The sequence below is a fragment of the Arvicanthis niloticus genome, chromosome 4 (assembly GCF_011762505.2).
Source record: "Arvicanthis niloticus isolate mArvNil1 chromosome 4, mArvNil1.pat.X, whole genome shotgun sequence".
Classification (NCBI taxonomy): domain Eukaryota; kingdom Metazoa; phylum Chordata; class Mammalia; order Rodentia; family Muridae; genus Arvicanthis; species Arvicanthis niloticus.
In genome coordinates, this window is record NC_047661.1 from 73350622 (window position 1) to 73422710 (window position 72089).

Sequence of the window (72089 nt, forward strand, 5' to 3'; positions counted from 1 at the left end):
ATAACATTCTGATAAATAGTGAGAAACAACATAATGTCCTGTGCACCTGGGGCTCATTACATATCTCTCAAATACAGACCATTGTTATGCTTGAGAAATTGTCAATTTGGCTTCTAGGCTGATATCTACACATGAGGTGGGCCTTCAATGTGGTGAATAGCCTCCTGCAATCAATTATCAGCTTGTGTAGAGATGCATTAAAGGCTAGAGCAGATTCTTCCCCTCTTTAATTATCCCTTTGTGTGTCCTTGGATGTAACTCTGACATCTAAGTCCATAAAACCAGGCTGTCTTAACCCAATCTTTTATTTTTATTTTTTATTTTAGTTACTTTTTCTATTTCTTTGGAACTGCTGTAGTGGTATCACTGTCTAGACACAAAGGAAGAGTCACAGAATTTGTTAATCATTTTGATAAATACATTCTCATCAAGCTACAATTGAACCAGATGAGGCAAAAGATCACAAGCTAGACTTCCAATGCTGCCACAGTAAAAAGCTGACAAGATTAGTGCTTTTCATAATGCATTAATGTAGAGGACAAAAGGTAGAAATTTAGAAGGCCTCCCATGGAGAAGTCACTCCACCTGCAGACAAACTGAGAAGTCATCAGATTTGGTAAGTCATCTTGGAAGCCCTTAAAGAGAGAGTTAAGGATGGGAGTACCATAATAGAAGGCTTTAGGACCCTGTATAGTGCTATTCTACATGGCTTGAAAATAGAAGGAGAAAGTGAAAAGCTAAATAACTTAACTGAAATTGGCTCAATACAGATTATGATTATTATCATGTTGGTATTTTATAATATCCTTAACAGCCAAAATGACTTTCTATACCCATTCAAAGAAAAAAAAACATTTAGAGATATAGGAAAAGAAAAACTATGGAAAATATGTTGGTAAAATGTAAACATTAGAAAGAAAATTAGAGATGTATAAATAAAAAGGAGAAAAATAGACAGATGGAGGAATTTAGACAAGAATTAGGAAGACCTAAAAAAATACTCAGACAAGACACAGAGGAATTTAGACAAGAGCCTACAACACCACTACATAATAAAACTGAAAGGGGGTGGCCCAAGGTTGTTAGAAAACCAACCTTCGTTACTATACAAGACCTACCAGGAGATGATAAGCACCCCAAAGGTTATGAAGAAGTTAAATGGGATCCTATAACATATTGGATTTGAGGAGATTTAAAGACATGGTAATTGCCTATGGCATGCATTCATCCTATGTAAAGCAGATATTAAATTCATGGGCAACTTAGAATAGAATTATTCTCATGATGGGAAAGATTTGGCAACAGCAATATTGGAAGCTGGTCCTCAGTTACAATGGCAAACATGGTGGAAAGAGAAAGCCAGGGCCTTAGAACAAGGAAATCAGACTACAGGTATTGATATTTCCTGGGATCAGTTGCTACATAAAAGTCAATATGCTGAATTACAATGGCAGCTTGAATTTGATGACTACCCCTTGGTACTATGTAGTCTAGCAGCTTGAAATGCTTGGGACAAAATTGAATGGTCCTAAAACAGGTCTGTGTCATTTACTAAAATTATACAAGGGCCAAAAGAAGCCTTCAGTGATTTTTTTCAAAGATTGACTTTAGCTGTAAATAGAATGATATCAGATTCAGAAGTCAGAGAAATACTGCCTGAATCTTTGGTTTTTGGAAGTGCTACTTCAGAATGCAAAAGTGTGATTAGACCTTTAAAGTCAAGATCACCACCAATAGACGAATGGATTAGAGATACAGCTGATTTTGGGTCTCATGTTTATAATGCTAATTTGATAGAAGTAATTTCTAAAAGTATTAAGAAAAAATAAAAAATGGCAGATGTTATAAATGTGGTAAGCAAGGTCATTTGAAAATTGATTGCAGGCAGGGCATTCCTAGAAACAATGTTTTTTTTTGTTTTGTTTTGTTTTGTTTTTCTAGAAATAATCCAAAGAGAAGACCTCAGCCTTCTGGAATATGCAGAAAGTGGGGCAAAGGCTGGCATTGGACTAATGAATACAGATTAGCAAGGGATAGGCAAGATAACCCTTTGCCATCAGAAAAGGGGGCCTCCTACAGTCCCTGATATCAAATTTGATTCAATCATTTCCTGTCAGTATGGGGGAAACTCGGTCACAGAGTAATTAAAAGATTTAATGTCTGTTGTTAAAAACAACATTGATCTGGAGATAAAGTCAAAACAGCTTCAGTAGCTAAAACAAAAGTTCAGAGAGACCAGCAAGCAAATATTTTGGCAAACTGCTATAAAGGATCAGAGACCAAAGCTAAAATACAAACAGTGACATTGAAATGGAAGGTTTAGCAAACAGAAGAACAGATATAATAATGATTTCATCAAAATCTTGGCATCTAGATTGATCTCTTTAGGAGGTAAATATTCATCTTCTAGGAATTGGAACTTTTTCTCAGGTAAAACCAAGTGCAAGATGGGTAAAGGGTCAGAAGGACAAATAGGCAAACTAAAGTCATATATAGCTAGTATAGCCATGAATTTGTGGGGATATGATTTGTTATAGCAATAGAAAACACAGATTAACATTCCTTCAAAATCAGAAACAAACCATAAAACAAAGTGTTGGGAGCCAAGTCCTAGCATAAAATGGCTATCATCTTTGCAGCCATCTTGGACCATATACCCTAACAAGAGACTTGTTTTTCAGCAGCATACAACAGCTGAGCACACTCTGATAAATGTCTTGTTTTTCCCACATATCTTGTTTTGTTGTTTAATGTCCCCAGCTGCAAGGTGAATGTGGTAAAGTGTCATCAGCTGTGTTCCCCTGCTTGAGCTTATAAATACCCAGGATTTCCTGTCAATTAAAGGAGACTAGAGACTTGATTACACACCATGTCTTGTCTCCATTCTTCGAGTCTCTTGCCCCTCCATCTCTACTCTCTCTCTTGCTTATCCTGTTGTCTGATCCCCTTGGACCAGAGCACTTAGCCCCAAGCATGGGGCAGTGTGGACAGCAACATAGTGTCCCCCAAACATGGGGCAGTATGGTTCTCAACATAGTGGCGCCTCAACGTTAGGCTCCAGTTAGTGGGATACAGTGAAGGACACCACGGGAATTGAAAGCTGCTATCCTCACTCCTGCACTGGAGAACCTGTCAACTGACGGAGCTGGCTTGGCAGTGGCGCTCAATGCGAGACAGCAAGAATGAGAGACCCAGTGAGAGGCATTACTGGAAGAAGGGTCTGCCAAGAATTCAGAAGTGATTGCAGCGAGACCAATAGGTCATAGTAATGAAAATGGGGCAAGAAATAAGTGAGCAGAAACAGATGAAAAAGGCTTTAAAGACTCGAGAAGTAAATTCAGGCTGCTCTGAGTCAAGAGAGCCAAAACAGATAAATAGGTAAATAGAAAGTGCTCTAAGCAGAGAGCTGAACAGAAAGATAGTGTTAATCAGTTGTATTAGATTGATTTAACTTTCAAAATGGGTGTTATTCTGAGTGGTGTAGTTATACTTTTCCTCTGGATAAAAGGTCAATATAAAGGCTTTTCTGGTTACTTGCTCAAGGATAGACAGCTTTGGGGAAAAAGGTTTTTCTATGTGTTTTCTGAAGAGGTCATTAAGGTAGTAGTTATTTCTTTCAGAATTATATGGATCAGACACAACAGAGGTAGACCTCCAGAAGACTAGATTCCAGAGAATCAAACAAAATAATTATCTTGATACTAAAATTTGTTTTGAGATTTGTATATTACAGAATACACAGCCTTGGTGAATGAATCTTCTTAGCACCTGCATGTTCACTGATGCCCTGGACTTCCAGCTGGATGCAGTTAAGACAGACATCAGAGGCTTATCAATTTACCCTTCCCCTCATCCCGAATCCCTCTTCTAATATCTCAACACCCATATTCAGCTTGAAGAAGTTAATGAAGAGTCGGTACCCCAATTCCCAGGACTTGGGGACTGAGGTGGTTAATATTAGGCTGTCTTTCTAGAGAAAAGCAATAGTTTTATTGGAACAGGAAGGAAGAGCTAAAATTGATTACACAGCCATAATCTATTGGTAGAAATCTGTATAATTGTTAGTAAGCTGATGCAAATTCAAGGGTTTCATTGGTATAATTTCTTCTATTCACAATTTGTGGGTACAAGGCTTAGACATTTTATTTCTCCAACAGGGGTCTTGTGTGCTACCCTTAAAGAAGAGTGATGCTTTTATACCAACCATTTAGGCATTAAGTCTCTTGTCTCCCGGGTCCATGCTGTTTGACAAACTGATGGCTTTTGTATGACAACAGATAGAAGCTATTCAAATGAAATCCATACAGGTCCATTATTACAGGCTGGAAGTAGGGGACTCTAAAACCTCTGTCATCAAGACTGACAAGGATTAACCCCTAACTTACTCGCTAAGCTGGATAGTCAATGACTGGAAAGCGAACACCTCAAGACCCTTGCCCTTAACTGGGAGGCCTCACCATCCTAAGACAAGAGTTCAACCAAATGGCTGGGTATTCAAAGACTGGAAAGGGAGGCTATGGTCTTTTGTTCTGACATAAGGCAGCTACAGTTTCTATAAGTTTTCTCAGCTTTCCCTTTTGAAAAACAATTTAAAAAGGGGGACCTGTTGGGAGCCAACTCCTAGCATAAAGTGGCTAGCATCTTTGCAGCCATCTCGGACCATATACCCTGACAAGAGACTTGTTTTTCAACAGCCTACAACAGCTGAGCACACTCTGATAAATATCTTGTTTGTCCCACATATCTTGTTTTTTTTGTTTAATGTCCCCAGCTGCAAGGTGAATGTGGTAAAGAGTCTAGAGACTTGATTACACACCATGTCTTGTCTCCATTCTTCGAGTCTCTTGCCCCTCCATCCCTACTCTCTCTCTCTCTTGCTAGACCCTGACCCAGGACTGGAACAGCAGCTCAGGTGGGACATAGTGGACCCTAAGTGAGGGACAGTGCAGACCTCAACAATAAAGAATGCTTCTGAGAATAATACTAAAATGTATTATCAAGAACAATCGCAAGCTGTTCAGGTAGTTTATAAGGGAGACAGGGCAGGAGTTAGTCTTTCAAAAGTATCAACCACCCTACCTTTAAAATCATTAAGTAATAAGCCTGTGTTGGTAGATCAATGTCCTAGGACAAAAGAAAAATTACAGGTGGAATTTGGTTTTGGTAGGGGATTTTTCAGGAGAACACAACATGGTCAAAATTTCAGTTTCAGATTCCCCTAGACAGGGGGGTACCTAGGTCTTAAGCCAGGGTGAGGGAAGTCCTTATATCAGAGAAAGTTACTCTTCATAACAGGAAAAACTGACAGGAAATACAGAGAAACACACACACACACACACACACACTGCATGAAATGTCAGTACATATTCATATCCCTGGACAGAAAGACAGAACCTAGTGATGTCTCTCTCACACAGATTTTGAATCATGGATCGTGGTTGCTTCAGATCTCTCCAATGTGTTCAAACAGAAGACTCCTTCAACAAACTTCCCTCTAGACTTGAGAGACCAATTTACCTTCTGATCTGTTTCTTTTTTTTTTTTTTTCACCATGAGACGCGGGAGGAGACAAACGGGACCGAGCAGGATTACACTCACTCGGGTAGAGAGAGAGAGAGGGAGCAGAGGGTCCGTGCCCTCTGCAGGCGACCGCCTGCTGTGCCACCACCGGTTCGCTCTGATCTGTTATAGTGAAGGTATCATATCTCTCTAAAGTGTTAAACAGCAATTGGTCAAAGTGGGTTTGGGGTACTTAGAACTCAGCCGAGCACTTTCAGGAGCTCCTTGAACACCTTACTGGTCCACACTTCAAGGGGCTCTGAGACCATAAGTATATACATGTCTAGTCTCTGGAATCTTAGTGGAATGAACCTTCAGAAATATAGGGTAGCCACTAAGAAGATTGCTTGGTCTTGGATTTAAGTGAATAGAAAGCATGTATTAGCAGTCTGGCAAATACATTAGGCATTTGGAAACCCAGTTTCCTAGGGAACCTTTCTTGGAGTGAGCTTTTAAGTAAAAACAGTATCTGCATTGATGTAATTTGTTGGGAGCCAACTCCTAGCAGAAAGTGGCTATCATCTTTGCAGCCATGTTGGGCCACATATTTGAAGGTTGATACTTTCCCATCCTGACAAGAGACTTGCAAGCAGCCTACAACAGCTGAGCACACTCTAACAAACATCTTGTTTTTCTCAGACATATCCTGGACTTGTTGTTTAGTGCCCCCAGCTGCAAGGCACTGGTGGTAAAGTGTCTCCAGCTGCACTCCCCTGCTTGTTGTGCTTATATACCCATGATTTTCTTTCAATAAATGAGACTTGACCAGACACTCTGTCTTGGCTTCATTCTTCACATCTCTTGCCCCTGCATCCTCGCTCTCTCTCTTGCAGACCCTGTTGACTGACCCGTGGGCCAGGTCAATAATTTAGTCAACAAGAAGAGTTAAGGAGGAACAGAAATTTGGAAGACAAAAAGTAAGGTTTGAATATTTAGAAAATTCCCCCAGCACTATGGACTGTGATGGGATAGGCCTTAGTTTTAGTTTTGGCTGATGGTGCTCTCTAAATGCTGGGTTTGGAAGCTGAATGACTTCCAAGATTGAGTCCAATGACATATCAAACATATTCTGGACACTGAATCAGATGATCATGTCCAATATCTCCTATCTGTTCAAATAGAAGTGCTTAACCAGATTCTGCATAGAGAGGTGACAGCCCAGTTAGAGGTCTCAGATTCCTCTAAAGTGTTAGGCATAGACTGATCAAAGGGAGTCTTGAAGACCAGGAAGTCTGATTTTGCAATTCCTACAGATTCATTGACTACCACAATATTCCTTCTCTGAGGGATATTGAGATCCCGGGTGTCTCAGTTCTTGTCTCTGGAATCTTGGTTGAACTGAGTAATATTGTAGGGTAACCTAAGATTCTCAAGTGTTGAAGATATTCTAAGAGCCAAATAAGTCTGGACACATGTGTTGCAGACTCTTCTAGACCACAGATGCCAGCCCAGACTATTATACCCAGCAAAACTTTCAATCACCACAGATAAGGAAACAGGTATTCCATGATAGAGACAAATTTAAGCAATATTTTTATATAAAGCAGACATACAGGAGCCATTACAAGAAAAACTGTAACATAAGGAGATTAATTAGTACCATAAAAAAGTTACAGAAAATAAGTAGTCACACATGTACACATTTGCGAACACATGAATACCACCACCATCATCACCAAAAGAATAATAACAAGATATAGGGAATCAACAACTATTGGCTATTAATATCTCTCAGTATCAGCAGATTTGATTCCCTAATAAAAAAAAAAAAAAGACACAGAGTAACAGAGTGTATGTAAAGACAGGTTCCATCTTTCTGCTGATCCAAGAAACCCAACTCAACTCAAGGGTAGAGAGTACCTCCTAGTAAAGGGTTAGAAAAAAGATATTCCAAGCAAATAAACCTAAGAATCAGGCTGTTGTAGAAATTTTAAGATCTAACCTGATAGACTTTAACTGAGAACTGGTCAGAAAAGATAGGTAGGTAAAGCCATTACATACTCATCAAAGGAAAAAGGCCCCAAGCTGACATTTCAATTCTTACCATGTGTGCACCAAATCAAAGGCACCTAAGTTTGAAAGGGCAACATTCCTCCAGTTTAAATTGCATGATGGTCCTCATATGTGGGGAAGAAATCTCGTGGGCGGGGGGGGGGGGGGGAGAGGAGGGAGTCCGGGTTCCATGGCAGTCTGGCATCAGGGTCCCGGGCGGGCTTCCCACGCTGCCAGCTGAGGATCCCACATTGATACAGCCGCCGCGGGCTGGCGGTGGGCAGCTCAACTTTCCAAAGACTGGGAACCTGGCGGTGGCAGATCAGGCAACACGTGGAGTCCGGTTTTCCAAAGCTTTATTGTTCATGACATGGTAAATGGATGTAGGTGGTACGCGCTTCCCCCCCCCACCCCCCAGCCAAAAGCCAGGGGAGACCAGTCTTATAGGGAAGGGAGAAAGGGGAGGGAATAACTTAATTAGCTACGCCCCTGGCCTTTTGATAATTCATTAATATTTAAATCTCTGGAGGTGGAGACTTGTTAATCAAGCCCTCTACCTGTGTCCTGCGTGACTAAAGGTGGCAGGTTAAATGAAGTTACCTCATCCAAGGCCCAACACTCATACACTGATAGTGACAGCCTGTCAGTAAAATAGCAGCAGCCATTAGAAGTATCCCATCAAAAAATGCCCAGGGCCAGACAATTTCACACAAAATTCTACCAGCCATTCCAAGAAGAGCTATTGTCTATACTCCTCAAATTATTTCACAAAATAGAAACAAAAGGAACATTGCCCAATTTATTTTATGAGACTACAGTTACACTGATACCCAAACCACAGATCAATTTCCCTTATGGACTCTGATACAAAAATACTTATTATTGCAAACAGATTCCAAGAACACATTAAAAATATCATTTACAACAACAAAGGCTTTGTCTCAAGATGTCTAAGGATGCTTCAATATACAAAAATCAAAAAAATACAATCTACCACATAAACCAACTGAAAGACAAAAACAAAAAACAAAAAAACAAAACAAAAACAAAAACAAACAAAAAAACCAACTATGATCATTAAACTGTGTCCAGGTAACATCTTTAAGAAGACACCCTTACATGATAAAAGTTCTGGAGAGGTTGACTCACAGGTGATATACCTAAATATAATTATGGCAGTATAGGACAAGCCCATAGTCAGTATCAACTTGAATGGAGAGAACTCAAAGTCATTGTCCAAAAACCAAAAGCAAGTCATAGTTTCTCACTCTCTTAAAGCTACTCAATAAAACAATTGAAGTCTTAATTGGAGCAATAAGGCAACTGGCAATCAACAGGATAAATACTGGAAAGTTGGAAGATGGAATCTTTATTTGCAGATAATACACATAAGTTAGGTGAAATTTGTACACCTAAGTCAGTACATATAAGTAAAAGTAGTACACATAAGTTAGGTGAAAAATTGGACCAAGAAATTCCTTTCAGCAAATTAGCTTGATAAAAAAAAAATGTAAGGGAATGGAGACTCTGGTCAGGAGGTATGTATGAGAGAAGAATCTAATTTCAATAATAATAATACAATAACAACAAAATAATAAATAATCAAATTCATATACATCAGTAGCTCTTTTTAATGGCTATTCTTGGTTATCAACGTGACTACTTCTGGAATGAACTATGATCCAGAAATGGAGGCTACACCTATGAAACATTTATTACTTGGTTGGTAGTGTTTATATCCCCTTCTAGTCTGGAGCTTTGATGTAGGAAGACACACCAATGATCCAGACATGGAGGCAGGAAAGGACACCTTTAATCTGGGCTATACCTTCTGCTGGGAGACTATGTAAGAGCATGGATGAAGGAAGGTTTTGCTCTTTGTCTGCTTTGGAACCTAGTTCTTCAGAATTCCAGCATATACAGAAGGCCACTTGAGACAGACACAAAGCCTTTTGGGACTGAGTAACTACTAGATTCTTGGACTTAACAATTCACAATTAGCCATTGTTAGATTACTTTAACTGCTGTCTGTAATTCATTGCTCTCTCTCCCTCTGTCTCCATCTCCCTCTCCCCCTTCCCTTCCCTCCCCTCTCCCCTCCTCCCTCCTACTGAGTTTCCTTGTCCACCTTGATATGAGTCTTTGTACCAAATTAGGCTAAAGTCAGTGAACATCCCTGGGAGGCCTCCTGATTTATTTGAAGGGAAATAGAAGAGGAGTGGATCTGGAGGAGAGGGAAATAGGGGCAGAGAGTGGGAGGAGGAGAGAGACCGAAAACTGAGGTTGGGGTGTAATGTATGAGAGAAGAATAAGAGAAACATGATATTTTGTCTTGATAAGGGTTTATAAGAACTAGTGTCAATCTAAGAATATAAAACTCAATGTTAAAGCACAGTGCCAAGCAAGCTCTAAACCTTGTTATCAGTACATAGAATAATATGGTAATTATAAGGATAATGAAACAATTCAGCTGGATCCAGATTTTCCTTACCTGTTTCTGCTACTAACCCCTGAAGATACAGATTTATCCTGAAGTTTTTCAGGAGGAGTCTCTAGATGACACAGTGTGTGGGGAGCCGACAGAAGGCAGCTATTATCCTTGCAGCCAACTTGACCATATACCCTGACAAAAGACTTGATTACATCAGCCTACAACAGCTGAGCACACTCTGATAACATCTTGCTTTAGATACCCAGGATTTTCCCTTGGGTGTGTGAGACTTAAAGGTGTTTGACTTAAGGGTGTGACTTAGAGATCTGATTTAGAGATAAGACCTAAGGGTATTACTTAAAGGCGTGACCTAAAGGCATGGCTTAGAAGTGAGACATATAAAAGGCGAGAGGCAGACAGAAGAAATTATTATTATTAAGTATTAGGCACTTGGTAGTAGACACTTGAGACAGAAGAGATTATTAGGTATTAGGCACTTGGCACTTGGAGGAAGAACTTGGAATTAGACAGTAGGCACTTAGCACTTGGAAGAAGTAACTTGGAACTTGGAGGCACTAGGGACTTGTTGGGCCTAACAAGAGGTCTAATCTCCATTCCACCTTCACCCTTCAGTCATGTACACAGGTGGAGGGTGGTGGAGGGCACAAACAGGCCCTAGAGAGATTTACATACTAATGAGGTACCTGAAGGCCAGAGGTGGAGCCATTAAACATTCCTCCCCAGCCCCTCCCCCTTTCTCCCCTCCCCTTTTAACTCAGGTCGATCCTGGGTTTATGGGGTATGCATCCAGATCCATCCACCATCCGCCATGTGAATAAGCCAGTTTTGGAAACCCGAGGGCTTCCTCCTGTGTTGGGGCAGAGCCGCTGTGAGGAACCGTGAGGAGCCAGGGAGAGGCTTTTAGTTAAAGAGCAGCCGGGCCCAACTTCCAGCTGGAGGAACCCAGAGCATTCCCAGCCGAGTACCCACAGCATGGCGGGAGGAACCGTGGGATCCCCAAGCCTTTTTTTCCCAACAGGGACTAGGAACTAGGGACTTGGAGAGAAGAAGAGAGATTAAAGAATAAGTGGGATTGAATCACACTCTGGTCTCCATTCTTCGAGTTCATCCTCACTCTCTCTTTGCTGAACCCCGACCCATGGAATGGAGCAGCTTGGGGTAGTGTGGGCTCTAACAACTTAGCCCCCAAGGCTTTGGCAGTACAGGTTTCAACATTGATAGATTGGTCAGTGACATTTTGGCCCCCAAACATGGGGCAGCTTGGGCTGCAACAACAGTGAATATCAACCTCAATTTCACTGGCTCTGTTTTGGAAAGTCTATAGTTGTTTCCAGTTTCTGGCATTATAAATCAAACATCAATGAACATGTTTGTGTAAGTGTCCTTATGATACTATACAGCATCCTTTGGATGCATGACAAAGAGCGGTATATCTTGATTTGAGGTAGATGAATTCCCAACTTTCTGAGGAATAGTCGTACTGTACTGACTTTCATAGTTGCAGTACAATCTTGCACTCCCATAAGAAAGTGAGAAGTGTTCCCCTTGCTCCAATTCCTCATCACTTGTCTTATTGGCACCTGTCTTATTGATCTTCAATATTCTTCTGGTGTAAGATGGATCCTCAAAGTAGTTTTGATTTGCCTTTCCTTATGGCAAAGGATGATGAACATTTCTTTTCTTTAAGTGTTACTTGGTCATTTGAGTTTCTTTATTGAGAATTTTCTGTTTAGATGTATACCCATTTGTCTTCCTTAGGGTCTTTATTGCTGTAGTAAATCACTATGACCAAAAACCAACTTGGGGAGGAAAGCATTTATTTGACTTATAATTCCAGATCATAATCATCAGTGGAAGAAGTTAGGACAGAAAATCAAACAAATATGGAACCTAGAGGCAGGAGCTGATGAAGTGGCCAAGGAGGGATGGGGCTTATTGACTTGCTTCTACATGGCTTGTTCTGCCTGCTTGTCTATATAACCTGGGATCACCAGTCCAGGGATGGCACCACCAACAATGCAATGGACCCTCCCACATTGATCACTAATTGAGAAAGTGCCTTACAGCTGGATCTCATAAGGCATTTCCTCAACTGAGGCTCCTTTCTCTCTGATGGCTTTTGTTTGTGTCAAGTTGACACAAAACCAACCAATACACCAGTTTTTACTTAGATCATTTGGCTTTTTGATATCTACTTTTTTGAGATACACACACACACACACACACACACACACACACACACATATATATATTCGAAACTCCAGAGCCAGCTTTTAACTGAAGAGAAACAGCACAAAATGATAGTCAAATGCCACTGCCACTCATCCCTAAATGACACCTAAATCCGTGTAAAACTGAATACAATAAGCTGAGAACAAATAGGGCTTAGATATAGGACAAAAAATTTGAACCCTAGAAATTGAGGATAGTGCAGTAGGCAGCTGCTAAGATATGCAACAGCCTGGGGGAAAGTGTGTGCAGGATGTGTGCATGTATGTGTGTGTGTGTGTGAGTGTGTGTGTGTGTGTGTGTGTGTATTTGTGTAGAGACAGTGCAGGGGGTAGGGGCAGGGGAGTGAACAGACAAAATAAAACAGGGCTTGGAGTGGAGAAAAGAAAAATAGGAAATAGGGAATCTCTTTCCATTTTCCTGATCACCTCTAGTATTTGTAAACGTCTCTAATAATATTAGGACCAGGAGTGTCATTAGGTGCCCTTTTGGATTGATTATTTAAGGGGTATTATGTCCAAATTCAATTGAAAGGATGAATAAATTTAGGGCCATTCAGGTCAGGTGCAAGATGAAGAATCCGGAGATTTTCTAAAAGACATCCTTAGAAGGAGTGAGACAGCATGGAAAACACATTTCCTGTGGATGAAAGAGGGGGGTGGGGTGTTGGGAGCCGACTTTAGTAGAAAGCGGCTAGATCAACTTTGCAGCCATCTGGAGCCATATACCCTGATGAAAGACTTGGTTGTCAAAAGCCTATAACAGCTGAAGCACACTCTGATAAATATATTGTTTATCCCACATAGCTTGCTTTGCTGTTTAGTGACCTCAGCTGTATGGTGCACGTGGTAAAGTGTTTTCACCTGTGTTCTCCTGCTTGTGTATATAAATACCTCAGAATTCCCTTCAATAGGAGAGACTCAATAAGGGAGACTTGATAAAAAAAGAGACTTGATAAAGAGAGACTTGATCACACCCTGTCTTGTCTCCATTCTTCCCGTCTCCTGCCTCTGCAGCCCCACTCTCTCTCTTGACCAGAGCACTTAGCCCCAAAGCGTTGAGGCAAAGTGTTGAGGCAGAGTGTGGGCCTCAACAGTGGGGAGACTCCAAGACACAGGTCGGAATAAAGGAAGACACAAGCAGTTCAGTGGGTTTTCACTTCATTCAAGGGAGGGCAGGGACAGTCTGGCTAATCCCAAGGAGAGACTGGAATCTGGCACCAGGGCTTTTGTGAAGACCAGAAGGCAAGGATAAAGAAACAATCTCTAGGAGAGTGCTCTCACACACAAGAAAGGGTCAGGGAAACACAAGAAGTCACAAAAGCCATAAGGAGCTAGGAGAGGTGTATGATGACAGGCAACTCTGAAAGGAGGCAGGAGAAGAGGGCAGGAGGGTGTGCAATAGCCCTATTGTGCCTAAGGAAACTGCAGCATTGAAGCTCCAAAGTGACAGGGTCAGGTGTAGAGGGTCAGCTGGGGGTCTAGGTCCATGTTGGGACCTGGGACATAGTGAAGACGAGGGACGAGGGATTAGAGATCTTCCTGGAATGGAGTGTCACTGAGAGGGCAGAATATGTTTGTGAGAAAGTGGCCTGCCTGCATTCTCATGGCCTGGCCTTTGTGGCCTTTGGTACAGGAGGGAATCTCCCCCTGAGTAGGAGGCTTGTACACAGCAACAAAGTGGAAAGTCAGGTTGGGGGACACTATTTGGAATTGAGGGCAAGTGAGGTGACTTTTATTGACTGCTTCTATTTTACTAGGAGTTACATCTGTTTAATTGACTATCTGACCATGATTTGGCCTTGATAAGGGTTACCTATTACAAAAAATATCAAGTTATCTTAGACTTTCCAATGTGCTGAAGCAGTTTTTTAAAGTGTGTCCTTGTGACTATCTGGATTTTCACAGTATTTGTTGTTATGTCTCACCTTTAAATCCTTATTAGGTGAATATGTATATTCTCTCTGTGTACTTATATTAGTTTGGAATAGGATTTACACATCTTGTTGATCTTCTCAAAGAATGAACTCTTATTTTATTAATCCTTTGTAAGGAAATTTAAAATTCCTCATTTCCAGAATTCCCTCAGTGTTTTCTTTCTTTCTTTCTTTCTTTCTGTCTTTCTTTCTTTCTTTCTTTCTTTCCTTCCTTTCCTTTCTTCCTTCCTTCCTTCCTTCCTTTCTTTCTTCCTTCCTTTCTTCCTTCCTTCCTTTCTTTCTTCCTTCCTTTCTTCCTTTCTTTCCTGTTTTTTGTTTTTTTGAGACAGGGTTTCTCTGTGTAGCTCTGGCTGTCCTGGAACTCACTCTGTACACCAGGCTGGCCTTGAACTCAGAAATCCACCTGCCTCTACCTCCCGAGTGCTGGGATTAAAGGCATGTGCCACCACTGCCCAGCAGTGTTTGTTTTCTTTATGGATTCTATTTTTATTTTCAGGCCTTAAACATTTTTATTTATTTCCTTCCACTGTTTGTTTTGTTTTCCTGGATTTCTTTCTTTCCTCACACTGTTTGTATGTGCCTTCATGAATTTAAGGAATTTCTTCATTCTCACCATAATGACCTCTATCACCTTCATATAGATTGTTTTAAGGTTTTTCCTTGTGCTTCAGCCATGTTTGAATGTTCAGGGACTGCTGTCTTAGGATAGCTAGGCTCTAGAGTAGACATAATGCCCTGGTTGTTATCGATTGTGTTGTATATGCTAGAATCTAAGATACTGGAATTGCAATGGTAAAATATTTATATCCTAGTCTCTACATTTGTGTATGTTGGGTAGCAGTTCTGCTCCTTGTCTTCTATTTTCCCTCTGGATTTTTGAAGAGTGTGATTGCTGTATGTTGTCTTAGAGTTTTTTTGGCTGTGAAGAGACATCATGGCCAAAGCAACTCTTATACAGACAAACATTTAGCTGGAGCTGGCTTGCCATTTTGGAGGTTCAGTCTATTATCATCATGGTGGGAATCATTTAATCTTGCAGGGAGGCTTGGTGCTGCATGCTAACAGCTCTACATCTTGATCGAAAGGCAACTCTAACCTAGAGTGACATAGCCCAAGCTGCCCACTGCTGCTGCTTGCTGGGTCTGGAACATGACCCCTTGGTTCTATTACATCTTTCACTGCCTAGGCTTAGCTGGCTTAAAAATTGTTTTGTAAAATGACCTTGAAATCATAGTTCTGAATGCCTCTTTGTCCTGAATGCTGAGATTAAAGGCATGTAATACCAGGCATGGGTTGAAACCTCTCCTTACATTTTTACAAGAGCTTTATAAATTTGGATTGTAGTTCATTCCAGATATTGTCAAGTTGACAATTGAGACCAATCATCACTGCTGTCAGACAGGAACTTTTCTTTGGACCTAATAGTTCTGGCCACTGGGGGTTCAAGGTTTCTGGGTATAGGGAGATGACACATAGGAATGGGGATAGGTTAGAAGTATGATGGGGTTCACAGGAGGGAGGAGACTGCACCAGAATCTGCTTATTTGGTCTCCTTGGAATTCGGGGAGACAGTGAAAGCAGGTTACACAAAAGGTTTGCAATAGAATTGAGAATTAGATTGGTAGTTGTGGTTCTCCAAAAACCGAAGGAGAGGGGAAGACATACAGGAAGTTTCTATTCTTACCTGTCAGTATTTTTCTGAGTTGTCAGTGAGTACAAGCTGGAGTTAGGGGCTCAAATTCAGCAAGGAGTTAGGAGGAGGGAGCTTAAAAATGAATTGTGTGTGGGACTTGCAGCAGATGTAGGCAGGCAGAAAGGAATGCCTGCTGGGGGTGGAGGCTGGGTAATGGCTGAGTTGGGGTAAGGGATGTTGGGGGAGAAGTTTTTGTGGTCCATTGGAGTTGGTGCATTACAGGAAACAAAAGCACAGCAGATTTCCTGCTATAAAGCTGGAAATGAGAAGGGGAAATAGTAAGTGGGGGAGCAAAGAGAGAGGTGTGGATATGCCTTTAGCCTTCTGATACCATAGAAAGAGTAGCACTTTGTTAGGTGTTAGGGAAGGTGCAGTCCTGGCATGAAGGCTGTGACAGAGCAAAGAGTGGGGGGAGGGAGGTTAGAAGGGAAAGATCTGTGGGATCCACAGGATATGGGAAGAATATAAGCTATTCACAGCATGATTCCTAACAGTAGCAACATTACAGTTATGAAGTAACCACAAAGTAATTTAATGATTCATTGGCCACAACATGGAGAACTGTATTAAGGGGGCACAGCATTAGGAAGTTAGAGAACCATTGGCCTAGGAAGTATGAATCTATAATGAATCAATACCTACTAATATAAAAACACATAAAAGATTTTTGCATGCCTTGAGCCACAAACACTTCTCTCCCAGAAGAAGTAGGATCCCCCTCCCCCAACTTTGGCCTGCTCTTCTCAGTTGTCATAAGAGCATGATGTTGGAGTTCTCATTTGCCAACATTAAACTCCAAGAAAGAAACCAGGTGTTTCTAATACTGGAAGGACAGTGAGGGGGCTGCACAAACACCTACAGCTGAGCTTTGCTGATTGGACTACACGTGACTACTCTGAACATAAACATCTCCAGAAAGCACAGACTGATTTGAAAAGTTTTATTCATATTATATTTTATTTGGTTAAGGTTTTATCTACAGAGTTGTTTGTGGCCATAGGGACCAGAAGAGGGTCTCAGATCCTCTGAATCACCACTTACAGGTGGTTGAAAACTCCCCTGTGTGTGCTTGTTACTTAGAGTTCTTTGAGGGAGTGGTAATTGTTATGCAGCTGAGTTCCTACAAACTGAGTCTTTAAAAAGAAAGTCTTCATTGTCTTTCCTTCTCTGATGAGTAAACACTCATGTTTGATTTCTCCTTTTCTCTGGCCCCAATCATCTGACAAAAACCATAAAGAACATCAACAGGGTAGATGTCAGGTTGGGTGTCCCACACAGCAGTGCTGCCCTCCCCCCACCAGCCATTCTAACATACTACAGCTGTTTCAGATCCTGAGCCACCATGGTGCCTTTCCTGATTCATTATAAATGCTTCCAAAATACCATTCTCTAACCAGAAGTCATTGGTAACCTCACTGGTTGTTGATGTTGGAAGAGAGATGTAGGTCATAGCTGGCTAGCTCCTGAGAGGACTTTAGGCTCCAAGAAAGAACAGTGTGCAGAAGCCAGGGAGTGGAACGCTTCAGCCACCAAGTGGGGTTGTGACTCCACCATTGACTTCCACCCTGAGGTCTCAGAGACCTCAGAAGCATGGACTGAAATGAAATCCAGGGCCTGAGCCTTCAGTTGCTCTATGCTGTGGAGGTCAGCCAGGATGAGAGTGTTTGCAGCATTCTCCACAGACAGATTCCTGTAGAGGGCATCTTCACACATGGCCATCAAGCCCTCCAGACCATACTCGTCAGCAGCTGCCAGCACACCAATGGCCATGGAGTAGCTGTGGAGTTGTGGCATCTTCCCAGTGTAAATGAAGCTCATCATCTCCTTGAAGACTTGGGGATCCATGTCTTGGATCTCAACTTGATTCGTTAGGCTTTCCTTCATTTCATGTTCAAACATGGCTCTGAAAACTGGAGAACGAGCTGCTAGGATGGCCTTGTGAGCCCTGAATTCATGGCCACCTACCACCAGGCAGCAGTCTGTGAAGAGGGACTTCTCCCACAGCTCTCCTAGGTCATCTTTCAACCTGTGCCTTGAATCCTTGATTGCAGGTTTCATGTTCTGTCCAGGTATACTAAAGAAATCTCCTACTATGCTCACCTTGCAGCAGAGGGTGAGCTGGTCTTCAGGGAGAAGCCAATTTGGATTGCAGAGGAGGGGATCTTGAAGGATAAACTTTTTGAATCCCCTTTGTTGGTGTTGCAGAAAGCTTACAACCTTGGGGCTCTTCATACATTGAAATTTCTCTCCTTGGCAATTTACGATCCAGAAGTCGAACTTTGCCCAAACTGGGCTCTCTGGATGGCTGAGCATCACCAGGAAAACTGACAGGTAATCTTTGCTTTCTTCATCAACACCATTTGGGTATACTCTCAAACACCAATTCACTTCCTCATTGGCCTTTAATGAGAACACTGGGCTTGTAATCCTGTTCCTAATTCCCCCCATGCAAAATGAAAAGTTGCTAATGGTCCACTCGTAGCAGAATTTCTGAACACTGATATGTGTGGAGCCCCAGCTCGTGGCTTCCAGGTCCCCTGACACCTCTGCTGGAGGTAGTTTGGGTTTTAAAGTTGATCTGAAAAGAACTATATGTTATTTACCCTTCATCCTCTTGGATACAATTATAGATACACTTTAAATTTTAGTTTCAATTTGTCCTAAATTCATTCTCTCTCCTTCTCCCCTTCTCTCTCAGCCCCCCCCCCCTCGCTCGCTCGTGTTTGATTATTGAATCTTAGGTCAATGATAACTAGTTTTGGCTATTCTATTCAACTTTGGAAGAGTTTGGAAATTTTTATACACTCTTATTTTAAGTGTGCTGTATTAGTCAGGGTCCTGTAGAGAACATACAAAATGAATTTCTCTATATAAATAGAAAGAGGATATATGAAAATAACCTACAGATGAGGTCCAGCTAATATAACAAGGCTAAAACCAGTACTTACTTAGTCCACGAGGTTTGAAGTCTCAGGAGTTCTTCAGTATATACTGGAAGTCTGAAGAATTCGGACCTAATGTCAGTGAAGAAATGGGTTTGCTAGGAAGATGAGAGGGAGCATTCAGAGACACCAAACTTCCCTCATCTATGTGCTTATATAGGCCTCCAACAGAAGGTGTGGCCCACTTAAGGCTGTGTCTTCTAGTCTCCAGATCTGGATTAAAGGTGTGTGTTTCCTGCCTCAAGAGTTAGATTAAAGGTGTGTGTTTTTCTCTATTTGATCGGGATCTATCTACTTCAATTTAAGCAAAAAAAAAAAAATTTAAAAGATGAGCCCTCCAGTTATTTATGTTACTAAAGGCCACAGGTAATACAGACAGGAAGAATAGCCATCACCAGGGTACTTTGCACACTGGGGTCAATGTTTCATAAATACAGGGATCATGTCAATCTCTGTACAGCTATTGCTTACCCTTGTGCTGGTCTTACACTGATTCCTGCCATAAACATGATCAGGGAATGTGTGTTTCCCTTAACTGGTCAGAAATCTGAGTGTTCACAAGATGGAGGACAGGTTGAAGAGCTCCTATATGGTGGACAAGGAAGCAGATCCCAGAGCCTCTGAAATGGGCTTTCTTTTTTCTTGTGTGTTATTACATTTAGACCCACAGACCTTGTTTTGACTCCTCCCCATTTGGTTGGTGGTCTAGTACTTCCCCTCAGAAAATCCTCCTTAGAAATCCTTTTTAAGAACCACTTAATGGTGTGACTTAGGAATATCCTAAATGCTTCTCAGTTCATCACTTTAATTGGCAGGATTCAGCTTCTCAATACCTCTTACACTGCATTCTCTACTGGTGAGTTCTGTGCTTTTCAGACTTGGACTGCATGCTTGGGGTACAGAGCTAAACAAAGAATTCTCAACTGAGGAAACTCGAATGGCTGAGAAGCACCTTAAGAAATGCTCAACATCCTTAGTCATCAGGGAAATGCAAATCAAAACAACCCTGAGATACCACCTCACACCAGTCAGAATGGCTAAGATCAAACACTCAGGTGATAGTAGATACTGGTGAGGATGTGGAGAAAGAGAAACACTCCTCCATTGTTGGTGGGATTGCAAGCTGGTACAACCACTCTGGAAATCAGTCTGGGGGTTCCTTAGAAAACTGGACATAGCATTACCTGAGGACCCAGCTATACCACTCCTGGTCATATACCCAGAAGGGGCTCCAACATGTAACAAGGACACGTGCTCCCCTATGTTCATAGCAGCCTTATTTATAATAGCCAGAAGCTGGAAAATACCCAGATGCCCTTCAACAGCGGAATAGATACAAAAAAATGTGGTACATTTACACAATGGAGTATTACTCAGCTATTAAAAATAATGAATTCGAGAAATTCTTAGGTAAATGGATGGAACTAGAAAATATCATCCTGAGTGAGGTAACCCAATCACAAAAGAACACACATGGTATTTACTCACTGATAAGCAAATATTAGCCCCAAAACTTGAAATAGCCAAGACTCAACTCACAGACCACATGAGCTCATGAAGAAGGAAGACCAAGTGTGGATGCTGTGGTCCTATTTAGAAGGAGTAACAAAATACTCAAGGGAGCAAATATGGAGACAAAATGTGGGACAGAAACTGAAGGAAGGGCTTTCTGGAGACCATTCCACCTGGGTATTTATTCCATGTGTAGTCATCAAAGGTAGACACTGATGTGGATGTTAGGAAGTGCCTGCTGACAGGAGCCTGATATAGCTGTCTCCTTAGAGATCTGCCAAAGTCTGACATATCCAGAGACAGATGCTCACAGCTAACCACTGATATGATCAAAGGGTTCCCAATGGAGAAGTTAGAGAGAAGACTGAAGGTGCTGAAATGGTTGGTGGCCCCATGAGGAGAACAACAATACCAACCAACCAGAGCTCCCCAGGGTCTAAACCACCAGCCTGGGAGCACATAGGGTAGGACCTATGACTCCATATGTATATGTAGAGGAGGATGGCCTTGTTGGGCATAGGTGGGAGAGGAGATCCTTGGTCCCATGAAGGCTGAATATGGAGTGTGGGGGAGAATTTGAGGGTGGGGAGATGGTAGTGGTGGGTAGGTGGAGGCACATCTTCATAGAAGCAGGAGGAGGAAGAATGGGATAGGAGGTTCCTGGATGGTGGGGAAATGGGGTAAGGGGGATAAAATATGAATTGTAAATATAATAGCTAATAAAAAAAAGAAAATGTATGATAATCTTGTTATAGATGTGACATTTTTATGTGTGCTGAAGCAAAGAGGAATTAAAGTATTAAGTGTTAAAAAAGAACTTGATGAAGAGTCGCTGATGTGAATACTAGAAATAAGTCTGCAGGAGGGATCAAAAATCAGAGCCAGTTGATTGATTTATCCTGAGGGATCAGCACATTGGAGTCAGACAAACAGGGGAGCTGGGAGTGGCTGAGCTGATTGAATCACTGCAGTTATTTCTGTGTCCTTTAAATTGTTTTTCTAAGACTTGAAGAACTGGAGACATGAGAGATGTAGGCAGAGTTTTCACCTCACTTTACATAAGGGCAGTATTAATAGACCCTAATGTTTGATATCTCTTGAATATATGCTGCAGCCCTTAGAAAACAGCAAAATCTCTCCCTTGTCAGGAAAGGCAGAAAAAGTATGGCGGTTCCAAGTCTGAAGAGGACAGAACTCACCAGTGGAGGATGCAGATTATGAGGCATTGATAAGCTGAATCCTGCCAATGAAAGAGATTGAATTGAGAACCATTTAGGATATTCCTTAAGTGGCTAGGAAAAAGGAAGTCTAAGGAGAATTTCCTGAGGGGAAGTACTAGACCATAAACCAAATTGGGAGGGGTCACCACAAGGTCTGTGGGTGTGATCTGAGTAACACACTAGAAAGAAGAAAGCTGTCTTCAGAGGGTTGGGGTTCTGTTTCCTGCCCACCATATAGGAGCTCTTCCACATGCCTTCCATTTTGTGAACACTCAGACTTCTGACAAGTTAAGGAAAATACCACTTCCCTGATCATGTTTATGTCAGGTATCCATGTAAGACCAGCAGATGGGTAAATGATAGCTATTCAGAGATTGACATGATCCTTTCATTTATGGAAGATTGACCCCAGTAAGCAAAGTACACTGGTGATGGCTATTCTTTCTGTCTTGACTACCTGTGGACTTAAGTAATGTACAAGAATGGAGAGCATGCCTTTTAAAATTATTTTGCTTAAGTTGAAGTAGATAGATCCAGTTCAAATACAGACTCTTTGAGTAGAAAAACACAGACCTTTAATCAGAGTCTTGAGGCAGGAAAACACACACCTTTAATCCAGATCTTGAGACTAGAAGACACACCCTTAACTTGGCCACACCTTCTGCTGGTGGTCTATATAAGAACATAGAAGAAGGAAGCTTTGTGTGTTTTCCTGTTTGCTCTCATCTTAGTAGCAAGTCCACTTCTCCTTGGCATTAGAACCTACTTCTTCAGAATTCCTGTATATACTGAAGAATCCTTGGTTCATCAAATGTTGTGGTCTAATTGCAAGCTTTAGCCATTGTTATATCAGCTGGATCTCATCCTACAGGTTTTTCTCATACACACCTTCTCTTTATGTAGAGAAATTGATTGTGTACATTTTCTACAGGACCCTGACTAATACAACACACCTGTCGCAGCCCAAGCTGCTGCTCCAGTCCTCAGGTCAGGGTCTAGCAAGAGAGACAGTGGGGATGAAGAGGAAGAGACTCCAAGAATGGAGACAAGACAGAGGATCTGATCAAGTCTTGTTTATTGAAGGGAAATCGGGGTATTTATATGCTTTTGCCATGTGCCTTGTAGGCGTGGATACCACGTGCACCTTGCAGGTGTGGATACTGTGTGCAACTTACAGGTGTGGATACCATGGATAGCATGGATAGCATGTGCACAGTGGGCCTTGCAGGCATGGATAACATTTGCACCTTGTAGCTGGGGCACTAAACAGCAAAACAAGATATGTGGGAAAAACAAGATATTTATCAGCATGTGCTCAGCTGTTGTGGGCTGTTGAAAAACAAGTTTCTTCTCCAGGTATGTGGTTTCAGATGGCTGCAAAGATGATAGCAACTTTCTCCTAGAAGTTGGCTCCCAACACACACCTGAAATGAGAATGTACAAATTTTTCCAAACTCTTCTAATGTTGGGAAGAAGGGAGGGAGGGAGGGAGGGAAGGAGAGAGAGAGAGAGAGAGAGAGAGAGAGAGAGAGAGAGAGAGAGAGAGAGATTTACAGTGACTATGGGTCTGTATTGTTTCCTGTAAAACAAATATTGAAGCCTAGAGCAAAAATTGCATAGAAAAAAGCACCATAGAATGGCCTGTTTAGGAGAAACTGAAACAAAAATCTAAGCAGTATCTATAATTGTATCCTACAGGGTGAAGAGTAAGTAACTTCTACTTCTTCTCAGATCAAATTTAACCTCAAAAATAACTCCAGCAGAAATGTCAGGGGATCTGAAAGACACAACCTGGGGCTACACCCATATCACTGTTCAGAAATTATGCTACGAATGGACCATTATTAACTTTTCATTTTGCGTGGAGGGAATTTAGAAAAGGATTACAAGTCCAGTGTTCTCAATAGAGTACAAAGACAAAGTAGCATGGTGTTTGAGAGTACTTCCAAACAGGGGTGACAAAGAAAGAAAAGATTACCTGTCAGTTTACCTGGTGTTGCTCAGCTGTCCAGAGATCCCAGTTTGGGCAAAGTTCCAGGTGTGGATAATAAATGCCCAAGGAGAGAAATATCAGAGTATGAAGAGACCTACTGTGGTAAGCTTTCTGAAAAACCAACACAGGGGATTTTAAAAGCTCATCCTTTGAGATTTTCTCCTCTCTCATCCGTATTGCCTTCTCCCTGAAGACCAGCTCACCCTCTGCTGCAAGGTGAACATAGTAGAAGCCTTCTTCAGCATTCCTGGATAGAACATGACACCTGCAATCCAGGATCCAAGGCATGTGTTGACAGATGACCTAGGGGACCTGTGGGAGAATTCCCTGTTCACAGACTGCTGCCTATTGGTAGGTGGCCATGAATTTAGGGCTCACAAGGCCATCCTAGCAGCTTGCTCTCCAGTTTTCAGAGCCATGTTTGAACATGAAATGAAAGAGAGCACTAATGAACCACATTGAGATCTGTCTGTCACTATCAGTGTCTGAGGACCACCATGCAATTTAAACTGGAGTAGCGTTTCCCTTGCAAACTTAGGTGCCTTTGATTTGGTGCATACATGGTAAGAACTGAAATGTCAGCTTGGGGCCTTTTTCCTTTGATGAGTATGTCCTGGCTTTACCTACCTATCTTTTCTGATTAGTTTTTAGTTAAAATCTATTTGGTTATATCTTAAAATGTCTACAACAGATAGCATAGGCCAGAGAGTGCGTGCTCACCATTGTGTGGCTGACAAGGCACAGCAGCTGTGGTGTGAGTGGTGAGTTCCGGCCTTCGCCATCCCCTCACTTACAAGCAGCCTTGCCATGCTCCCCGCGCTCCCCCCGCCCCCCCCCCACATACACCACACCTCATCTAGCCTCAGAGAGAACACCCCCCTGCCATGCGGTTAGTCTACATAGGATGCCTGAGCTACAACTTCAGCTAGAAAAACATTCAGCTCTTTTTCAGTGGCTACGGCTGTCTCTTCGACACAGCCGTTTAGGAGCTGAACAGTAAGAGAGTGGCATGATCATAGAGCATGCTTAGGACCTGCACCAGGATTGAGATGACAACCACTACAGAAGCTGCAGTGGTGGAGGTGGATACAGTAGTCAGAGAACTTCTGGCAAAGACAAATATGGACCAACTGTTCATACAGAATACAGGCTTATTGTAGAAAATCTGTCTAGTCTTTGCAGTTGGCAAGACTTAAAGAATTTCATGCGGCAAGCAGAAGTGACTTATGCAGATGCTCACACAGAACAAACAACTGAGGTTGTAATTGAAGTTAGATCCTTCTCTGACATGAAGCGTGCTTTGGATAAACTGGATGGCACAGAAATAAGTGGCAGAAATACTAGGCTTATTGAAGATAAGCCAGGGACAAGCCAAAGGCACTCACTCTGGAAGTAGACTCAGATCACGGTGTAGAAGATCTCAGAGTAGGAGTCGCAGAAGCAGCTGCAGTAGATCTCGAAATATCTCAAAAAGTCCCTCCCGACCTAGGTCTTGGAGCAAAGGTCAATCCCAAACTTGCTCAAAAGGCAGGAAATCCAGATCAAAGAGCAAATCTAAGCCCAAGTCTGATCGGGGTTCCCATTCACACTCAAGAAGCAGATCTAAGGATAAGTATGAGAAGTCACTAGGTAGGTCACCTTCTCTGTCCCCCAAAGGAAATGGAAAGGGATCCATAAACTCAAAGTCCAGATCCCGGAGACTGTCTTGATCCCGTTTGCCTCTGCCTGCTCCACCCTCAAAGATTTGTTCTGTATCCCCTCTACCAAAGAACGTCAAGGTCCACTTCTAGAACTCGCTCAAGGTCCAGATCAAGTTCCAGAGATTAACCCTGAACTCTAGGGTTTTGCACACTATAACAGAGCACTTTCCTACTTGTTTAGGCAGTTACTCTTCCGAGTTTGTACTCTGCCTCTTCTTCAAGAGGATTTCCTGAAAGGAGAACAAGGAATTTGATTTGTGGCCAAATTTAATGAGAAAAAGATGAGGTTCTAAAATGGTGGTATGAAGCCCTCTCTCTTTGTAGAATTAAGATAATTTTGATTTTGTAGCCTTTGAGCTAAAATAACTTTTAAAAAAGATTAAGCTCATTTAGATTTTTTTAAAGTATTGCAGCAGGATCTGCTGCAGGGTTCCATTTTGTTTTGCTTATTTTTAAATTAACTGTTCAAGCTTTGGGTAGTGCAGGCTTTAGAGGGAGAACCCAATTTTTCAATTATGTTGGCTTTTTATAAAGGTTGAGTTATGTAAGATTTAAATGAAAGTTTGCTACCAAACATGATTGCCTTCTTGATTCCCTTTAAGTGTTGATACCTGCCATTTGTAGGGACAGTGCAAATTCTACATGAGGGTAAAACCATGAGTGTAAGACCAGCGATAAATTGTTCAGTTTGGCTAATCTTATTTTGTGCTGTTAATCAAATCTTTTGTCTACCCCTTTAATAAGTTGAGTTAAAAGTAAAAAGGGCTTTGTAGTTAGTACCACAAAATAAATAAAAGAAACTAAAGGATTACAATTTGAACTCTTCAAGAAGTAGGTCCTAGTGCTTGGGATCTTGTTATCCTGTGCTCCGGAAATGGAATTAGTGTAATTAGTGTTAGTGTATGATTTGGTGTTCTTTAATGCTTTGAAAAACAGAAGTAGCCTTCCTTTACAGTTAGAAATTTAGTTATTTTTCAACCCCATCAGAAATTCAGAATGACTGAGTTAACTATAATTGTGGGAAGCACAAATCGTAGTTTCTAAAACTTAGCCAATTTATAGAGACCTCTGAACACCTGGACACTCGCTCTACTTCAAAACGTTGGAGTATCTGTTCTTCTGCCTTCTGGCTCAGGATCTTCTGACAGACCTTAGTGCTGCAGAATTATTAAGGGCTGATTACTCTGTCTAGGCAGATATAATCAGTCGACTATTTTGCAAGTGTGTCCTTTTCTGAACAGTAATTTGTCTGTAGAAGAAAAGTGGCAATTGTTGCCTAGTGGCTGTCTCACCACAACTGGAGTCCTCATTCTTTAGTAAAGGTGTGGATGGATTGGCTCAGGTATAATACCTTCCTCAGCTGTTATTATATAATCTAGAAAAAGTTGGATTATAGATTGTAATGTAGAGTTAGTTTATAGGGCTAAATAATCAGGGGACATGCAATAAAGCAAGGCTGAGTGGAAAAACAGAGGTTCAAGGGCCTAGGTAGGTGAGGGTAACTGGGAATACTTTAGAACAGGGAAAGGGGAATGCTTTCAAGACATTTATCCTGTTACAAAATCTTAAAGACTAATTCTAGGAATACAGTGTCAAATAAAGCTACTGCTTTAGGCATCTTTTCTTTGATGTGTTGTTTAGAAGTTTATAAGAAATAGGTTTATTTTTCCAGTATAAATTTCAGAATTTAAAGAAAATTGTGTCTGGTTATAGTTTACTATTTTACCTACTTAAAAGCAAATATAATGGCTCTTTAAGAATTGAGTTTGACCAAAGTTCTCTTTGTTTTCTGGGAAAAGTACATAAAAGCTTTCTGATCCACAGACTTTTAATGGGGGGGGGGAATGAAGACTAATAGTAAAATTTGAGTTTCTGACTTCATGCAACTTCAGCAGGGCTTGCCTTCTGTTAATGTGGTAGTACATGACAGAGGCAGTAGACTACTTTTTAGCTTCCCTAATATAATGAATAGGTAAACGCCAATACCCTTACAATTTTTCTAGTGGGGACAAAGGGCATTTTATTAAAAATCTAGGCTTTTATACCTGTAGACCCTAGTTATTAAATGCATGCACTAAACAAAACAAACAACTACATTTAAAGGATTGGCCTTAGCAGAATTGACTGACTTAAAGTGTTTTAGTTCTTTACTGATGAGTGAATTCAGTTCCCCACCAACTAACGAACATCATCTAAGAATTTCACCCTGCACACATTGGTTGGTGCCCTGGGTATAGATTATCAACAACACCAACTGATAAAAAAAGAACAAGAGAAGTGTGGAATATCTTGAGTCCTGTTGGATGTGATAGTATTTCTTGATATGTATTCCACAGTGGTTGACCAAGTGTTCCTGTGGGAGAAAGAAGCATGCTTTGTGTATATGCCCAACGGTGGTATTGGCAGATCTTGGGGTAAATTGATTTTTAACTCTCTGAGCAATCACCATAGTCATTTACATAGTGGCTATGAGAGTTTGCATCTCTTGTAGCAATGGAGGGCTGTTCTCCTGGGTGCACATCTTTGCTAGTGTGAGCTGTCCCTTGTTGTACAGACACTGGCCATTCTGTCAGACATAAGGTGGGATCTCAAAGTAGTTTTGATTTACATTTCTTTGATGACTAACAATTTTGAACATTTCTTTAAGTGATTCTTAGACATTTGAATTTTCTTTATTGTGAATTCTCTATATCTGTACCCATTTTAATTGGGTTGTTATTATATTAGCCCTCACTCAGATGTGGAATTGGTAAAATCTTTTCTCATTTTGTAAGCTGCTGCTTTGTCCAAATGACATTATCCTCTGCCTTACAGAAGTTTTTCAGTCTCATGAGGTCTCACTTACTACTTGTTGATCTTAGTGGTAACATTATCAATGTTCTGTTCAAAAAGACTTCTCCAGTACTAATGAATTCAAGGTTATTCTCTACATTCTTTTTTTTTCAGTATACGTGGTTTTATGTTGAGGTCTTTGATCCTGTTGAAATTGAGTTTGTACAGGGTAATAGGTTTGGATATATTTGCATTTTTCTACATACAGCCATCCAGTTTCAACAGTACAGTTTGTTAAAGAGGCTGTCTGTTGTTTGTTGTGTATTTCTGGCTATCTCTCTATCTATCTATCTATCTATCTATTTATTTAAAATACATTTCAGATTTTATCCCCTCAGCCAATTCCCCCCACTACACAGTAACGCCCTATCCCATCCCCCCTCCTGCCTCCACAACGGTGTGCCCTCACCTACCCTCCACTCCCTCCCCAGCACCCTCGAATTCCTCCCTGCTCGGTGTTCAGCCTTCATGGGACCAGGGATCTCCTCTCCCACCCATGCCCGACAAGGCTATCCTCCCCTAAGTATACAGCTGAACTCATGGGTGCCTCCCTTTGTGCTCCCAGGCTGGTGGTTTAGACCCTGGGGAGCTCTGGTTGGCTGGCACTGTTACTCTCCTAAACCAAAAATTAATTTCTGATACTTCTGTGGGTTTATGTCTGAGTCTTCAGTTTGGTTCCACTAAGCAACAAGTCTCTTTTTATACCAATTCCATGCTGTATTTTGGGTTCCCAAGCCAGATAATGGACAGTAGAGCATTACCCATATCCCGGACCTTGGGGTGGGGCATGACATGGTGGGGTGTAAGGGGATCACAAGAGCACAGCAGGAACGAAGCCACTCCCTACCCAAATCAGGCTTGTGCCTACTCAGCTGCATAGAGACAAAGACAAGTCATGATAAAGGCAGTATGTGTTCTATTTCCTTGACAGAGAACTGGCTTCTCAGGAATCATGGGATCAGCAGTCTACTAATCTAGCTGATAACTTTGGAAGGCCCCTATCCCCACTGCAGCACTTCTTCCCTTTTTACTTCCCTCCCACAAATGCCCCACCCCAACTCCAGCTATATAAGCTAGACCCATTATTTCACTAAACTAGCTGACTTTGATACCTGCTGTAGTCATTGTCTCCCAAGACCCAGTTCCCCAGTCATCCAGATCAAGAGCTAGATGAACGAAAATTGACTCCTATGAAGGCAAACAGCACTGAAATCTGTTGCTTATAATTTTAGAAATCTATGATAGCTCTAGCTATGCTCTGGAATCCATAGCCACCCTTTCTTCCTTGCCCTGTGCAGAAAATGGCCATCTGGCCCTGGTTCCCTCTGCAGACTTGCTAAGGCACCCAAACACGTTCTTCCATGAATACCTGGAGCTAGTACTCTTGTTCTACATGTCATACATATCCCACCATCCCGGTGCTGTTCTGCAGACCATCAATGTCCCTACCACAGTTTTGCCCTCTCTCTTGCCCACATAAATCTTCACAAATGGAAAACACCAGACAGCCTTAACATTTAATACCAGCCAGATTTGTATTGGTGAATCTCCAACCTCAATATGCCCATGCAAAGAACACACAACTCAGTTATATTTATCTCCTGCATGCCTAGATTGGGCAGATTTCCCACTACACCACTCTCTTCCCAAGCTGTGAGATCCTTGCTACTTGTGGCTCCTCTATGCTATGTAGTTCTGCTCCGTCTTCCACCTCCTCTTCCTCCATTTCCTCTTTCTCTGTTCCTCCTTCTAATCTTCCTTTTTTCTTCCTCTCTCCTTCTCTAAAACTTCTAGCCCCGCCTTTCCCTTCCACTGCCCAATCACAGGCTCTAGTCTTTATGTCACCAGTTAAAATGAGGAGCACATTCACATAGAATCACCTGAGTAAGAGACCTGCTCTTCCTCCGGGATAGGATTAGCATCAAAATACAAACACCAAGGCAATCCATGAAAGGATTCCATAAACACATTCCATCTTTCTAATTCATATCAGATTTTATTAGGATATAGTTTTGTCTAAAGAGCTGGTTTTGGCCACTGTCTTAGGGTTTTACTGCTGTTAACAGACACCTTGACTAAGGAAACTCCTATATGGACAGCATTTAATTGGGGCTGGCTTACAGGTTCAGAAGTTCAGTCCATTATCATCAAGGCTGGAACATGGCAACCTCCAAGCAAGCATGGTACAGGAGGAGCAGAGAGTTCTACACCTTCATCTGAAATCTTCCAGGAGAAGACTGGCTTACAGGGAGCTAAAATGAGGGTCTTAAAGCCCACGCCCACAGTGACACACTTCCTCCAAGGCCATACCTACTCCAACAAGGCCACCCCTCAAGGTACACTTCCTGGGCCAAACATATCCAAACCATCATAGCTATGGAGACCAGAAGAAGGCCTCAGATCCTCTGGATCACCAGTTACAGATGGTTGAGAACTCTCCTGTTTATGCTGGAAACTTCTCAAGGGTTCTCTAAGAAAGTGACAATTGATTTTTCCAGTTGAATTCTCTTTCTAGTTTCCCAAAACTAAGTGACTTAGTCAGGGTTTCATTGCTGTGAAGAGACACCATGACCAAGGTAACTTTTCTAAAGGACATTTAATTGAGGCTGGCATACAGTTTCAGAGGTACAGTCCATTATCATCATTGCAGAAAGCACGATAGTGTCAAAGTTCACATGGTGTTGGAGAAGGAACTGAGCACCTTGATATGAAGGCAGTTAGAAGGAGACTGTGTGACACTGGCCAGGGCTTGACCATATACATTACTTCAAAGCCCTTCCTCCACAGTGACACAATTCCTGTAACACTTCTTCCAACATGGCCACGTTCCTAATAGTGCCACTTCCCATGGGCCATGCATATTTCAAATCACCAAACTGAGGTTTTTTTATTTTTAAAGCTTTCTTTCCCTATCATTTCTCTTAAGACTAAACATTCAGGATTTACTTCTCCATTGCTCTGAGCCCCTGGTCATCTTTGTTGCTTAGTCCAATGCAGATAGGTTTCTCTGAAGAAACCCTTTGGGGCTGTGCTTCAGGCCAGTACCTAAGTTGAATCCCAGATTCCAAGACATCAAACAAAACTCATACAAGAATATCAATAGGGAAGATGTCAAGTAGTGTCAGATGCCAGTGCTGCCCATTCCCCCACCCAGCACTCCAACATATTTAGAGCTATTGTAAGTACTGAGCTACCATGTTGCCCTCCCCCCAGATTCAGGATAAAAGCTCCAGCAATACTATTGTCTAACCAGGACTAACTGGAAACAACACAGGTTGTTGCTGTTGGAAGACAGGTGTAGGTCATAGCTGATTAGGTCTTAAAGACTACTAAGTCCTTTGAGAAAGAGGGCCCAGTAAACACTCTTGCAGAAGCCAGGACGTGGAATGCTTCAGCCACCAAGTAGGGATGTGACTCCACCATTGACTTCCACCCCAAGGTCTCAGAGACCTCAGAAGCATGAAGTGCAATAAAATCCAGGGTCTGAGTCTTCAGCTGCTCTGTGCTGTGATGGTCAGCCAGGATGAGAGTGTGTGCAGCATTCTCCACAGAGAGGTTCCCACAGAGTTCATCTTCACACATGACCTTCAAACCCTCCAGGCCATACTTGTCAGCAGCTGCCAGCACACCAGTGGCCATGGAGTGGCTGTGGAGGTGTGGCACCTTCCCAGTGTAGATAAAGTCCATCATCTCCATGAAGACTTGGGGATCCAGGTCTTGGATCTCAACTTGATTCGTCAGGCTTTCCTTCATTTCATGTTCAAACATGGCTCTGAAAACTGGAGAGCGAGCTGCTAGGATGGCCTTGTGCGCCCTAAATTCTTGGCCACCTACTAGCAGGCAGCAGTCTGTGAAGAGGGAACTCTCCCACAGCTCCCCTAGGTCATCTGGCAACGTGCACCTTGGAATATTGATTGGAGGTCTTGCGTTCTGTACAGTAATGCTGAAGGAGCCTTGTTCCATGCTCATCTCACAGAGGAGGCTAAGTCTGTCGTCTGGTAATAGCAATTCGGTTTGAGACAAGAGGAAATCTAGAAGGATGAACTTTTTTAATTCAAGGGCTTGGTGCGGCAGTAAACTATAGACATGTGGGCTCCTTGCATCATTGCATTTGTCCCCTGTGGCAGTTAAGATACAAACATTAAACTTTACCCAAACTGGGCTGTTTTCACAGCTGAGCAACATCAGGTTAAGTGACAGGTAACCTTCACTTTCTTCATCAACCCCGTTTGGGTATACTCTCAAACACCAGGCCACTTTGTCATTGGCCTCTGATGGGAATGTCGGACTTGTAATACATTCCCCCATTTCCTCAACGAAACCAGAGAAGTTGCTAATGGTCCACCTGTAGCAGAAGTTCTGTTCACTACTCTGTGTGTAGTGCCACCTCTTGGTTTCCAGGTGCCCCAACATTTCTGGTTGACGTACTTTGGATGTAAAACTAGAACCTGAAAAGAAGAAATAAAAGTCATTTACTCTTTACCATATAGGATACAGTTACAGATACTTTTTAGATTTGTTTTAATTTCTCCTAAGTTGCCCCTTCTATGATGTTGAAAACTTATGTCTTTCTAAAATTTTCCATTAGACTTTAACATTAGATTTAGAGAAAACAATCCAGGCTCCCTGTGGGGCTCTCTGTCTCTTTCTGTCTCTGTCTCTGTCTCTGTCTCTGTCTCTGTCTCTCTCTCTCTCTCTCTCTCTCTCTTAAATTTTAAAAGAATAGATTTTGTTATTGTTAGTGTTTTATCTAGGCCCCACCCACCAGTTACCTAGCAATAGCCAGGTAAACCTGGCTTAGACAATGGGCTGTTTGAACCCCTCAAACACCCTTCCTCTCTCCTCTTCCTCTCTCTGAAGCCCTAATCTCTTTCTTCCTTTCTCCCCTCCACTTTGCCTTTCGCTCTCCACCTGTTTCTGGCCAGCCCCTCCTCCTCCTCCTCCTCCTCCTCCTCCTCCTCCTCCTCCTCCTCCTCCTCCTCCTCTTCTTCTTCCTGCTGCTGCTGCTGCTCCTCCTCCTCCTCCTCCTTCTCTCTCCTGTCTTTCTCTGCCTCTCCTCCCTTCTTCTCACTACTCAACTCTCTTTCCAGTGCCCTAAATAAACTTTACTCTATACTAAACCTGTCATATGGCTGGTACCTCAGAGGGAAGGGATGCCTCAGCATGGGTCCACCAGGGATCATTCCCACCCTCTCCATGCCTGGCTTTAACAAACACATCCTGGATTTCTTCTTATAAAACACATCATTGGTGTTGTGACTCAGATTTCAATACTCGCAGGTTAATGTCTCCTGCTGCCAAATGAACTTTCCAGCCAACAGATCACTTTCTAGACCGATCCATCCAAACACCAGCAAATTGGTAAGCTCCCTCACCCACACTGGTCAGTGTAAACATCCCCTGGTCCTAAGGAAGGGATGTTGAGTTAGCAGCAACCCTGTGGAGTCCTTGTGGATGAAACATTCAGTCTTTATGACTGGCCCCCTTGCTGAATCCTCATTTTAGGACATTTTCCCTTGAGTGAGATTTCCCCTCTACTCTGAGTCATTTCCTTTTCTCACTGTTATGAAAACCCAGGACAGGGTAAACCATACTCTTCACTGCCCACTCAGGTACTTGCCTGAGCTCAAATACCAATCCACTGCCTGAGCCCATGGTGATCTGAACCTAACATTTTCGTTATTAACTTATCCTCAGGATGCTGGTAGGGGTCATTAATAACTGCCACTCTCACCCCAAAAGGGTATGTCTTCCCAGTCACTACCAGGCTCCTTACTGGGATGCCACCCACTCTTAAAGGCTTCCATATTCACAGGCTAAATTTGGCCCCAATATACACTAATCTATAACTCTATGTGGCTGTTTAAGGGCACTTAGGGAAAAAAAAAACCTTTTACAACTCTCTCTAGCCAACCAGAAAAATGGAAAGATTTCTATGTAGTATTCTTTCCCACCACCTCCATTTCTAAATGCTCCATTTCTTTGCTCTTCCTCCCACATATAGGCACAGCAACAAGACTGCCTAGATTGTGGTGTGATAACCACTGAGTAACAGTGTTCCCACATGATTCTACCATTGCCTCTGCGGCTGCCTCTATGCCCTTCTCTCCACTTTCCACCTTGCTTTTTGCTCACTGCCCAACCCAACACCATGGGGCACAAAACATGCAGTGCTAGAGCAGAGTTGCAGGCAGACAGAGCACAGCTGCAGGCACTGCCACTTACTCCCCGCCCCAGCCAAGGTGCTTGCTCTCTTGCCCTGCCCCATTTGTGCCCTGAATACACCAGGTTGAGCTGCCATATGCTTCTGTGCTCCTGGGGGCCCAACACTTATTGTGGGGGACTCCTACCAAGTCAGGCTCTGCCCCTCATCTCCAAAAGACACCAAGAGCCACCAAAGATGTGGGAAGAACAACCCTCTGTTCTTCACAAGAGGAATCAGGCCAATACTTTTCCCCTCTTGTTAATGACTTCTCATTCATCAACAAGACCCATAGGTTTCTGCCTTCTCGCCAACCTCATACAAATTAAATAAAAAGGAGATGCCATTTTGAAAGAATATTTATGAGGTTGTCAACTTTTCCAGTTTCCACTAATTTTCTTTTCAATACATACTTCAAAATCCATCTCATTATACTACACACACACACACACACACACACACATATATTATATATAAAACAAAGTCTCCTTTATTTTATATATAAAAATAAAGTCTCCTAAACAGTCTCCTAAACAGAAATAAAAGCCGTTCTTGCTCCTTCTGCTCCATCAAAGGTTTTTGTCTTTTCTAACCTCATTTTAGAGACTGTTTATGCTGTTAACAAATATCTTTTGTAAACTTCTAAGCCCCCAAAACACAGTCAGATCTACCTTTCATAGACCAAAGAGACTGAATTTGGATAAGTACATCTGCCAATCAATAACCTCTTCTAGAGGGTGGGATTGGGACTCACTTCACCCAACCACCAAGACCTAAGGGTTTCAAATATACACCTAAGAAAATTTTTTTCCAAAAACTTTCTTAATTTTGTATATATATATATCTATATCTATATTATATATATATTAATTTTGTGTATATATATGTATATATATAGCATTTCTATATATTATTATCTACTACTACTACTACTCAAACACAAACATTTAATGTTTCAGCATCTTGTCAGGTCCAGGAGTTTACTCAAAATCAACGTTTATGAATGCTCCAGAGAAGCAACCCACATGCTCCAATCTATTCTCACAGACATAGACACTTCAACTGGACCTGCCCCTTGTGCCTACAGATAGTTGCACAAACCCTGGATAGCAAGGAAATAGCCAACTCTCCTAAGAACAGACCAACATCCCCATCCAGGTTTTTTTAAACAGGGTTTCTCTGTATACCCCTGGCTATCCTGGAACTCACTCTGTAGACCAGGCTGGCCTCAAACTCAGAAATCTGCCTGCCTCTGCCTCCCAAGTGATGGGATTAAAGGCATGCACCACCACCGCCTGGCCTTTTCTTTGATTTCTCAGAGACATTTCATCCCAATGTCAGCACAAACTAACTAAAGAACATGACCACTCTACTCTTGCTCCACAATTGTCTCTGTTTAGTTTTTACATTTATTTTAGATTAATCCAAAATAAACGAATATTACCATTCCTTCTGTGCTCCACCAAAGTGCTACCTGGCAATAGCCAGTTACACCTGACTCACTATAAAAGGGGATTTTTGACCCTGCTCACTCTCTTATTCTCTCTTACTCTCTTATGCTCCCTGACTCTGTAACCACTTTCTCTTTCTCTCTACTTCCTCCTCCTTCCTCTTCTGCATATTATCCTGGGCTGCCTCTCCTCTTCTTTTTCTCTCTATCCTCTCCTCATCCTATCTCCTCTTCCCCCTTTATTTGTCCCTACTCAACTCCCCTTCCCATGCTCTAAATAAATTCTATTATATAAATCTATATAAAACATGTCCTGGTTCTTCTTTCATGAAACAGAATAGTTATTATATTGAACTTTGGATGAGCTTAGAAAATGTTATACACTCACGTTTCAAGTTTATTGTATTAGTCATGTCCTGTAGAACTTATAGAATGAATTCCTCTATATAAATAGAAAGTGGATATAAGATAAAACTTATAGGCTGATGTCCAGTTAATATAACAATGGCTAAAGTCAGTACTTGTTGAGACCCACATTCTGCCTCAACACTTTTGCCTCAATGCTTTGGGGCTAAGTGCTCTGGTCAAGAGAGAGAATGGGGCTCTTGGAGCAAGAGACGCGAAGAATGGAGACAAGACAGGGTGTGATTCAGTCTCTTCTCTTTTCTCAAGTCTCCCTTATTGAAGGGAATTCTGAGGTATTTATATACACAAGCAGTAGAACACAGGTGAAAACATTTTACCACGTGCACCATACAGCTGAGGTCACTAAACAGCAAAACAAGCTATGTGGGATAAACAAGATATTTATCAGAGTGTGCTTCAGCTGTTATAGGCTTTTGACAACCAAGTCTTTCATCAGGGTATATGGTTCCAGATGGCTGCAAAGTTGATCTAGCCGCTTTCTACTAAAGTCGGCTCCCAACAAGTACTTACACGTAGTTCACAAGGTTTGAAGTCTCAGATGTTCTTCAGTATATGCTGGGATTCTGAAGAAGCAGGCTCCAATGCCAGTGAAGAAATGGGCTTGCTAGTAAGATGAGAGCAAACAGGCAAAGACACAGAGCTTCCATCTTCCATGTGCTTATATAGGCCTAGAGCAGAAGGTGTGGCCCAGTTGAAGGTGTGTCTTCTAATCTCAAGATCTGGATTAAAGGTGTGTGGTTTCCTGCCACAAAACTCAGAGTAAAGGTGTCTGTTTTTCTACATTAAAATCTGTCTTATAAGTGGATCTACTTCACCTTAACCAATAAAAAGATGCCTTCCAGTTTTACTTAATTCCAGAGATATCCCAGATGGCAATATGAATTGCCATCCCCAGTGTATTTTGCTTAATGTAGTCAATCTTCCATAAGTGAAGGGATCATGTCAATCTCTGCACAGCTATTATTTACCCTTGTGCTGGTTTTACACTAATTCCTGTTACAAACATGATCAGGGAAGAGGTATTTTCCTTAACTTGTCAGAAGTCTGATTGTTCACAAAAAGGAAGGCAGTTGGAAGAGCTTCTATATGGTGTGGGCAGGTAACAGAGCCCAAAACTCTGAGGGTGGCCTTCTTCTTTCCTGTGTGTTATTCCAATTAGACCTATAAACCTTGTGATGACTCCTCCCAATTTGGATGATGGCCTTGTAGTCCCCCCTCAGGAAATCCTCCCTGGAAATCCCTTTTCAAAGTCACTTAAGGGTATGGTTTAGAAATGTCCTAAATGTCAGATTTGAAACAGGGGATCCCCCTATGGAGGCAACAAAAGTCCCAGATACAGAGTCACTGATGCTTATAGTTTGCAATAAGTCTAACAGAGGAATAAAAAAATAAAAATTAATTGAGTGATTCATCTAATACTGAGGGATAAGCAATCTTGGAGCATGACATATAGGAGAGCTAGAAGCTGTCCTCTGAGAGGTTTTATTAGCAGCTAACTGAAACAGATGTAGATACAGCTAAGTATTGGACTGAGGCAGCTAGAGCCTAGAATACAAAGTCTGTGCTACAAAGGACAGAGCTGGAGAAGTGGCCCAAACCCTTTGAGAAGCCCAGAAGATCATGAGTGGATCCCACATATTGTACAGTTATGGTTTTATTTTGCTTTTGATTGTGATTGTGCCCTGATATATTTCTCTCCTGAAGAAAGTATTTTGGTGGAGCCCACAATTAAGAGACTTTGAATTGTAAAAAGTCTTTGAATTTTTAAAACACATTGGATATTTCAAAGGGATTGAATTTTTAATGTGTAAGAATTTTCAAAGACTATGAGACTTTTAAAGTTATTCAGATCTTGGGGATGAATTAGAAAGTAAGGTTTGAGGCTTAATAGTGATGTGTTTGTGTGTCAGGTTGACAAGAGGTCAATTGAACTGGCTGGTTTTGTGTGTCAATTTGACCCAGGCTGGAGTTATCAAAGAAAGGAACTTCAGCTGTGGAAATGCCTCCATGAGATCCAGCTATAAGGAATTTTCTCAATTAGTGATCAAAAGGGGAGGGGCCATTTTGGGTAGTGCCATACGTGGGCTGGTAGTCTTGAGTTCTATAAGAAAGCAACATGAACAACACAGGGGAAGCAGGACAGTAAGCAACATCTCTCCATGGCCTCTGCATAAACTCCTGCTTCCAGCCTTGTATGAGTTCCAGTCCTGACTTCCTTTGGTGATGAACAGCAATGTGGAAGTGTAAACTGAATAAACCCATTCCTCCCCAACTTGCTTCTTGGTCATGATGTTTGTGCAGGAATAGAAACCCTGACTAAGACAATTACCTTGTCTGGCCACAGTGGAAAAGGATGTGCCTAATCCTGGTAGAGACTTAATGCTTCAGGGCGGGGGAGTGCCAATGGGCATCCTGTCTGAGGCAAAGGGGTAGGGGGGTCTGAAGAACTCTGAGGGCAGACTGCGATAGCACAACATTTGTGATGCAACTAAATAAAAAAAAATGAAAAAAAGAAGACAGTATCGAGAGAAAAGAAAGAGAGGAGGCAGTTTTTCCAGGAGAGTTTTACCAAGACAGGTAGAAGAGAGAACAATGGAGACATGGGTACAGAAAGACAGAAAGATTCAGAGAACCAGAAAGAGCCAGAGGAGCAGAATATATTGCCAAAGTTAGTATGAGGCCAAGCAGAGCAGTTAGGAAAAACTGTAAAAAACCCAGATTGAATCAGTTACACTGGAAAGGAATTTTAGATCATCCAGCCAGAGCTCATAAAGAACTATGAGGGAGTGAGCTTATTCAGATATAATTCTTAGATGCTAATAATATTCTAGGCCTAGAATAGATTTTATAGAAACTATAACCTTCCAGTGCTAGGCCAAAAATTACATGTGGAGGCAGAAGGCCTCAGAGATGACAATAAATACATATGAATATTAGTTACTTTTACAATGAACACATTAGAAAATAAACTACTAGATCACCTCTGGAGATAAGACTGGTTAGGACATCTTCAGTTTAGATACCAGTTTCCAGAACCTGTGAAAGATGTGATTCCAGTCTTTTGAGGACTCTGATTTGAGGTTGTGGTTCCTCCCACCAAGATCTTAAAAGAACCTGATGCTAATACTAGCAATATAAGTCCAAGGAAGAATCAAAAATCACAACCAATTAACTGATTTATCCTGAAGGATGAGCAGCATTGAAGCCAGACAAACAGGAGAGCTGGGAGTTGCTGATCTGATTGAATTGTTGTAGTTATGTTTATGTCTGCCAGACTATAGGTCTAAGACAGACAAACTGGAGAGATAAGAGATGTAGGCAGAATTTTACACTTCCTTTTACATAAGGGCAGCAATATCAACTCCAAATCTTTGATAGCTCATGAATATATGTTACAGACCTTGGAAAACAGCAAAATCTCTCTCTTTTCAGGGCCAGCAGACCAAGCATGCAGTCCAAGTCTGAAAAGGACAGAACTCACCAGTGGGCAACACACATGATCAGGGAAGCTATATTTTCCTTAACTTGTCAGAAGTCTGAGTATTCACAAAATGTAAGGCATGTGGAAGAACTCCTATATGGTGGGCAGGAAGCAGAGCCCCAACCCTCTGAAGATAGCTTTCTTCTTTCTAATGTGTTACACAGATCTCACCTACAGACCTTGTGATGACCCCTTCCAATTTGGTTTATGGTCTTGTACTTCCCCTCAGGAAATTCTCCTTAGACTTTTCATAGTCACTTAAGGAATCTCCTAAATGGTTCTCAATTCAATCACTTTAATTGGAAGGATTCAGCTTATCAATATCTCATAATCTGCATCCTCCACTGGTGAGTTCTGTCCTCTTGGAACTTGGACTTGGAACTGCCATACTTTTTCTGCCTTTCCTAAAAGGGAGAGATTTTGTTGTTTTCTAAGGGCTGCAGCATATATTCAAGAGATATCAAACATTAGGGTCTATTAATACTGCCCTTATGTAAAATGAGGTGAAAACTCTGCCTACACCTCTCACGTCTCCAGTTCTTCAAGTCTTAGACAAACAATTTAAAGGACACAGAAATAACTGCAGTGATTCAATCAGCTCAGCTGCCGGGAGCCAAACCCAGGAAATTACCTGCTGTTTTAGAAAGTCTAGTCAGTACAAGGTTAAGAAAGGACATTCATAGGTCTCAGGTCTCAGGTCCCAGGAACCTAAAGAACGTCTGGCATTTCCTTGGAGAAGATTATGACAGTGGGATGGTCTAGGGTGATAAGATTATGACAGTGGGAAGGTCTTGGACAGTAAGGATTCCATAGTAAGATAGCCCTAAACAATGACCCTCGCCCTAACTTCCCGGTTTGCTGTGTCTTTATAACCTGCCCCCAAAATTAAAGTTTCAGAGCTTGATCAGAACCCAGACTTGCTCTCATTCTTTGTGTCTCTTGTCCTTTCTGTTGGTATCAGCCTCCGAACCCAGTGACATCACTTCTAGGCCACTCCCACTTCTAGGCGACCCCCACATCGTTGCCGAGGGAACAGCCCCACGCTCCCAGAATCCACCTGGCTCCCTCACCTTTACCTGGGAGATACTATGTCACTGCCCATATAAAACAGGCAGTACACCGGACTCGCGCCCTCTTTAACCTCTTATCTCTCCCACCTATCTCTCCCCACCTTTGCCCTTTCCCTGAATAAACCTTCCCCCCTTGGAACCACGTGGTCTGGAGTAGTCTATTCTGTACTGGCGGCCGGGTTTTCCTCTCATCTTCCTTTCATTGGTGCATTGGCCAAGTTCGAATACTTCGGGACCGCTCCCCCTAACTGCGGACGCCGCTAGGCCCGCAGCCGCAGCCACCGCGCCGCCGCTTCAGCCGCCAACTCCCGCGGCACCGGAACGAGCCTGACAGGGCTGCTGCCGGCGCAGCCCAAGCCGCTGCCCACTGCGTGCAACCGCCCTGCACTCGCCACTGCTCTGAGCTGCCACCGACATCCCCACCGCTGCTGCTAAGCTCCATCCCTGCTATCACGGACAGCATAAATTTCCGCCGCTGCTACAGATTAGCTAAGCCTGTGGCCCACCACATGGCACTCCGCCAGGTGGCTTAGGCCCACAGACAGACCTCGTGGTACCACTCTCCTGATACCAGACTGCATATTTCTTCAAACACACACCGGCTTATTGGTAAGGAAATTCTAATTGGCTGGGAGGGACCCTAGCCGTCCAAATAAGGTCTGGCCAGCCTTTCTTGGTCGGAGAGGTGTTGCCATTTGTCTGCCTAGTCCCTAAGACTAGCCTCCTAGCCGAACCACTATTTAGAACATTGGCCACTGGGTGACTTCCCTCCCCTCGAAAGCAATTTACACCCTCCCTTCCAATTAGCTCTAGCAGCTGTGGAAAGCCTGGTACCAGGGTAAATTGCTTCCCGCAGAACTCCGGGAGTTTGTGCTAGCCCCCTGGGTAACCTCGTGATGACCTGGTTACCTAGGCTGTTGGCTGATTTCTTACCGCCTTTCTATCGGGACGCCGATACGTTAGCTCGGTAAACCCTCCCTGTCACCCAATGGGTACTACATTGTCTTCGGCCGCACCCTCAGACTCCCCACTGGGTTGTCTCCTTAAAAACCTCAGATCTCTAAAATTAACGCCTGCATTGAGGCCTTCCAAATTGATACATCTCTGCAATGAAGTTTGGATCCGGTATCCTCTAGATAATGGTTTAAAATGGCCACCTAATGGCACCCTAGATCCAATTATTTTAAAGGGTCTTCACACATACATACAGCAGTCTGGTAAATGGAAAGAAGTCCCCTATATCCAATCATTCATCTACCTCCGCTCTAATCCCTCCATGTGTTCTGCCTGTTCCACTCCCCAGGTCCTTTTAGCAATGGAACCTCCCCAACCCCCATTAGATAACGCAACACTCTTAGATCCAGCTGACGAACCACCCCCCTTCCGTCGCAGACCTGTTTCCATGCCGCCAAAAACCCATGATACCTCAGAGCCTACTAACTCAACCTCCTCAGACCCCTCCCTTCCCTCTGCACCAGCTGCAGGCCATGGTAATCGCCCTGTGTTGGCTCCAACCTTTACTCCTCCTATCATACTTTCTAGGGCCACAGCCAAACCTCCAATTTCTTCTCCTCCAGGGACACCTAAACCAGCATCTGTCCTTCCCCTGAGGGAAGTGGCAGGAGTAGACGGCCTTGTCAGAGTACATGTTCCTTTCTCACTAAGTGAACTCTCTCAAATAGAGAACAGATTGGGTTCCTATACCTCTAACTCCTCTGCCTTTATTAAAGAGTTCCAGTACATCACTCAGTCTTATAGCTTGACTTTTCATGATGTTCATATGATTCTCACTAACAATTTACTTCCTGATGAACGCAGGCGAGTTTGGGAAGAGGCAAAAACGCATGCAGATCAGATTCATCAGACAGACGGAACATATCCAATCAGATCTGAGGCGGTTCCTGACCAGGATTACAATTCCGCAGGTGGTATCTTAGCTAGAGATAGATTTATAACATGTCTTTTGGCAGGCCTAAGAAAGGCAGCCTTAAAGCCAGTAAACTTTGAAAAACTCCAAGAGGTTGTCCAGGACAAACAGGAAAACCCGTCCCAGTTTCTGGAGTGCCTTACAAAGGCTTTATTACAGTATACCAATCTGGACCCTGAAAATCCGGAAGGTAAGCAACTTCTGATGACCTACTTTTTTTCCCAGAGCTACCCCGACATAAAAGCTAAACTTAGGCGATTGGAGAGGGGGCCCCTAACTCCACAGGCAGAAGTCTTGGTGTTGGCCTTTAAGGTGTACCATGAGAGGGATGAGAAAGCCCGAAAACAAAAATACCATATGCTGGCAAAGGCTATCCGACCAGCCTCAGCCACTACCCCAGACTCCTGGTCCCTGAAGACTCAGGGACCACCTGGCCCCTGCCATAAATGTGGTCAACAAGGTCATTGGGCGAGGGCTTGCCCCAACCCTAGCAAACCAAGGGGACCGTGCCCCAGGTGCCATCAGAAGGGACATTGGGCTGTTGATTGCCCTCATGTTGCTCAGAACAGGGGGACATCACTCCCAGAAAACCCTTCAGCTGACCTTCTAGGATTGGCTATGGAGGACTGACTGGGCCCGAGCTCTCTCGACCCGACCACGCCTATCACTAGCAGGGAGCCTCGGGTAGATATTATGGTATGTGGAAAACCCATCTCTTTTCTCTTGGATACTGGGGCCACTTACTCGGTCCTGACGGAGTTTTGGGGACCCACCTCACCTTCGCGTTTTCCTATTGTCGGGGTAGGAGGACAACCTTACCTTCCTCACCAGACTCCCCCACTTAATTGCATTTTTAGGGGTGTACCTCTCACCCATTCCTTTTTGGTAGTGCCTACATGTCCTGTCCCCTTATTGGGAAGAGATATTTTAGCTAAGTTGGGAGCCTCTATTTCCTTTGCTCCCCCAATTCACCTAAACCCAAGCTCGCCAGCAGTTCCTCTGCTCCTTCTTCTAGCCAGTCAACCTACTAACACTAACATGTTATTTCCCTTAAAGCTTCTCAGGTGGACCCCCGAGTTTGGGACGTCCAGAACCCCTCTGTTGCTAAACACCATTCTCCTGTTGTCATCCAGTTACTGGACTCTACTAGGAAGAATGCTGTTTTTAAGGAACTTCCTGTTACAGGATTACCAGCCGCTGTCCACAGAGGAACCTGATACAAGTATCTACCGAGTGGACCCCGATGGTGAAGGCCAGCTACTCCCCACAATAGACTATGCCCCTACACAGCAGGAAGTAGTTTAAGAGACACTCCGCCCCAACTCCCCATTTCACCATCGACTTCCCCTCCACTTTTCTTCTCTTCTTTATAATAAGAAAAAGGGAGGTATGTTGGTATCAGCCTCCGAACCCAGTGACATCACTTCTAGGCCACTCCCACTTCTAGGCGACCCCCACATCATTGCCGAGGGAACAGCCCCACGCTCCCAGAATCCACCTGGCTCCCTCACCTTTACCTGGGAGATACTATGTCACTGCCCATATAAAACAGGCAGTACACCGGACTCGCACCCTCTTTAACCTCTTATCTCTCCCACCTATCTCTCCCCACCTTTGCCCTTTCCCTGAATAAACCTTCCCCCCTTGGAACCACGTGGTCTGGAGTAGTCTATTCTGTATGGCGGCCGGGTTTTCCTCTCATCTTCCTTTCACTTTCATTCGTTCGCCCCCTTCCCTAAGGTCTCGTCGAATCCCCGCGGGCTGGGGCACTTGGCACCCGATGTGTGGTCTTGTGGGTCGGGGTCCAATCGAACATTGCTTCCACAGGGACGTCCCGAAAGCATAGGATCAACGCTTCTCCAGAGAGAAGAGAGAAGATCCGCATTGTGATCACCACAGAGTCACCCGCCTGTGAGATTGATCCAGTGAAGGTAAGAAAAAGCAACGCAATTATGGGACAAGGATTGAGCAAACATGATTTGTTCTTAAAGGGTCTCAAGGAGTCCCTCAAGGCACGAGGAGTAAGGGTTAAGAAAAAAGGATCTTAGAAAAGACAAATAGAATAGAGTTAGTTTAGAATAGTTAGTTAAGTTAGTTAGAATAGAGTTAGAATAGAGAGTTAGAATATAGATTTTTTTCCCCTTTTCCCAAATAGAAAAGACAAATAGAATAGAGTTAGTTAGAATAGTGAGTTAGGTTAGTTAGAATAGAGCTAGAATAGAGAGTTAGAATAGAAGATAGAAATAGAGATAGAATAGAATTTTTTCCCTTTTCCCAAATAGAAAAGATTTCATTGGTGATATTTGTCGATGTTTCCCCAAGAGGAGACTATTGATGGAAAAAAAATGCTACACCTCCTAAGGAGATAAAAACATTAAACCTTGGAGATGAGGGAGAGAAAGGGCTAATGCAGTTGTCCACTCTCCGGCCGTGTTAACAAAAGAAAAGAAAAAGGCGATTTTAGAGCCCTCCTGAGAGCAGGAGAAAATCAGGAGACTGTCCTGCTTTTTCTCTGGCTCCTCTGGGAGAGACCCTCAGTACTGCTCTCTATGTCTATTTTTTGTCCTTGGTGCACCAATCTGTCCATGTCTGTCAGTTTATGTCTGTGTTTTTGTTTCGTTACTTGAATGTTGTTCCATGTTTCATGTTTAAAAGAAAATGGTTAAAACTTTATCTGCTGGTTGTTCAGCCCTTGATTTAGTTTTTAAGTAGCTTCAGAGAGAGAGAGAGAGAGAGAGAGAGAGAGAGAGAGAGAGAGAAGAAAAAGTAAAAATAAAAAGCAGTTTCAATTGGCCTTTGGAGATATAAAAGCTGCTCTTAAAGGGGCCAGCAAGTTTTTTTATGGCTTCTATGGTAAGGAGCTAATAGATGTTTCTCCTAGAAAAATCTGTGACTATGATTACTGGGTTCAGCAGGTGACAAGGTGCTTCTCTTGAAATTACAGCTAGAAAAAGCAAGAAAAATTTGTTTAGTCTAAATATATGTAAATATATGTACACTTCATTTTTGCTTCGGACTGCTTTTAAAAGTATAAAATGTTCTGCATGTCTTGGATATAGATTATTTGCCTATAAGTTATTGGGTATGATTAAAAATTTTTTTGCAACTTTGGTAACAGAAAGTTGGCTTAAAACTGGTAACTCAGGATTGGAGTAATTCAGAAACCAGATGTATAAAGATAGGATTTAAAACAATGTCTCTTTAAGAGGTATTAAAAGCTGCACTATCATGCATTCATACATAAGAACTGACAGCCAAACTTAGTAACATGAAAGTAATGTACTTAGTATTGATTTTAGAGAAAATAAATTGTTTATATTGTTAAAAATCGGTTTTGTTTCCCAAAATTATGGTTACACTCTTATATTGCAAAAGAAACTAAAAAATATAGTTAAACTGAGATCCCAGTGGGAGTTTTATCTAGAACACACACGGCTCTGATAAACCATTTTAGGAATTTGTAGGTAGGCTGCTAAAAGGGCTGGTAGAAATTTTAGAGACCCCAGGCAGGAGTTGTTTTTTACACATTTGGCTTATGAGAATGCTAACTTTAGTCCAAGCTATGCTTTCACAGCACTGAGGTGATAAGGATTGTTCTAGGTATGAGGACATGGGTCATTTTCGGAAAGACTGTCCAAAAAATAGAGGCATAGACAGACAGCAGAAGTGCTGTCTGGAAGCAGGAGTGCCCCTGGAATTTGTCCTCAGTACAGGAAGGATAATCGTTGGGCCAGGCCTCAAGAAATAGGCCCGGATTAAGAACTCTCACACTTGAGTTAAGAGTTTGAATCTTTCAGTGTATATCGTTTATTGCATGGTATTTTATTAGTTGATCTCTCTGAAGGAGTTTTAATGCAAGCCTTTGTGCTCATACAACGAGCTTTAAATTTTTGGGGAGTGCTTGTTGCTCCAGAAAATATTCGAAGGCAGAAAATATTTACAGACAGCCCACCTAATGGGAAGACTATATATATAATTGGATCACATGTTCATTTTCTTAAGTTTCCCCCTGCTTCAGCACAAATAATTGAATTATGTGCTGTAGCCACTGTTTGAAATGTTGAAAAATCAAGCTTTCAATTTGTATACTCATAGCCAGTATATTATAGCTCATGGTTTATAATTGCTTAAAATTGTTCATTTTTAAGATATTGCTAATTCTCAAATTTTATAAATACAGCTTAATTTAAGAAACATGTACTTTTTCTTATCTTTATAAGACATTTAAGAGCTCATGTTGGATTGCCTAGACCCCACGGCAATGCCACAGCAGATTTGTATACCAGGCAGATTATAAGCCTCACAGTAACAATTGGCCAAACAATCTTATTCTTTATATCATCAAAATAGTAATACCTTGAGACAATAATTTGATATTTCTAGAGAGTGTGCAAGTCAAATTGCAAAAACTTGTTCTCTGTGTCCTTAATTTTTTGATAATGGTGTTAATCCTGGAGGACTTATACATAATCAATTATAGCAAGTGGATGTTACCCATTTCTGATTTTGGAAAATTAAAACAGGTACATGTAAATTGACACCTTTTCAGGCTTTCTAGTTGCAACTGCTTTAAGAGGAGAAGCAACTAAAAATGTAATTAGTTACTGCCTACATTATCTTTCTATGCTTGGTGTTCCATATCAGATTAAGAGAGAATATGGAACTGGTTATTGCAGTTGGACATTTGAGATGTTTTGTTGACAATTTAATATTACCCATATTACTGGGATTTTTTAAATTCTTCAAGGACAAGATATTGTGAAACAGGTATTGTAGAACTTTAAAATAATATCTTTATAACTCTCTGAGTGTGGAAGGAGCAGCTACTGTTGCTTCTGCCCTGGTTTTGCAAGAAACTAAAAAAAAACTGGCTTTTAAAAAAACCAAAGATTGGGAGTTATACCCCCAGAAGGGGTCTCCTAGAAATATTCTCCATCATGCCTTGTTGTTCTCAATTTTCTAAATCTGGACGCTCATGGCAAATCTGCTGCCGATCACCTCTGACACCTTAAGACTAATAAAAATTATGCCACAGTTATATGGAAGGACCTTTTTACCTTTAAATGGAACAGCCTAGATTCAGTTCCCACATGGGGCCGAGGATCGATATGTCTGTTTGATATCAAAAAAGTCGAAGCTAGATGGCTGCCAGAAAGATTGGCAAAACAGATACCTCCACAAAGCCAGACCCAACTGTAGATAAAATGGATAACAATTGAAATCCAGGGAAGAGAAATCTCCCTGAGAATTCCCTTCTTTTTCCTTTCCAGATAAAAATGAGCCACCCATGGTATCCTCTGTTGGAAGTTCTGATCCTGATGCAGGCCTCGGGACTTGTACTACTCAGAACCCTGACTGGCCATTGACAAGGACATCGAACAGCTGGAGATTGGCATCAGAGAAAAATCTCTCATCTGCTTTTCCTTCAGCAAGAGGGGCTCTGTGCCACCCCCCAAGGAGGAATGCTGTTTTTATACTGACTAAACTGGGGTAGTTAGAGATAGTGTGGTCAAGATCAGAAAGAGATTAGAATGTCAGAAGAAACAGTGAGAACAAGAAAAACTAGTTTTCTGCCTCTCCTTGGCTTACTACCCTTCTCCCTTCCATCCTGGGCCCTGTGATCAGTCCCTTTCGCCTTTCGGCTTTCCACCCGTGGGCCTTTAACAGACTCACTGGCTTTATAAAACAACAAATTGACTCCTTGGCATCTAAACCCCTACAAGTGCATTATCATAGACTTGATTCGGCTGATAGAGGCTTGGCTGAGCCTTGCGTTGACACATCTCCTTTAGGAGCTGCATAGAACTCAGATCTGTGCACTTTGGTTCGGCATGGCACGGACACAACGTGGGTACCTGCAAGGGGTGCATGACGAGGTACCGCAGGGGGAGGACCCAAATTGTCCGCTTCTGAGTCCCCTGAAAAGCAAACCTGATTGCATAGAGGTTGGTGTTGATTTCTTGTGTCTCAAAGGAGCCGACTAAGACCCTCAATATCCTACATGGTCCATGAGACAAATAACCCTCTCCTCCCCAAAAAGACACCATTACAAATGATACTGGGAGGATCAGGTCAATGCTTTCCCCCTTTGGTCAATGCCCAATTATCTGCCAATGATATTTCTTAATGTCCGAATTTGCCTGCCAGCCTCGCTTAAAATTGTTAAAAGGGAGCAGATGCCAGGAGCCAAACCCAGGAAATTACCTGCTGTTTTAGAAAGTCTAGTCAGTACAAGGTTAAGAAAGGACATTCATAGGTCTCAGGTCCCAGGAACCCAAAGAACGTCTGGCATTTCCTTGGAGAAGATTATGACAGTGGGATGCTCTAGGGTGATAAGATTATGACAGTGGGAAAGTCTTAGACAGTAAGGATTCCATAGTAAGATAGCCCTAAACAATGACCCTCGCCCTAACTTCCCGGTTTGCTGTGTCTTTATAACCTGCCCCCAAAATTAAAGTTTCAGAGATTGATCAGAACCCAGACTTGCTCTCATTCTTTGTGTCTCTTGTCCTTTCATTCGTTCGCCCCCTTCCCTAAGGTCTCCTCGAATCCCCGCGGGCCGGGGCACTCAGCCACTCCCTGGTTCCTGTGTGTCTGACTCCTATGCTGATGATCCCTCAGGATAAATCAATTAATTGGCTTTGAGTTTTGATCTCTCCAGTAGACTTATTTCTAGTATTCACATCAGCGACTCTTCATCAAGTTCTTTTTTTAACACTTAACACTTTAATTCCTCTTTGCTTCAGCACAGATAAAAATGTCACATCTATAACCAGATTATCATACATTTGCTTTTTTATTGGATATTATATTTATATGCCAGATTTAGTCCCTTACCCCATTTCCACCACCACCCAGGAACCTCCTATCCCATTCCCCCTCCTCCTGCTTCTATGAGGATGTGCCCACACCTACCCCCACCACTGCCAACTCCCCATCTTTGAATTCTCCCCCACACTCCATATTCAGCCTTCATGGGACCAAGGATCTCCTCCTCTTCTACCTATGCCCGACAAGGCCATCCTCTCCTACATATACAGATGGAGTCATGGGTCCCTATGTGCTCCCAGGCTGGTGGTTTAGACCCTGGGGAGCTCTGGTTGGTTGGTATTGTTGTTCTCCTCCTGGGCCACCAACCATTTCAGCTCCTTCAGTCTTTTCTCTAACTTCTCCATTGGGAAACTTTTGAGCAAATCAGTGGTTAGCTGTGAACATCTGGCTCTGGGTATGTCAGACTCTGGCAGACCTCTAAGGAGACAGGTATATCAGGCTCTTGTCAGCATGCACTTCCTGACATCCACATCAGCATCTACCTTTGATGACTACACATGGATAAATACCCAGGTGGAATGGTCTCTAGATGGCCCCTCCTTCAGTTTCTGTCCCACACTTTGTCTCCATATTTGCTCCCTTGAGTATTTTGTTACTCTTTCTAAATAGGACCAAGGCATCCACACTAGGTCTTCTTTCTTCATGAATTTCATGTGGTCTGTGAGTTGAATCTTGGCTATTTCAAGCTTTTGGGCTAATATCTGATTATCAGTGAGTAAACACCATGTGTGTGTTTTTGTGTGTGTGTGATTGGGTTTCCTCACTCAGAATGATATTTTCTAGTTCCATCCGTTTACCTAAGAATTTCTCAAATTCATTATATTTAATAGCCTAGTAATACTCCATTGTGTAAGTGTACCACCTAACTTTCAGCATGGTACAGCTGTAGCTGCAGGATTCTGCTTTCCCTGTTGGGAAACTGAAAGAGTACAGGACAGTAGTGCTGTCAGCAGGTTACAAGCACAAAGGTGGAGTCTTAGTAACTATGGGGTGCCCATATTTGAGGGCAGTGAGCTGTGTAGTACCTTGGAACTTGCACAGACTCTACTCTAGAGATTGCTTGATGAGCAACAGGTGTAGTACCATAAAAGGAAAGCATGGTTTCTGGTCGAGCACAAAATAGCCAGAAAGTCAGCAGGGTTCCCTGCAAGGAACAACATACATTTCACCACACTCCCAGACTCCAGGCTCCTGATACAGGCTTCTGATATGAGGCCAAAGACCTCCCTAGAGTGGAGTCCTCTAGTCTTGTAGGACAATGCCCCTACTAGCCCCTCCACAGGTAGAGGGCATGACTACAGGCCACAGAGCCTCAAGATATCACAATGTAAGAATAAAATAATTCTCATTTTGCTTCTGTTTGGTTTATCTATATAAGTCTTGATTTTGTTTTAGCTACATGTGTTGGAACAAATAAAATTAATATCCCATTTAAAAATGTCTAGGCCAGCTGGACAATCATATGGGACCTTTAGACCCTGTGGAGACAACTGAGATGTGTGAGAAAATAAAAAGGCACAGCAAGTGAAGAAGTCTGATCAAGCTGGCAAAATTTTCATTACTCACACAGGTTATATACTCTAAAAACAGGATATGGGGGTGGGTAGGAAAGGAAAGAGGGCTTTGCAGGTGCAGAAAGCTAGCTGTAGCTGTGGGGTCTAACTAAGTTATTCTCACAAGGCCTTTCTGTTACTAGGGATTCTAAAAATATCTATCTAGCAGGATGTTGGCTAAATCTAGAGATCAGGAGGAAGGGTTACTAAGGTGGGTTGCTATGAAGTCTTGTTTGAAGTTCTGAGAACTGACAAGAAAATCATGGAAGGGAAGCAGAAAGAAGAATAGTAGATAGGAGAGCCAAGGGTGAGTGTTTGCCAAGAGTAAGGCCTTGCCATTGCTTCACACAAAAACTTACATAGTAAAACTAACAAAGAAAGTAGTGACTTTCTGCAAAATAGGTTTGGATTTACCTTAACCTGGCTAGTCCCCATTCATGGTCAGATTGGCCTAACTTCATCTTTGATGCCTACCACAAGAGAGTTGTTCTTTCTTACCTGGTGCTCACCTCTGACCTCCAGGTGAATTTTGAAATTGATATGAAATTGGAGAACACAGAGACTCAGGAGGAGAAGAGCAGGTATAGAGGTGTGAATATGTTTGGCCCACTGGAAGTGTCACCATTAGGGGGTGTGGCCTTATTGGAGGAATGATAGTCTTGGTAGAGGAAGTGTGTCCCTTCCCATGGTCCAAACATATTCAAACTACCACAGCAAGTGAAGAAAAGCAGACATCCCACCACTAAAACTGTTTCTAAGAAAGAATGAACTTCTGACCCTGGGAGGGAGAGAATGTCAGAACACTGTCAAAAGAATGGCACATGGCAAGCAGTTCCTTAGGGAGTTGTGAGAGAGGCTCCAGACAAAAAGGCAGAGGACTTTTTTTTTTACCTCAAGTGCATTTTGTTCCCTAGATTGTTTTTCTTGTTTATTCTTCTTGGATGTCAGCTCATACCTATAGAACACAACCTGGTGAAAGGATATACTGAGTCCTGTTCTCAGTGTGCCCTGAATCTGCATATGATATTCTGCTTTGCTTTCATGTATTCACAGAATATCTACAGTATGTGCATGCCAATTATGTTTAAATTGGTCTAGTCTGTTGGGAGCCATCTTTTAGCAGAAAGCGGCTAGATGGACATTGCAGCCATCTCGAACCATATACCCTGACTAGAGACTTGTTTTTCAACAGCCTACAACAGCTGAGCAGATTCTGACAAACATCTTGCTTATCCCACATATATTGTTTTGCTGTTTAGTAACCCCAGCTGCAAGGTGCATGTGGTAAAGTGTCTTCAGCTGTGTTTCCCTGCTTGTGCTTATAAATACCCAAGATTTTCTTGCAAGGAAGTCAATAGAGTCAATGGGAGACAGTAAAGGAGACTTGACCATACACTCTGGTTTGTCTGCATTCTTTAAGTCTCTTCCCCTTCTTCCCCCACTCTCTCTCTCTTGCTAGACTCTGACCTTTGGACCGGAGCAGCAGAGAGGTCAGGAACATTTTGGCCCCCAAGCATGGGGCAGCTCAAGCTGGGACATTTTGGCACCAAGCATGGGGCAGAACGGTCTGCAACACTAGTCTTAGAAATTCTGGGAAAAGGCTGCTCTGTTAATATTTAGTATATGCATACCAGTGTTTATTTACATGTTTTCTGATCATATGTATCTGGATTCAAACAACCTTCCATGGATCATTCCTTTCCTTGTTACATTCATATATAACAGTACATTGAAGCTGAAATAAAGTTTTATACAGCATTAGATTGTAGTCCACTCCTTTCTTTAAGATCCTCATTTCCCAGGTCTCTCAGGCAGCTCTACATAGGCCATCAAAAGAAGATAAGGAAGAGGAATAATATCAGAGGAGAATGAAGAAACAGTCTCCCAGTATCTAAACTCAGAACCACAGTTCTGGCTCAAGAGAGAATGAATTCTTTCTCCTGCTTTTATTCAAAATAGATTCTTTTCTTGTGAGAACAAAATTTGAAAGCAGCATTGTAACAATAACAAAAATTCATGGTCAGCAAAGACCACCAACAATTTGTTAAATATAGTCATAATAAAAATATTAAGCCCCTGCAGGGGCAGGGTGACCCAAATGAAAAGGCATGCTAGGATGTGCCCAGTCAAGTCCAGACAAGCCCAAGTGAGTAATGGGCCATCTAGTGTTTACTTTTCTCTCCCCCTTTTTGAGAAGTCCAAAGTTTCATGGTCAAAAGTATCTAGTCATCCTGCCAGCTCACACGTAGCTGCTTCTGCAAGTTGCTGATTTTTGAAATATCCAATCATATGTAAGCATGCCAAATTTTCCCACTCTCCCCAACCCCTACCCATAAATATCCCAAATTTCCTGGGTTGTGGGCCGGAACCTCTATCTCCTGCATGAGATATGTTCCGGCCCCAGGGCCCTTATCATTAAACCTCCTCTGCAATTGCATCAAGAAGGTCTCTCGTGTGTCCTTGGGGCGTACAGGTCCAGTCTTCGGTGAGGGTCCCCTTTTGGGGCTCTTTCATTCTCATATAATATGCCCTGATTACAGTTTCACCTCCCTCTATTCCTCCCCACCTCCCTTGCCCTCCAGTTGAGATCTGTACCCTATTTTAAAATTGAATTATTTGGGGTTTTGATAGCTAGGTTTTTAAGTTCTTTATATATTTTGGGTACTAGTTATCAATTGAATGTGAAGTTAAGAAAAATCTTTTCCCATTCTATAGGATCCCACTTTGTCTGAATGATGGTGTCCTTTGCCTAACAGAAGCTTTTCAGTTTCATGAGGTTCCATTTATTTTATTGTTGATCTTAGTGCCTGTACTATGGGTGTTCTGTTCAGAAATTATTCTCCTGTGACAATGAGTGCAAGATGACCTGCCCCCACTTCCTCTTCCATAAAGTTTAGTGTATCTGTTATTATCGTGAAGTCTTTGTTTCACTTAGACTTAAGTTTTGTGCTGAGTGGTAAGTATGGATCTATTTGCATTCTTCTACATGAAACCATCCAGTCAGACTGTAAGATATTGAAAACTTATGAAACATATAGAAAGCTCTTATGATCCTTAGAGCTGAGCAAAAGAATGCAGGTTCACTAGTTCCAAGAATGTGGAACTAAATATAAGAGTTTAGGCCTTCACTGCCCGGGATACATTTCACATTCAGGGAGGGGTACATTATCCCTCAGTCAGAGGAAACTTGCTGGATTAACATGCAAGAGAGGAAGGGAAGGACTTATTAACATTCCTTAGACCTCAGGGAAGGGAATCCACCTGTGGATGTGGAAGGCCCAAAGCAGGAAGACACATTCCTGACCACAAAGAAAGATGCAAGTCATCTGGGTGGTTCCAGGAACTAGCTGACTTTCCACTGATTTTATGTCATGTTTCCTTGGTTACCCCTTCACCCCCCTCTACCATTTGTGGGTTCTCCTATATAAGACCGCACCTGACCAGGCAGTCTTGTCAATTCCTCTGCCCCTGCATGGGTTACAAATTGACCATCAGTCGACTGATCCTGAAATATACCTCTTGCTGTTGCTTCAAGAATGGTGTCTTGTGAGTTATTGGGTGACAGCAAATTCCTGAGGCTTGAGGGAGGTCCTCCCTTCATGGGAGGGGGGTCTTACAAGACCAGTACCATTTATGGAAGATGCTGTCTTTTTTCCAGTGTGTATTTTTGGCCTCTTTATCAAAAATCCAGTGTCCATAGATAGGTGTATATACTTATATCTCAGTCTTCAGTTCGATTCCTTTAAACAATGTGTCTATTTTTTATGCCATGCCATGTGGGTTTTATTACTATAGTTCAGTAACACACATTGAAATGGTGAGAACACCCATAGTTGTTTTATTTTTCAGGATGGTTTTGAAGGGGTTAAAACTGAGCAGAACCAAGAGTGCAGGTCATCTTGGTTGTGAGCTCTGTGTTTCAGGAACTTGGCTGACCACAAGATAGATGGTTGATTATGAATAGGCTCTTAGAGAATAGCCTATACAAAATGTTCCCCATGACTCTTCCTTGGATCCTGTCCCAAACTGAATAATGGGCTGGGACTTCCCACAGGTACTCTCCAATAAGCCTCCTTCACTCCCCCTGGGTTCTGTTTTGCCTCCCTGAGTTGTGGTTTTTGGCTTTAAATTCTCTCTGTCTCCAAAGCCCAGGGGTCAGACCCCACTGCCCATGCATGGGTCATGGGTCTTGACCTCAACATGTTGATTGAAATATACCTTTTACTGATTGCATCAAGTTTGGTGTCTTGTGAGTTAATGAGTGGCGGAAAATTCCTGAGGCTTGGGTAAGGTCCTCCCTTCAGGGGGCCTTATAGTTTTAGTTATCCTGGATTTTTTTGAGGGGGAGGTAGGTCCATATGAAGTTGAGAATTGTCTTTCAAGATCTGTGGAGAAATGTGCTACAATTTTGATGGGGATTGGATCAAGTGTGTAGACTGGTTTTGGCCATTTTTACTATGTTAATCCTGTACCATGAGCATGGGAGATTTCCCATCTTCTGATATTTTCTTCAAAGACTTAAGATTTTTATCATTCAAGTCCTTTGTCCTCTTGGTTATAGTTAGCCCAAAATGCTTTATATTACTTGACAGTGTTGTGAAAAGGGTTGTTTCCTTGATTTCATTCTCGTTCTGTTTGTCATTTGTATACAGGAGGGCCACTGACATTTATGATTTAATTTTGTAACCATGTAGTGGCTGAAAGTGTTCATTAGCTGTAGGATTTTCCCATTGGAATTTCTAGGGTCACATGTCTATCCTCATATTAATACAAATAACAGTATTTTATAGCTGCCTTCAGGCATAGATGAACTGGGTTCACCTGAAATGGGGGCTGGAAATGAAAAAGGGAGACAGAGAGGTGAGAGAAGCATGAAGCCAAGACAAAGTTTTCTAATTAATGCTTAAATTTTTAATATTCAGCTCTTCTATTTAAAGGGAAAGCCCCACCAAACCCATCCTTATTTCTTCTGGAGATGGGCAGGAGAACTCATCCTTTGTTACAGTTGTAGATGGGTGGGGGAACCCATCCTTTGTTACAGCCAGAGATGTCTCAAGGCAAGCTCAGCAGGCAGTCTATTCTTCTAAATTCCTGTAGGAGGTTGTACTTCAGCCAAGGTGGGTAACTCCACCTAGGTCCTATTATTAGGTCTATTGTGGTAAACAAGCTCTTTCTGGCCTGCTCAAGACTGGGTAGAGGGCACAGCATTTGGCTTCTTCCTTTCTAATTTGTATACCCTTGATTTGCTTCAATTGTCTTATTTTTTTAAGACATCAACTGCTCTATTTAATAAGTATATTTTCAGAGTATACAACCTTACCTTGTCCTAATTTTATTGGAATTTATTTAAATTTCTCTACATTTAACTTGATGTTGCCTTTATTATATTCAATTACATCCCTTGCATTTCTAAGAAAAATGTTGTATTTTGTCAAAAAGCTTTTTCTGCATCTAATGAGATGATTGTGAGGCTTTTGTCTTATAGGGTTGCTCATATGGTATATTGTAGTACTAGTGCTGAACCTCCCTTGTCAGCTGACTCCTATACCAAGCAGGGTGGAGGATGGGAAGTGGTGCTGCTAGTGATGAAAGATATAGAAAACTTATGAAAAGTATAGAAAGTTTTTATAACCCCTAGACCTGATCCCAAAAAATGTGGGTCAGCCAGTTCACTAGTTCCACAAAGAAAGCAGAACTAAATGTGAGCTTTTAGGTCTTCACTGCCCCTGGATAAAATCTACATTCTGGGAGGAGTACATTATTCCTGAGTCAGAGGACACTGCTGGATTAACATTCAGGAGAGGAAGGGAGAGGCTGATTAACATTTCTTAGACCTCAGGGAAGAGAACCCACCTGCAGGTGGGGAAGGCCCAAAGCATGGAGACACATTCCTGACCACAAAGAAAGATGCAAGTCATCTGGGTGGTCCCAGGAACTAGCTGACCACAAGACAAATGGTTGGGCAAGGTTACATTCTTACAAAAGATAAGTATATAACATGTTTTCTGCATGACCCTGACTAAATTATGGGTTGGGACTTCTTGGGACTTTCCATTGTTTTTATGATATGTTTCCTTAGTTACCCTTTCACTGCCCTCTCCCTGTTTGTCGGTTCCCCTATATAAGACTGCCCCTAGCCAGGATGTTTTGTCAATTCCTCTGCTCCTGTGTGAGTTATGGATTGACCATCAGCTGGTGATCCCAAAATATACCTCTTGCTGATTGCATCTAGATTGTTGTCTTATGAATTATTGGGTGGCCATGACATCCCAAGACTTGAGTGAGGGTCTCCCCTCTTGGGAGTCTTTCAGTGACAAAACAAGATTTCAACCAAACAGGGGGCTATTTGACTATTATTGCCATGTGACAATATTTGACACTTGGTCCAGGTGGCCCCTGGCCTCATACTGTTGGACCCTGAGATCCAAACCGGGAAGACAAGCTCCCACAGAAATACTCATTGACAGTGTGTTCAATGGAAAAGCAAGAGTTTTATTGAACCAGTGCACTGGGGTTTACCCTCCCCCCCCCCACCCCCACCTAAGGCCAGCTTTAGGCCAGCTCCTAAATTGAATCCCAATTTCAAGTCATCAGACAAAAACCAAACAAGACCATCAACAGGGTAGATGTCAGGTAGAGTGTCCTAGACTCCTGTGCTACCCTTCCAAAATACGCCATTTTAATATATTATAGGTGTTTTAAATGCTGATCCACCATGCTGCCTTTTCCCAGATTCAGTGTAAATGCTGCAGAAGAAAAGAAAAAAATAAACCAAACCAAAAAAAACCAAAAACAAAAAAACCAAAAGAAAAGAAAATAATTTGCAGGAGCCAGGGTACTTTGGAGAAACCACGGAGTGGATTGCTTCAGCCACCAAGAGGGGGTGTGACACTACCATTGATTTCCACCCTGAGGTCTCAGAGACCTCAGAAGCATGAACCGAAATGAAATCCAGGGCCTTCGCCTTCAGCTTCCTTCTGCTGTGGAGGTCAGCCAGTCTGAGAATGTGTGCAGCATTCTCCACAGAGAGGTTCCTCCAGAGGGCAACCTCACACATGACCATCAAGCCCTCTAGGCCATACTTGTCAGCAGCTGGCAGCACAGCAGTGGCCATGGAGTAGCTATCGAGGTGTTGTGCCTTCCCAGTGTAGATAAAGACCATCATCTCCTTGAAGACTTGGGGATCCAGGTCATGGATCACAAATTGATTTACATTCATTTCATGTTCAAACATGGCTCTGAAAACTGGAGAGCGAGCTGCTAGGATGGCCTTGTGAGCCCTGAATTCATGGCCAGCCACCAACAGGCAACAGTCTGTGAAGAGAGATTTCTCCCACAACTCCCTTAGGTCATCTGACAGTGTGTTAAACTGATCCATGATTGCAGGTGTCACGTTCTTTCCAGGCATGCAAAAAGTCTCCTACTATGTCCACCTTGCAGCAGAGGGTGAGCTGGTCTTCAGGGAGAAGCCAATGCTAATGGGAGAGGAGGAGATCTTGGAGAATGAACCTTTTGAATCCTTATTCTTGGTTTTGCAGAAAGCTAGTGATTTTTGTGCTCTTTGTTCTTTGATATTTCTCTCCTTGGGAATTTAGGATCCAGAACTCGAACTTTACCCAAACTGGTCTCTCTGGACAGCTGAGCAACACCAAGTAAACTGACAGGTAGTGTTTGCTTTCTTCATCAACCCTGTTTGCATGAACTCTTAAACACCATGCCACTTCGTCATTGGCCTTTAATGAGAACACTGGGCTTGAAATCTTTCTCCGAATTCCACGAATGCAAAATGAAAAGTTGCTAATGGTCCACACACAGCAGAATTTCTTAACAGTGATGTGTGGAGCCCCAGCTCTTGGCTTCCAGGTCCCCTGTCATTTCTGTTGGAGGTCGTTTGGTGGTTAAAGTTGATCTAAAGTTGATCTAAAAAGAAGAACTAGAAGTTATTTATTCTTCATTCTGGTGGATTCAATTATAGATACATTTTAGAATTTAGTTTCAATTTGTCCTAAGTTCTCTCTCTCTCTCTCTCTCTCTCTCTCTCTCTCTCTCTCTCTCTCTCTCTCTCTCTCTCTCCTCCCTTATCATCCCTAATTAACTCTCTTCCATGCTCTAAATAAACTATTCTATACTAAACCTATCATATGGCTGGTACCTCAGGGGGATGGGATGCCTCACTCAGCATGGGCCTACCAGATAACCAATCCCACCATCACCATAGCTTGGGCTATCAAACAGATCCTCAATTACTTTTTATAATACACATTGGTGTTGTGACTCAGATTTAACAACTTGCAGGTTCCCAGGTTAACATCTCCCATTGCCACATGAACTTTCCATTCAACAGTTTGCACATTAGAAGCACTACCCATTCAAAACATATCAAGTGGTCAGTGTAAACATTCCCTGGTCCAAGGTAGGGTTGTTGAGCTAGCAGCCACCTTGTGTTGTTCTTGTGGATGAAGACATTCACAGTCTTTATGACTGGCCTCTCCACTGTATCCTTATTTTAGGACATTTTCCCTTTAGTTGAGATTTCCTCTCTCCTCTGTGTAATTTCCTTTTATCACTGTTGTGAAACCTCAGGCCTGGATAAACCAGTCTCCTCACTGCCCACTCAGGTACTGGCCTGAGCTCAGACCTCAATTCAATGTTTGATGTATTGGTGATCTGACCTTCTGTTGGTTAGTTATTAACTTATCCTCAGGATGCTGGTAGGGGTAATTAATAACTGCACTCTCACCCAGAAAGCATATGTCTTCCCAGCCACTCCCAGGTTTCATACTGGGATGCCTCCCACTCTCGAAGGCATAAAACTTCACGAGCTAAATTTGGCCACAATATCCACGAAGCAAAAACTGCACGGGTGTCAAAAGTTACTTACAGAAACTTTTACAACTCTCTCTTCTGCCTTCTGGAAAAATGGAAAGATTTCTATGTAGGGCCCACTCTTACCACACCCCATCTCTTCCTGCTTTATTTCTTTGATCTCCCTCCTGCATATAGGCACAATGACAAGACTGCTTAGATTGTGGTATGATAACTATTGAGAAAGTGTTCCCCCATGATTCTGCCATTGCCTCTGCAGCTGCCTCTAGCCTCCTCTCTCCACTTTCACCCTTGCTTTTTTGCTCCCTGCCCAACCCAAACTCATTGGGGGCAAAAATCATGCTATGCTAGAGCAGAGTTGCAGGCAAACAGAGCACAGCTGCAGGCACTGCCTCTTACTTCCCGCCCCTCCCCAAGGTGCTTGCTCCCTTGTCTTGCTTCATTTCTGCCCTGCTCACACCAGATTGAGCTGTTGTGTATGCTTCTGTGCTCCTGGGTTCTGCTCACCACCACCACTGTCAGCATCAGCTCTAAACCAGGTAGGGAAGCTCAGTTGCTCCATGCACAGATCAAACCCACTGCTCTGGACACAGCAACAGAGGCTGACTATGGTGAAATCAGAGACCTCTTGTCCACCAGAAAAAAAAACATGTCCATTCATCTCTATATGTTTGTGCTTTTATATGTTTTTATCTAGTGATATACAGCCATTTCTGCCATTTTAAGATGTAACAAACATGTGACATTCCTTTAGTCAGAGCTGTAGCTTTATCACCATCTTGATTGGGGGCAGTCTTATGAGAGTATTCCATCTTTTTGTGGGCAGATAAGGTTTTTCTAAGCCTTTGCTTCAGTGACATCTTAGCTAAGAGAGGTCACATGACTGGCTGTAGCTTCACTGCCATCTTAGTTAATGACAGTCCCATGACCACTCACCTTCTTTGTGGCAATTCCTACCTCACTGCCTTGTCACCTTAGAACATGCTGACTTAGGGTCTCTGATTTCTATCCTGCCTTGGGAAGCAATAGTTTTAATAGTAATTTAAAGATTTACAACCGTAAAAAGGTTAAAGATCACTGATTTAACTTAGAGATTGCCTAACTCAGATGTGCTTAATAGATACTAGCTGTCAGTCTTCTCAGAAATCTGCTAAATGTAATAGTAAATGTTTAACTTATTAGAACAGACAGACACTCCCAAAGCATAAAAGTTACAACCCCCCACATTCCCACCAAGGTCTCCAAGAAAATGTAGGCAGAATGACAAGACTGCCTAGAGTGTTATAAAAACCACTGAGAAACAGTGCTTCATTTCCTTGCTGCTGCCAGAGATCAGCCTACAGTGTTGTGAAATTGAGGACACCCAGAGAATGAAATGTCTCATATTGCCTAGGTCAAGGTGAGTCATTTCTCCTATTCTACAGGAAAAAAAAGCTTCTTCTTTTCTGGGCCTAATTGACACACTGACTCTGCCCAGAGGTGTGATGGAGAACATGGGGACCTAGAAAACTTTCTAGGTAGTGGACTATTGACCAATCTCTGTCATTTTAATTAATGATGTCTAGATTATAATTTATTTTTCTCAAATTTCTGTAGGTTGACAGCTAAGCAAACTACAGCTAGAAAACAGACCTCTAGCTCCTTCCCCGAAGGTAATTTATCACCTTAATATCTCATTAGTCAATTTGTTAACTAGTTTAGAGTACCAGATCTCTTACCAAAGACAGACAGGTTTGCCTTACTCTCTCTCAGGCTTCACAATAAAAGATACACAAGTTCAGATGTAACCTTTCACAGATATAACCTTCTGTTACTTTGTTTTCTAAACTCAGTTCCCAGTGACTAGATGCTTCATATTTCCTCCCCTTCTTATGACACTGACCTAACATTAATAATAGAGTTCTTATAAATTAGCCTAACCCTAATAAAACATCCCACTCCACGATCCAATTTTTATAATCACAAGTTTAAATTTTAAGTTTCCTTTGATTGACCTTAACCTACAGAGTAAAAGTGCTTCTTGTGCTAAATCTATACTATCAGCTGTCATAGTTACAAATATAAGTTTCCTTTGATTGTCTTTTAATTATAGACTTTAAGGTGTTTCTCGGGGTAAACTATATGATCAATTATCATATTTAAAAGGTTGTCAAATTTTTTAGTTTCTGTTATCTTCCGTTAATTATCTTCAAATACATTCTTCAAAATGCTTCTCATTTTATTACATTTATTTATATACATTCAGTCTCCTAGACAGAAGAAAAAGCCCTTCTTGCTCCTTCTGCTCCATGAATGGTTTTTGTCTTCCCTAAGCTCATGTTAAAGATTGTTCATGCTGTTAACAAATTCCTCTCTTTTGTAAACTTATAAGCTCCAATAACACAGTCAGCTCTACCTCCCATGGACCAAACAAATTACATTTGGGTAAGTATACCTGCCAATCGATAGCCTAGGTTCCCTCTTGAGAACTCTTCTAGAGGGTGGGGTTCCTCTTCTGTTCCCTGGGATTTGCACTCATCTCAGGCCAAACACCAAGACCTAAGGGTTTCAAATGTACACGTACAAAAAGTTCTTTTTCTACTAAAATGTTGTTAACAATGTTCTCATATATATATGTGTATATATATATACATATATATATATACATATATATATATACATATATATAATGTAAAATATATAAATATATGTAGTGTATATCTATAAAGTATATATTGCATATACAATGTATATATCATGTGTAGATAATATATTTATAGTATACATGTATTATTTTCTACAACTACTACTGCTACTGTTACTATTATTACTACTATTACTACTACATTACTACTACTACTACTACTACTACTACACAAACACACACACACATACACACACACAATGTTTCATCATCTTGTCAGGTCCAGGAGTTTACTGAAAAATCACATCCTAGACAGCTCCAGAGATGCAACCCACATGCTCCAATCTACTCTCACAGACACAGATGCTTCAATTGGACCTGTTCCTTTTATCTAGAGATAGTTCCACAGTCCCTGGATAGCAAGGAAACAGCCAACCTCCTATGATTGGACCAGTGTCACAATCCACATTTTCTTGGTTTTCCAAAGACATGTCATTCCAAAATCAGCAAGAAGTAACTAAGGATCATGACAACTCTATTCTTGCTCCACAATTGTCTCTTTCTAGTTTTTCCTTTTATTTTAAATTAATCAATAATGAAGAAATGTTATCATTTTTTTCTAGACTCCACCCAAAATTTATCGGGCAGTAGCAAGGTACACCAGAGTCACAACGAAAGTGGCTTTTTGCCCCTCTCCACTCTCTTATTCTCTTACTTTCCTACACTTCCTGACCACTTTCTCACTAAGTTCTCTTCCCCCTTGCCCCTGTTTCTCCATGTGTTTTTCTTTCTATCCTCACTTTTTCCTCTTTCTCTTTCTTTTTCTCTTCATCTGTCTTTACTACTTTCTCATCCATACTCAACTCCCCTTCCCATGCTCTACATAAACCATATATATATATATATATATATATATATATATATATATATATATATATATGATACCAAAGTATATAATAAACTATTCTACACTGTGGCTGGTACCAGAGGGGGAAGGGATGCCTCAGCATTGACCCTCCTGGGCACCCCTCTAATTCTTACTATACCTGGTTCTAACAAACATATTCTGGCTCTTATTTCATGAAACACAGCAGTTATGATTTCAAACTTTGGATGAGCTTGGAAAATACATTCTCATTTCAAGTATATTGTAGTGCCTTAAGGCTTCAGCTCTGCACTCATTCCTCCAAAACTCAGGGGAGACTGGACTCCCAGGAGCTCTAATATAGGAACATAAGATAATAGGATCATAGGATCTCAGGACCTTGGGCACACCAGGATTCAGGAGCCCAGAAGCAGCCTGACTCCCAGGAGCTATCACAACCAAGGTCTCAGGATCACAGGATCACAGGATCACAGAGACAGCTGGACTCTGAAGAGTTCTGACTCAACCAAAACAATAGCACAGCCAGGCTCCAGTCAGAGATAGTGAGTGAAGGTAGCACTAGAAATAACCATATGGTGAGAGGCAAGCACAAGAACATAAGCAACAGAAATCAAGGTTACTTGGCATCATCAGAAACTAGTTCTGCCACCATAGCAAGACCTTAATATCCAATGACACCACAAAAGCAAGATTTAGATTTAAAATCACTTCTCATGAGAGTGATAGAAGACTTTAAGAAGGATATAAATAACTTCTTCAAAGAAATACAGGAGAACACATGTAAACAGATAGAAGCCCTTAAAAAGAAATACAAAAATCCCTTAAAGAGTTACAAAAAAAAAAAAAAAACCCACAACCAAACAGGTGAAGGAATTGAACAAAACTATTCAGAACGAACATAAAAATGGAAGGAGAAAGAATGAAGAAATCACAAAGGGAGACTACCCAGGAGATAGATAATCTAGGAAAGAGATCAGAAGTCATGGATGCAAGCATCACCAACAGAATACAAGAGATAGAAGAAAAGAATCTCAGGTGCAGAAGATACCATTGAAAACATTCCCACAACTGTCAAAGAAAATACAAAATGCAAAAACTTCTAACCCAAAATATCCAGGAATCCAGAACACAATGAGAGGACCAAACCTGAGGATAATAGGTACAGAAGAAAGCAAAGATTCCCAACTTAAAGGACCAGTAAACATCTTCAACAAAATTATAAAACTTCCCTAACCTAAAGAAAGAGATGCCATGAACATACAAGAAGCCTACAGAACCCCAAATAAACTAGATCAGAAAAGAAATTCACCCCACATCACATAATAATGAAAACAGTAAATGCACAAAACAAAGGAAAAATAGTAAAAGCAGTAAGGGGAAAATGTCAAGTAACATATACAGGCAGACCTATCAGAATTACACCAGGCTTCTCACCAGAGACTATAAAAGCCAGGAGACATATGGACATATGTCATACAGACCCTAAGAGAACACAAATGGCAGCCTAGGCTACTATACCCAGCAAAACTCTCAATTACCATACGTGGAGAAACCAGGATATTCCATGACAAAACCAAATTTACACAATATCTTTCCAAAATCCAGCCCTACAAAGGATAATAGAGGAAAACATGGAGGGAAATTATACCCTAGAAAAAGCAAGAAAGTAATCTTCTTCCAACAAACCAAAAGAAGATAGCTACACAAACATAACTCCACCTCTAACAACAAAAACAAAAACCCCCAAACAACACAAAAAACGAGGAAGCAACAATCACTTCTCCTTAATAACTCTTACCATCAATGGTAAAAAGATATAGACTAATGGACTGGATACATAAACAGGACCCAACATTTTGCTGCATACAGGAAACGCACCTCAGTGACAAAGACAGATACTACCTCAGAGTAAAAGGCTGGAAAACAATTTTCCAAGCAAATGGTCCTAAGAAACAAGCTGGAGTAGCCATTCTAATAGCGAATAAAATTGGACTTTCAAACAGAAGTTCTCAAAAAAGATAAGAACAAACACTTCATGCTCATCAAAGGAAGAATCAACAAAGATGAAATCTCAATTCTGAACAACTATGCACCAAATTCAAGGGCACCCACATTCATAAAAGAAACTTAGCTAAAGCTCAAAGCACACACTGCACCTCACACAGTAACAGTGGGAGATTTCAACACCCCATTCTCAGCAATGGACAGATGACCATGGACTAAGGCTGGTCTCCAATACTGATAAAATCAATGTAAAGCCCACATACACTGGGAATCTGAACAATGCTCTACTCAATGATAACTTGGTCAGGGAAGAAATAAAGAAATAAATTAAAGACTTTTAGAATTTAATGAAAATGAGGACACATCATACCAAAACTCATGGGGCAGAATGAAAGCAGTGCTAAGAGGAAAACTCATAGCTCTAAGTGCCTACAAAAAGAAACTGGAGGGAGCATCCACTAGGAGCTTGACAGCACACCTGAAAGCTCTAGAACAAAAGGAAGCAAATGCACCCAAGAGGAGTAGACAGCAGGAAATATCAAACTCAGGGATGAAATCCACCAAGTGGAAACAAAAAGAACTATACAAAGTATCAACAAAACCAGGAGCTGGTTCTTTGTGAGAGTCAACAAGATAGATAAACCCTTAGCCAGACTAAGCAGAGGGAACAGAGACTTTATTCAAATTAACAAAATCAGAACTGAAAAAGGAGACATAACAACAGAAACTGAGAAAATTAAATCATCAGAACCTACTACAAAAGCCTATACTCAATAAAACTGGAAAATCTGGATTAAATGAACAGTTCCTAGACAGATACCAGACACCAAAGTTAAATCAGGATCAGATAAACCATCTAAACAGTCCTATTACCCCTAAAGAAACAGCAGCATTTATTAAAATCTGAAACCCAAGGGAAAAAAAATAGCCCAGCACCAGATGGTTTTAGTGCAGAATTATATCAGACCTCCCAAGAAGACTTAATACCAATACCAATTCTCTATAAACTATTCCACAAAATAGAAACAAAAAAAATGAATTGACAAATGGGACCTCATAAAATTGCAAAGCTTCTGTAAGGCAAAGGACACTGTCAATAGGACAAAATGGCCAACAACAGATTGGGAAAAGATCTTTACCAATCCTACATCAGATAGAGGGCTAATATCCAAAATTTACAAAGCACTCAAGAAATTAGACTCCAGACAGTCAAATAACCCTATTAAAAATGGGGTACAGAGTTAAACAAAGAATTCCCTACTGAGGAATATCAGATGGCTGTGAAGCACCTAAAGAAATGTTCAACATCCTAAGTCATCTGGGAAATGCAAATCAAAACAAACCTGAGATTCCACCTCACACCATTCAGAATGGCTAAGATTAAAAACTCAGGCGACAGCAAGCAGATACTGGCAAGGATGTGGAGAAAGAGGAACACTCCTCCATTGTTGGTTGGATTGTAAGCAGGTACAACCACTCTGGAAATCAATCTGGTGGTTCCTCAGAAAACTGGACATAGCATTACCTGTTGATCCAGCGATAACACTCCTGGGCATATCCCCAAAGATGCTAACATATATCAAGGACACATGCTCCTCTATGTTCATAGCAGCCTTTTTTATAATAGTCAGAAGCTGGAAAGAACCCAGATGTCCTTCAACAGAAGAATGGATACAGAAAACGTGGTACATTTACAGAATGGAGTATTACTCAGCTATTAAAAACAATGAATTCATGAAATTCTTAGGTCAATGGAAGGAACTAGAAAATATCCCAAGTGAAGTAACTCAGTCACAAAAGGACACACATGGTATTCATTCACTGATAAGTGGATATTAGCCCCAAATTTCACCATATCTAAGACATAACTCACAGACTACATGAAGCCCAAGGGGGGAAAAACCCCAATGTGTGGGTGTTTCGGCTCTTCTTAGAAGGAGTAACAATATACTCACAGGAGCAAATATGAGACAATGTGTGGGGCAGAAACTGGAGGACAGACCATTCTGAGACTACCCACCTGCAAGTCCCTCCCAGATGCAATCAGCATATGCATACACTGTTGTGGATGTCCAGAAGTGCATGCTGACTAGAGCTGATATACCTGTCTCCTGAGAGGCACTGCCAGAACCTGACATATACAGAGGCAGAGGCTCACAGCTAGCCATCAAACTGATCACAGGGTCCCCAGTAAGAGGGTTGACTGACGGAATTGAAGGGGCTTGGGGCCCCATGGGGAGACATATTTGGAAATTAGCTTCAGTTCAAGTATATTGTATTAGTCATGGCCTGTTGGGAGCCGACTTTTAGCAGAAAGTGGCTAGATTATCTTTGCAGCCATCTGGAACCATATACCCTGATAAGAGATTTGGTTTTCAGTAGCCTACAACAGCTGAAGCACACTCTGATATCCCATATATTTTGTGTTGCTGTTTACTGCTCCCAGCTGTAAGGCGCGCGTGGTATCGAAGCCTGCAAGGCGCACGGTGCACATGCTATCCACGCTATAGACGCCTGTAAGGCTTATGTCATATCAACAACTGCAAGGCATGTGGTATCCACGCGCCTACAAGGCACTTTTCAAAAGCGTATAAATACCTCAGAATTCCGTTCTCCATTCTTCTAACGAAGAATGCCCCACACTCTCTCGCTAGACCCTGACCCTCTGACTGGAGCGGCGGCTTGGGCCAGGACACAGTGGCTGCCAAGCATGGAGCGGAGCAGGCCGCAACATTTTGGCCCACAAAGCCGGGCAGTATGGCTCTCAACAATGGCCCAGTAGAGAACATACAGAATGAATTTCTGTATATCAGTAGATAGAGAATATAAGAGAATGAATTATAGTCTAAGGTCCAGTTAATCCAACAATGGCTAAAGCCAGTACTTACTTAGTCTACAAGGTTTGATGTCTTAGATGTTCTTCAGTATAAGCTGGAATTCTGATGAAGCAGGCTCCAATGCCAGTGAAGAAATGGGCTTGCTAGTAAGACGAGAGCAAACAGGCAAAGAGGAAGAGCTTCCTTCTTCCATGTACTTATATAGGCCTAGAGCAGAAGGTGTGGCTCAGCTGCAGCAGAGTCTTCTAATCTCAAGATCTGGATTAAAGGTGTGTGTTTTTCTGCCTCAAGAGTCAGATTAATTGTGTGTGTTTTTCTACCTAAAGGTGTGTATTTGAACTGGGTCTATCACCATCTACTTAAGCAAAAAACAAAACAAAACAAAAAATTAAAAGTTATGCCTTCCTGCTTTGGATGTTACTGAATTCCAGAGGTAGTCCAGATGGAGATAGGAACAGTCATCCCCAGTGTGCTTTGTATACTGTTGTCAATCTTTCATAAATCAAGGGATCTTGTCAATCTCTGCAAGCTATTATTTACTCTTGTGCTTGTCTTACACTGATTCCTGCCATAAACACAATCTGGTAAACGGTGTTTTCTTTAACTTGTCAGAGGTCAGAGTGTTCACAAAAAGGAGGGCAAGTGGAAGAGCTCCTGTATGGTGGGCAGGAAGGAGAGCCCCAACCGTCTGAATGTGGCTTTCTTCTTTCCTGTGTCTATTTGTCTGTGTTGGGTAGCAGTTCTGTTCCTTGTCTTTGGTTTCTGTTGGGAGCCAACTCCTAGCAGAAAGTGGCTATCATCTTTGCAGCCATCTTCAGCCATATACCCCGATAAGAGACTTGTTTTTCAACATCCTACAACAGCTGAGCACACTCTAATAAACATATTGTATATGCCACATATCTTGTTTTGCTGTTTAGTGACTCCAGCTGCAAGGCCCATGTGATATCCATGCCTGCAAGATGCACAAGGTATCCATACCTACAATGCATGTGGCAAAGCATATAAATACCCAGGATTTCCATTCAATAAAAGAGACTGAAGACTAGGGACTTGAACACACATCCTGTCTTCTCTCCATTCTTCCTGTCTCTTACCCCTCCATCCCCACTTTCTCTATTGCTAGACCCTGACCTATGGACCGGAGCAGCAACTAAGGCCAGTGCCCCGGCCGGCGAGGATTCGAGGAGACCTTAGGGAAAGGGGCGAACGAATGAAAGGACAAGAGACACAAAGAATGAGAGCAAGTCTGGGTTCTGATCAAGCTCTGAAACTTTAATTTTGGTGGCAGGTTATAAAGACACAGCAAACCGGGAAGTTTGGGTGAGGGTCATTGCTTAGGGCTATCCTACTATGGAATTCTTATCACCCTAGACCATCCCACTGTCATAATCTTATCACCCTAGACCATCCCACTGTCATAATCAGCTCAAAGGAAATGCCAGACGTTCTTTAAGTTCCTGGGACCTGAGACCTGTGAATGTCCTTTCTTAACCTTGTACTGACTAGACTTTCTAAAACAGCAGGTAATTTCCTGAGTTTGGCTCCTGGCAGGCTGGGACACAGTGGCCCCCAAGCCAGGCAGTGTGAGCCTTAACATAGTGGCCCTCAAGTGTGAGGCAGAATGGTTTGCAACAGGTTTCCTTTCTGGATTTGTGAAGAATGTGATTGTTTTATGTTGACTTAGTTAGAATTTGATGGCTGTGAAGAGAAATCACGACCAAAGCAACTCTTATACAGAAAAACATTTAGCTGGAGGTGGCTTGCCATTTTGGAGGTTCAGTCTATTATCATCATGGTAAGAATCATGTCATCATGAGAACCAGGATATTCCTTTGTTGGGAAAAATATAAGGCTGGGGATCCCAGGGTTCCTCCCGCCATGCTGTGGGTACTTGGCTGGGAAAGCTCTGGGTTCCTCCAGCTGGAAGTTGGGCCAGGCTGCTCATTAACTAAAGGCTTCTCCCTGGCTCCTCAGGGTTCCTCATGTCTGAGCGGCCCCAACACACGAGGAAGCCCTTGGGTTTCCAAAACTGGTTTATTCACATGGCGGATGGTGGATGGATCTGGATGCATACCCCATAAACCCAGGATCCACCTGAGTTAAAAGGGGAGGGGAGAATGGGGGGAGGGGTTGGGGAGGAATGTTTAATGGCTCCAACTCTGGCCTTCAGGTACCTCATTAGTATGTAAATCTCTCTAGGGCCTGTTTGGGCCCTCCACCTGTGTATGTGACTGAAGGGTGAAGGTGGAATGGAGATTAGACCTTGTGTTAGGCCCCACATTCCTTGGCTAATAAACACTTTCAGCAAATTAGCTTGATATAAAATCTAAGGGAAAGGAAACTCTGGTCAGGAGGTATGTATGAGAAAAGATTATAATTTAAAAATAATAGTAATAATAACAATAAACACCAATACTAACAACCATAATAAATCTAATTCATATACATCAGTAGCCCTTTGTAATGGCTATTCTTGGTTATCAACTTGACTATAACTGTAAAGAACTATGATTCACAAATGCAGGAGACACCTATGAAATCTTTATTGCTTGGTTTAGAGTATTTAAATCCCCATTATTCTGGAGCTTTGATGTAGGAAGACCACCAGTGATTCAGATATTGAGGCAGGAGAAGCACACCATTAAACTGGACTTCACTGTTGGGAGCCAACTCCTAGCAGAAAGAGGCTTATTTTTCTCACATATCTCATTTTGTTGTTTAGTGCCCACAGCTGCAAGGCACACGTGGTAAAGTGTCTTCAGCTGTGTTCCCCTGCATATGCTTATATATACCCATGATTTCCTTTCAACAAACAGGACTTGATCACACACTCTGTGTTGTCACAATTCTTCTACTCTCTTGCCCTTCTATTCCCACTATCTCTCTCTTGCTAGATCCTGTTGACTGACCTGAACGGACTGGGTCATTTGGCCCCCCAACATGTGGCAGTGTGGAGTAGTGTGGGCTGGGACATCTTGGCACCCAGTGTAGGGGAGCATGAAGCAGCATGGGTCCAAACACTTGGTACTCGACACAAGGCAGCAAGAACAAAAGACCCAGTGAGGAACATTACTGGAAGAAGAGTCTGCCAAAAATTCAGAAGTGAAACAAAGGTGATTGCCACAACAACCTGCCATGTTGAGACCAGTAGGTCATAGTAATGAAAATGGGGCAAGAAATAAGTCAGCAAGAACAGATGAAAAAGGATTTAAAGATGTGAGGAGTAATTTCAGGCTGCTCCTTGTCAAGAGAGCCAAACAGATAAATAGATAAATAGAAGGTTGCTCTAGGCAAAGAGCTGAACAGAAAGATAGTGTTAATCATTTGTATTAGACTGATTTAACTTTCAAAATGGATGTGATTATGAGTTGTGTACTTATATTTTTTCCTCTGGATAAAAGGTCAGTGTAAAGGATTTTCTGGTTACTGGCTCAAGGATAGACAGGCAGATTTGGGAAAAAGGGTTTTCCTATGTGTTTTCAGAAGAGGTCATTAAGGTAGTAGTTATATCTTCCTGAATTATATGGATCAGACAGGACAGAGGTAGGCCTACAGAAGACTAGATTTTAGAAAATAAAACAAAATAATTATCTTGATACTAAAATTTGTTTTGAGATGTGTATGTTACAGAATCCACAGCCTTGGTGAATGAATCTTCTTGTCACCTGCATGTCCACTGATGTCCTGGACTTCCAGCTGGATGCAGTTAAGACAGACATCAGAGGCTTCTCAATTTACCCTTCCCCCATCCCTCTTCTAATATCTCAATGCCTATATTCAGCTTGAAGAAGGTAATGAAGAGTTGGCACCCCAGTTGGCACTTGTGGACTGAGGTGGTTAATATTAGGCTGTCTATCTAGGGGAAAGTAATGGTTTCATTGGAACAGGAAGGAAGAGCTAAAATGGATTA

The 72089-nt window shown here is 42.1% G+C and overlaps 3 protein-coding genes and 1 pseudogene across 5 annotated transcripts; 2 read left to right on the forward strand and 2 right to left on the reverse strand.

The window, feature by feature from the left end:
* Positions 1 to 17307: 17307 nt before the first annotated feature.
* Positions 17308 to 24310, reverse strand: LOC117707385 (TD and POZ domain-containing protein 1-like). The gene is made up of 3 exons (XM_034500812.1): positions 24249 to 24310; positions 23627 to 23793; positions 17308 to 18410 (listed from the first exon to the last, which is right to left on the reverse strand). The coding sequence occupies exons 1-3, from the start codon at positions 24308 to 24310 to the stop codon at positions 17308 to 17310; spliced, it is 1332 nt and encodes a 443-aa protein (XP_034356703.1).
* Positions 24311 to 24412: 102 nt separating this feature from the next.
* On the forward strand, positions 24413 to 25592 carry LOC117707750 (serine/arginine-rich splicing factor 6 pseudogene; annotated as a pseudogene).
* A 5780-nt stretch (positions 25593 to 31372) lies between these two features.
* LOC117707386 (TD and POZ domain-containing protein 4-like) lies at positions 31373 to 41131 on the reverse strand. The gene is made up of 2 exons (XM_034500813.2): positions 40939 to 41131; positions 31373 to 32508 (listed from the first exon to the last, which is right to left on the reverse strand). The coding sequence occupies exons 1-2, from the start codon at positions 41129 to 41131 to the stop codon at positions 31373 to 31375; spliced, it is 1329 nt and encodes a 442-aa protein (XP_034356704.2).
* On the forward strand, positions 40875 to 49092 carry LOC143442047 (uncharacterized). 3 transcript variants are annotated; one of them, XM_076932846.1, is made up of 3 exons: positions 40875 to 44356; positions 44444 to 44547; positions 47887 to 49092. In XM_076932846.1, exon 1 carries the CDS (start codon positions 41678 to 41680, stop codon positions 43244 to 43246), a length of 1569 nt encoding a protein of 522 aa, XP_076788961.1. In that variant the 5' UTR covers positions 40875 to 41677; the 3' UTR covers positions 43247 to 44356; positions 44444 to 44547; positions 47887 to 49092. The 3 variants fall into 3 exon arrangements, with proteins under 3 accessions (XP_076788961.1, XP_076788959.1, XP_076788960.1); XM_076932844.1 differs by having other exon boundaries at positions 40875 to 44547; XM_076932845.1 differs by having other exon boundaries at positions 44444 to 49092.
* Positions 49093 to 72089: the final 22997 nt, after the last annotated feature.

Coding starts and splice junctions, on each gene's coding strand:
- LOC117707385 (XM_034500812.1), bottom strand. CDS start 24,310: ATGGCGAAGGCCGGAACTCACCACTCACACCACAGCTGCTGTGCCTTG. Junction 23,794..24,248: donor GCCTTGTCAGCCACACAATG/GTGAGCACGCAC, acceptor CCTGGATTGCAG/GTGTCATGTTCTATCCAGGA. Junction 18,411..23,626: donor TTTTCAGAAAGCTTACCACA/GTAGGTCTCTTC, acceptor AACTACCTCCAG/CAGAGGTGTCAGGGGACCTG.
- LOC117707386 (XM_034500813.2), bottom strand. CDS start 41,131: ATGGAGCTTAGCAGCAGCGGTGGGGATGTCGGTGGCAGCTCAGAGCAG. Junction 32,509..40,938: donor CGGGCCTAGCGGCGTCCGCA/GTTAGGGGGAGC, acceptor TCTTCTTTTCAG/GTTCTAGTTTTACATCCAAA.
- LOC143442047 (XM_076932844.1), top strand. CDS start 41,678: ATGGGTACTACATTGTCTTCGGCCGCACCCTCAGACTCCCCACTGGGT.